We start from the raw sequence: 65,649 nt of genomic DNA on the forward strand, positions 1-65,649 counted from the left end.
GTTATTATGTGTATATTCAGGTAGCATTTAATTAATTTGCGGGAATTTGCGGGGGGGTTAAATATTTCAATAGATACAAGCAAGGTTTCTCTTCGTCGGGGTGACTAACTAAAAATTGGGCTGGATTCAAATCGCAATGTCAAGGCCTCTTTTGACTGGGTAATTCCAAATGATTTTCCGGAAAACGATTTAGAGGTGATTAAAAAAAAAAAAAAAAAAAAAATAAAAATAAAAACTAAAAAAAAAAAAAAAAAATAAAAAATAAAATAATCCGAAATTAACAAATAATATAAGCAGCAAATTCTCCAAGTTTCAATTTTCTAGCTTTAAAATTACGGTTATGGCCAAAATAAAGGCATTTCATCCCAATGTGCAGTGTTTGCTAATACCCTAGAAATACCAAAAGCGGGCGTATTTGTGCGTAAATTAAGTATAAATAAATTGAATTTAGTTTTGAATGCATTTCTTTTTCATAAAGTATAATTATACAGAAAGAAAAATAAAATATATTTTCCATAAAACAGTGCTGCATTTGGAATCGAAATTACACATTTATTTTAGAGACTTATTAATTAAAGTTATCCATACAAATTATAAATATTACTTTGCTCAATTTATAATTCAAGTATTTATGTATTTTTGCATATAAAAGTTCTTCATTTAAAACTGAATTTACACATTTTAAGAATTTTTGAACAAACTTTTCCTTACAAAATAATAAATCTAATTTTGGTCAATATTTAGTTAAAACTCTTATTGTATTTTTAGCATAAAAAAGTTCATTATTTAAAACTAAACTTACACATTTATATTTACTTATTTTTAAATCCACTTTTTTTTACAAAATAATTATTCTTATTTTATTAAATTTATAGTTAAAGCATTTATAGAAAGTTCTTCATTTAAAACTATATTTACGCATCTTTTTAAAAACTAATACTATACAATATTTCTTATTAGTGATCAATCATACTTTGTTCAATTTATGCTTTAGCACATACTAGACTGTATTTTAAAGCAAAAAATCAAACATTACTTGAAAAAATCTTTCCCGCTCTACACTTTAATGGTTTGAGTTGGGTAAAAATGCCGTCAGCAAGCATGTCAATCAATCAAATTTTCTCTTTGCTTATCTTAAAATAGACTGCAGTCGGTTCTAAATATAGAGTAGAGGGTAATTCTCATTCGTCCCGACTTCAGCATTGATTTTGGTTGGTTTTTATTTCCGCGTTACTGGCTGAGTTTTGTTTTTGTGTGTGAGATACAAACATAGTTTCATTTATCTTTGCAAAGTCCTTAGCAGCAAAAACACACACACACCGAAGCAATGTGCAACTTCAAAGCGACATTTGATTTATGGACAATGCCAATGTGCACATAAGAAGAGCAAGAGGACGGAGTTTGCTTTGCAAGCGAAGTTGTTGCGTTACGGGAGAGCAGAAGTTATGATGACTTGAGGCATGCCACACCCACACACACACACTCTTCCACACACACAAACGTATAACGTAAATTTATATTTAGAGCGCTGAATGTCTGACAGGAACTGAGGGCAAATGGCAAACGGAAAATGGCAGCCGAGTTTTCTTTTCTCCCGTAAAATGGGCCTCGTATGCTTAGGGATTTTACGAGCGACAGCAATGTACAAAAGACGAAGGGAGGGGGGAAATGTTTTCACAGGCGTCGCAAATAAACAAAAAATACATTGACCTCTTTTCTGCCCCAGACGTTGTAGCCTGAGCATATTGCAAGGCATGCAATAATTTTCACAGTGTCTGGATTGTGCACAAAGAAGAAGAGCGAACCTTTTTCCTTTGTTAGTCAAACGTGCGAAAGTAATTGCCACACCGAGCACCGAGCAGCGTGAAGAGGGCGAAGGCAAAGTTGCAAGGATCTAGGTCAAGTGTCCTGTATTTCATTCAAGTAATTACATTTCATGTTTAGCTTTGAGTTCGTCCCCAGGTTTTGGATTTCGCGCTGTCAGCTTTGTGTCGTTTAGTCATCATCGATGGATTACAGCTGCAGTTGTTGAAATGTAATTTAGTCATTCACCCAATGCAACTTTCTGCGTTGCAGCCACAGCTGAGACTCCAACTAAAACTTGCCGAGAGAGTCGAAAGCAATTTTAGAGGGAAAGTTTCATAGCCGCAAGTCTGTGGGCGAACAATGACGCGCAAAAATAACTGAAGCCATAGTTTATATATGCGTAAGGACCTCAGCTTGTTGTCCTTCAAAGGCTTTTGAAGTGAGCAGCGAACACGTCATCGTTGGGTGACCAGAATTTCAGCTTAGATATCGAGTATTGTTGTCCCAACTGTTTCGCTTGTCAGCACGCCATTATAGCGAGTATACGTGTGTGTGTGTGTGTATTCTAGTGTTTGTGTGACTATGAAAAACACGCACACTGTTTACACTGCCTGCGATAACATTTAAAACTTTTACCCCCCCTCCCAAACACACTGCAATTGATGTTTATAGCAGACATTACGTATACGCCGAGTTTAACATCAACACCAATCAACAACAAGCTCGGTTAGCAAAAATACCTCTGCCAGTTAAACCATTCGATGGACAGGGAAATGGCTGGCTGGCGAAACAGTTAAGTTGATTACGCATTTAATTTTAAGGCAACGGTAATTAATTTAAGCAAATTAAATTCACAGCAGCTAATCAAGGAGACTGCGTAAAAGACGAAGACAGAGTTGCTTGAACCTTGCGTATTTTTAGACAGCGAAAGCAACGCACAAAAAAGTGCCTGCAATTAGCATAAATTTGCGATGAATCAATGTGCAAGCTGCCCGTGAAACCAGAGCAACATGAGGCGCCACATGGCTCTCTCTCTCTCTCTCTCTCTCTCTCTCTCTCTCTGTGTGGCGGCTATTCAAAATGGTTTAGGTTTCAGTCCAATGCGTAGGCCAATCATAAACTTCAGAGGGGAGCCAGAAAAAAGCCAAAAGAGAGAACGAGAAAACTTTAATAAATCAACATAGAACCACGCAAATGCCGCAGGAATTATACGTTTATTGCCAAAGTATGAAACAAATAGCATGACAAATGACAGGGAAACATAAAGAGGCCACGAACAATTTCTAGGAAAAATGAAGCAATAAAGGATTGAGCTGCGATTGTCAGGGCAAATAATGAAATAAATCAACAAAAATATGGCACAATAATATTTAATAAATATTTCACCGAAATATATAAAACAATGTAAATGAAATCAACTGAATGTCAATGCTTCAACGGCAAAAATATAAAAAAAAATTAAATAAATATTTCAGTTCTACTTGTATTAAGAATTCACAAAAAAAAATACTTTCACGAAATAAACATATGTAAATGCTTCTAGGAAAAAAAGAACCATAAAGGATTGAGCTACAATTGTCAGGACAAACATTATATTTTTAATAAATCAGAGTGAACATAAAATATTATAATACAGTAATTAAATAAATGATATTATTAAGCCAATACTTCAACAAAAATATATACGTTGATGAATTTTAAATAAATATTTCAATGAAAAAATCCTTATAAAGAATTTATTTTATAAATTGCAATAAAAAAACTTTAACGAAAGAAGTAATTGAATAAATAAATATACCATTGAAAATATAATTGAAGTAATGAAGAAAATCAAGTCACGATATTATTTAAAAATAATTTCAATAAAATAAGTAGAACAAAACAAAAAAAAAAACCTAATAATGTTATAAAATCAATTCATTAACTAATTAAATAAATAATAAATAAAATCATTCTGGTAATTTGGTCCAAATCAAATCAGCTCGTGAATATTAATAATTTAATAATTCAATAAATTACGTAGAACATAGTAGTTATGAAATTATTTAAATGCTTTTATTAAATTTTCGAAATATTTCAATGAAATATAAATAATTGAACTACAAAATAATCAAATAAATACAACCAAAATTCAGAATTGATTAAATGAAAAATGAATTCTAGCCATTGAAACTCATGTTGTTCTTTATCCTTTCCGCTGTAGCTGCTGGGTATTTATCTGTGTGTTGTCATGATTATAAACATAATGCTGGCATTTTGACATTTATTTGGCAAACGAATTGAAAATTTAACGTTTGTCCATGCCGTGATGTCCTTGGTCAGGACAACAACAGTGGCAGGCGAGGCGCAGTTGGACTTCGAATAGGTAATTAAGGGGCACCAGGAACCGCAACTAACAACGTCAAATGCTGCGCCTCCCCCTCATGTTATGCATATTTAAATTGGTTTCATTTTATTTTTTTGTTGCTGTTTCTGTTGTTGTTGTGTTCTTTGTATTTTCGGACACAGCTGACCAAGGCTATAGCTATGGCGATGGCAATTTGGTGCAAGCCCCACGCTGTGCCAGCAACATAATGAAACCGAAATGAATATGAAAATGTAAGCGAAAGCGAAAGTAATATTCCACAAATATATTTTATATTACATAGCCGCAAATAGCGTGCAAAAATCATGGTCGCGATTAAGTGAAAATGAAGCCTGATTAATTACCATGCGATTGTGTTGCTGCGGCCTGCCAAGCTTGCCACATGCTTTGGCCCCAGATTAAGCCAAACAAAAGCCTCCAAATGTCATATTTTATGAGTGAACTCGGTTATTGTTACGAACACGCATAAAAAGAAAATACAACAAAATACACCAAAAAAATAAAAATAAGTGAAAAAAGCTTTGGACAAGTGAAGTGAGAGTCCCCAAATGAAAGTGCCATGAAATTTCATTGCAGACACTTTACAAGCGGAGAGTTCTCCGCTGACGGCCACAAAATTTAATTAGTCTTCTCTATGCTCTGAATTCCCCTCGCAACACAATTAGAGCTGGCAATTAGACTGGACAAGATAAGCGTTAAAAATGCGTAAAAGTTGAGCAGACTTTTAAATTTCATGCTTTAAGACAGCTTTAAATGAAATAAAGAATAAAAAAGAGAACAATGAATTGTAGAGATAAACAATAATCACTGAGCACTCAATTATTATTAAGTGGTCATCAACAATAAATCGAGTTTTTATTATAATAAACTCATTATTTAACACATTATAAAGTTTATAGAGCTTAAGCTGAATCAAATCATTATTTAGTTAACACAAATTTGAACAAGCCATAAAGCAATCATAAAAAAGCGAAATGCGAAAAAGCGAAAAGCACATTCAATTTATGGATAATAAATAATGCATGGCCCAGCAAAAGATGCGAATAAACACAACGAAATTCCACAATCTTTACGCTCGCTGGCCAAATATATTGGCTTAAAAGCTTAGCCCGTTCGCTCGTTCATTCCCTCATACATAGCTCAGGTCATAAAACCCTTGACAGTTACAGTCACAACAACAACAGCACGAACAACAACACCAAACGAAACTAACAACCGTAACTGTATGTCAATAAAAGTGTCAATCAAATCAATGGACAGGCAACATTCAACCATTTTTCATACACACATCTGATGTGCCTGCTGTTGCATACTTTTGTGTTTTGTGTGTGGCGAACGCCATTTTGTATCGACAACAACTGAGAAAGCTACAGTTGAGTGTGCTCGACTGTGAGATACCCGCTGGTCATTTTGAATAAAAGCGAAATACAGCGGTTAATTCTGAAAATATACCAAATAATATACCGCAAAAATATCCAAAATATACCAAAGGATATATTTGGTATATTGATAAAGTACTAGTGCTATACGCCTATAAGCGGTATTACTTTTGAAATATACCGAATTATATACCGGAGAGATACTGAAAATATACCAAAGGCTATATGTGGTATATAGATATAGTACTACACGACTATGAGATACCTGCTACCCATTTTGAATAAAAGCAAAATAACGTGGTATAATTCTTAAAATATAATCCAAAAAATATACCGACAAATACTATAAGTGTACCAAATTATATATATGGCATTTTGATAAGTACTACACGACTATGAGATAATCGCTACGCATTTTGAATAAAATTCCAACAAGTAAAATATACCACAAAAATACTGAAAATGTACCAAAGGATATAAATGGTATATTGATATAGTATTACATTTAAAATATACCCAATATTAAAAAAATTTCAAAGGATATATTTGGTATATTTGTTATGATTGTGAGATATCCGCTACGCATTTTAAATAATACCGACATAAAGTGGCTTTAAGTTTTAAATATACCAAATGATACATCTTGTATATTTCAAATAGTACTTTATTCAAAATATACAATAGAGTGCAGTATATATCGTATTGTCTCGGCGGTTGACACTGATCAAGAATATATATACTTAATGTGGTCAGCGTTGCCTACATTTCCTGGAGGCACAAAGTTATAGTACCCTTCTATCCTTTGAGTACCGAGTATATCAACAATAACAAAATGGAGGAAAACACGCATTTTTTTGGCTTGCTGAAGATGAAATGTCCTTCAAACATATGCGAGATAGCTGTATGCAAACCTTGATGGATTCAATTTCAATTCAATTTAAAAATAGCAACATATTTTCTATAAATAGTTGGAAGCAAGAGTGAAAAGATGAAAACCTTGAAAATTTGATTAGATTTCATTGTAAGGGGGAAATGTATAAAATGTATGCATAAATATATGATAAAAATCTTGCAAAATTCATTTTGCATATTTTGCATTTTAACTCTTAACTTCTGCCACTTTGATTGCCATATTCCGCAGACTCTTTCAAAGTGTATTTAACCAAGAACTACTCACTAGTTTTTTTTCTTTCTGCGTCTTTGTTTGCTGTCGAGTTAGCTAATTTTTTGTTGTGAGCAGTTTTATTCGAGTCTTCGCTGGCGATTGCGGGGTCAACGTCTCTCGGCGGCGTCATGGGGATCTTGATTTGATTTTTTTATGCTCAGTGGACAGCGCAAAGACTAAGCAAAACATTAAATGCTTGTCAGTTGAACGCAGCCAAATGGAGCCGAAAAAATTGCAACTGGCAGCTGCTGAACATTTTGTTAGCCTTTGTTGCTGTTGGTGGCAATATGCAAAGAGCCAAAATCATTTATCAAACTTTGACGTCGAAAGTAGACAAACAATAAATCTGTTGCCAGCTGAAAGTTGCCGTTTTGTTATTAATGACTCATTTAAATCAATTTTCGTCAAAGTTTAAAATTGCCATTGTCTAGCGAAAGGGGCTTAAAGTTGGCAAAGAGTCTACGGCAAAAACAGGTGTTAGCCACAGTCACAGAAATATGAATGTGAAGCGCAATTTCAATCCAAAATATGACTGTGGAAAAAAACAGAAAACAAGTGGAATATTTATTGGGGCACGTGCCTCGATTGCCAAGCGCACATAAAAATCATTCGTCTGCGACACTCACATTAAGAGGCGGCAAAGCCCAAAGGCGAAAACCCTTGTTCGTATTTCGAAATTGAATTATGCAGCAGCAGATTTTATGCAAACATGCAATAAATTTAAGAGATATGCGAACAAGCTCTAAGCCCTGATACACGACTCCAGCTGTAAGTTTGTCATTTACAGAGCACTTCCTTACAGCTGTCCCAGGCAGCAAGATGCAACTGCAACACAGAGTCTTGTTAGAAGAAGCAAACAAGCTTGCAAGGAGATCACCTTGGTAGACAGGCTTAACTGCCAGCTGTCAAGCATCTTCGGCAGTTGTTTTCTCAGCAGCTTAGCTCTCGTTGCTTGCTCTTTTTGTGCTTTTAAATATTTAATGCTTGCCACTTATTAAAGCTTTTATGGCCAACCAACTGTACGTATACGTTACGTACTGCAGCGTGCAACTTAAATTTGTATTTAAAATGTTCAAGTTGAGCAAACAGTGTCATGGCGACCCCCTTGTGCACACAATTTCAGCTCGATTAATGAGCACAACGCCTTTTTCTCGTTCCACAACAAACATCAAACAAAAGTCCAATGCTGCTTATGACTGCCATGGCGAATCGAAGATTGTTGGCCGTAAATAACCCAAAAGCTAATACACGGGCGCCAAGCGTTAATCACTCGCAAGTGCTGGAAATCAAATACAGACACCCCAACCACAAAGAAACCTTACCAACTTCAATCCCTCCTCAGCTGAGTCTCGTACTTACCCCAACTTCGGTTGCGACGTAGCCAGACACCAGCTTTAATTGCACATTAATGTTTATTGCTTAGCGGAAGTGGCGCCATTTCCCTCTATTTATCTGGCTGTCCCGCCAAATCCGCCAACTCTCTTTCTCTCTCTGTCTCTGTCCTCCAACGCTTTGCAATTCCGTTGCCCTTTCACCCAAAGTGTATTAACTATTTTAGCCAGCTCGACAGCTGCCTAGCTGAGAGTTTGTTGTGTGTAATAGCCAGTTATTTGATGGAGGGATTTGCCATAAATGAATGTCAAATTCTGTATAACGAAAGTTCACTTCATTGATTCGCCAGTCATAATATTTGGTGCCAAACAAACCCCAGTGTTTTGTGTGTAGTCAGCACAACACGCTTCTTGACAGACAGTAGACGGGTTGACAAATGATATGCTTTACGAGCCAAGCGCCAGCTGTTGCATACTTTAGTGCGCGGCAGCCGCCATTTTGCTTTCGCAAGCGGAAATGGAAACGGAAAACATGGCCAGCAATTTATTGACGCGCACTGAGGTGGCTGTGGTTATGGATAGTTGAGGGTATTCTAGACATTCAAATGTCAAAGGGGAATTTCCATCTTTAAACACATTTTCAATTTACTTAATGAAATTTTAAATAATGTGACTCAAATAAGAAAATTGAAGGCAAGCGCATTATTGATTACTTTTCAAACATGTTAAGCATAAGACATTTTCAATTTTAATAATATTTTCAATTTGTTTAATAAATTTTGAAAAAAGAAAAATATATTTTTATTATTTATTTAAGATATATTTTAAGTCAGTCAAGAAAAGAATATCAAAACATCAAATTAAAATTGTAAATGTACTTATTATAGGTCTTGTTACTTTGGATAACAATCTGGTATATTTTGTACTCTATGAATGCAGTAGTTTATCATTGTAGCCAAATGTAGCTTTTGGTATATTTTTAGTGATTTGCTGTATGTTAATTTAGTATACTTTAAAATGCTGTGGCCAAAAATCTGGTATATTTAAAATGTAGTACTATATTGATATACTAAATAAAGTATTGGGTATATGTTAGTATTTTTGGCGTATATTTTTAGTATATTTGTAGAATATTGTTTTATTGAATATGGATATGGATGCTTTCGTACTTGTTCTCATTTACATAACATATTATATGAAATTTATAAAAAAAACATTTTAAGTCTTCTTTTGCAAATATTTTAAATATAAAATTGTGAAAACTATATTCTATACACTTTCGAAAATAGATTAGTAATATAAGAAAATTATATCAAAAGATGTACTTCTCTTTTTTTAAACATATTTACATTATTGAATTTTCGTAATGTTATTTTTAAGCAATTCTTTGATTTTTTTACGTACTTAATTGCATTTACGTATTTTGATAGTTAAGCTTAACACTTCATTTATTTTTCCGCCAATTTTGAATTTATTTTCATGCACTTAAGTGTGTCACTTTTGATAACTATATTCGCATCTATTTAAACAGCTTATTGTTGTCTGCAAGTATCAGACATTGTCGATACAGATTCTATTTATAAGCCATCAAGTTGTGCCCATTTGAACAGCATCCACAACAGCTTAAGCTAATCTCTGACACGCACACTTAATCTTATTGCTTAGTTACGCTAATGATGACATTTTCCACATTCTCTCACTTTTTTGGTTTTTTTTGTTGTTGGCTTTTTCGTAAATCTTGAACATGTAAGTGTATTTAAGTTGCGGCAACCTTAACAACGTTAACATTCCCTTTCTACTTTTATATTTTCTTTTTTTTGTCAGTTGCTGCTGCTGTTGTTCTTTCATTTTTCTGGTTTGGTTTTTCTTCTTGTGCCGTTTTGTTTCATTAATTCTCTGGGTTCGCTGTGCTTGGGCTCTGTGGTTGGGTTGAGCTCTGTGGGTAGAAATTTGTATTGTATTTCCTGCTTTACTTTCGCAGTAAGCTCAAATACTTCCGCCTGTTTGCGCGCCATTCTGGGTCACAATTTATGGCGCTAGTTTGCTGCCTGTTTCCGCCGCATTTCCCATATCCCATATCCATGGCCATAGCCATGTTCTTAGTTCCATGTTCATGTCCAATGGGCTTTAAGTTTTTAAGGCATGACTGATTAATTGAAATGCGTTGTGCGACAGACAACCTTTTGACCTTTCTATTGCCAAAACTTTATCGAATGGCAGCTTAACGCTTGCTGACCTGCTGTCAACTCTCTGTTCGGTCGCTGATAACACTTTGATTTGTTTGCCCAAAACAGTTGCGCAAACGGCGCGAGATAGCAGGCTTTTCAGTTTAGACAAAACACATAAATTCCGGTCTCTGCAATGAGGTAATAAAATTCCCAGTCAACTGAATATGACGGAGCAAACAAACAACGAGGTAGGTCATCGGTTATCAGTATCCAGTTTATCAATATTATGCTGTCGCATTCGCAGGACAACACTGTGCTCGCTCGCATAATGCTGTTCAACGAGCATGTGAAGCAGCATCAGCAGTGGCAGAGCATCAATCCTTTTTCGCACTGCAATGTCAAGGATATGCCGAAGCGTAGCTTCCTCAAGGATCAATATGGCACTGCACCTCCGGGTAGTCTATCTCAGCAACGTGCGCTGCAGGCTCAGATGATTTCACTGCAGGAAATTCTACAACTCTGCCAGCTAATCAACGAGAAGTGTGAAGCAAAGGACAGCTCGGAGATTAGTCTGGAATTCGGGGAGCTCTTCGAGGTGCATCTCAATCCCTAGCCAAATCTCTTTCTTCGGTTTAACCCACTCTCTTTTGCAGCTCTACAATCACATCTCAGACAAGCTGTTGGGCACTTTGCTATGTGCGCGAAGGCACAAGTACGTTGACTTTGATGGCGAGACTTTGTTCCAGGGTCGCGACGATGCCAAGCACGTGCGCCTGCTGCGTCCCTTTGCGGAGCTGAGCGCCGAGATTGCGGACAAGATTGAGAGCCTGCGACCTGTGGAGCATCCGGAGTTGCGCGACAACAACGAAGCCACCTGAGGTCGCATCTGAAGAGAATGAGCTTCGCTGACCCATGTCATGATGTGAAATCACACTCACAGTGAAGTGGCACGTGCTCTCGCCCTCATCCTAAGCCTTTTACAGTTAATTCAATTAACAATTTCGGTTGCTTGAGGAGCGCGTGCAGCACAAGAGGCTTTCGCTTGTCGTCTTGACAGCTCTTGAGAGCCAAGAGAACAGCATCAGACACTGTCTCTCTATATGGCAGTGCAAACACCTGGCTGTCAGAGTGACAAACCGAAAAAGGATATCACATTCTGCTGGCAATATATATTCCTATGCTAATAAATAACTTTCAACCCAACATCTTGAGTCTGTGTCTAATACGTGTGGCGGAAGCAGCTGGAGTCTCAGTTTGAGCTTTAGCTTGAGCCTGAGCTGCCAACACGCCAAGACAAGCGACAGTCGACAGACGACTTCAAAGTAACACACCATGTCACACAGTTGCCAAATTACTTCTCGTATGCGTACCTCATATTTACCATACGGGCTGTAGTACTATATACATATGTATGTCGTCATCAGCTCGTAAGTCATTAGGCCTGTTGTTCATGCATTGCGCACAGTGGTCAGAATGTGTAGATGCGAAACGAGATCTTAAATGATTTGCGCTAGAATTTCAATTCAAGAGAAATAATATAGAGTCTTCTTTTTTAAGTATACGACCAATTACAAAATATATCTGCAATGGATAATCTAAAAAAAAAAAAATTTTTTTTTTCTTAGCTTAGATAGTCGAGGAGAAGAGTCCGTCCTGGGATCAAATTCTGTTTGAATCGGATGATAAATATTTCGTAAGTAGAGTGACTAACATAGAACTGAATGCGCTAATGAAATTATAAAATGGAGAAAAAATATATATAATGTAATATTTTTTTATCCTATAAGATTTTTGGTCTTACAACTAGAGGATACTTTTCCTCTCATTAATTAAAAATTGGGTCTTATATAAAATGTTCTTGAAGTCAAGGTGTGTTTTCTAGCTTTAAGATTTTTATGTTCTTTTAAACCAAAGTTCTAAGTACTAAGACCAAAATCTGGATTTTATAACTTTTTTTTAGTGTATTCATTTAATACATTGCTAGAGAGACATATTCGAAATTTGCATTTAGTAATAGTAATAGTCACGTATAGCAAACTAAAACAGACAGCTAAGTTTATTAGAAACCTACACAAATTATTAATATTAAAGGGATTACATTTAATATACTATAATTCCAAAGCTAAGCTAAGCTGTGAGGTGAGCCCAGCAATTGTTCTTACGTCATTAACAATGCAGCTACGCTCAACGCTTTCAACTCATCTAATATTCTCAACAACTCTTTTAGTAACATAATTATTTTAATTGAAAAAAAAGGTTTAAGGGTAAAGGTTAAATCTTTGTTTTCTTTCTTTTAACTTTTCTTACGCTCTTAAATTATATACCCCGTGATATATTTCCACCGAAATTCAAGTGGCACCTGTTTAGTTTAATGTTTTGAGTTGTTTGGATCCACTGTGCGCCCCGCTGCGACTGTTGGGCGTGCCTGCGCGACTAATGTACCGTTGATTTGATTTTACGACATGCTGCTCAGAATCTGGCCACCCCAAGAGTGCCTCCCCTCTACTCCCTTCCCCACCCTCTTTTAGCCATGGTAATTTTTGTGGCCCACGCGATTGCTTTCACATTTATGGAGGTAAATTTAACTCGGTACGTCGCAGACAGAAGAGGGCACAAAAAAACAGAAGACACACAGACAGACAGACAGACATTGTGTACGCCCAATTCAACATGTAGCATGCATAATTTACGTGTAATACGTACTGCGAATTTGGGTATTGTCTGCTCTTATTTTATATGTGTGTGTGCTCTTTGGCACCTACGTACGTACACAGAAAAAAAAACGTGCTAAAATCAAGAATAATATTTTAAATCAATATTATTTGTATATCAAAATTTAACCAAGAAGGTTTATTCTTAAATCATGATCGAAAACCTACAAAAACATCTAGATTGCCAATCTTGAAATTCAAGATAATAATCTTATTGCAAGAAGGGGGAAATAAAAAGATTAAATGTTGTAGATTAATTATAGATGGGATATACTTGATATAAGATTGATTCTGACTCTAATAGGAAGATGAAGCAATCACAATTGAAGATTATAATCTTGTTTATAGAATGGAAAACTCTTAAACCAAGAAGGCAAAATCTTAAATCAAAATTTTTTCAGCCAAGATTTTTCTCTCTGTGTTTGACTTTAAAATGCGAGCATCATTACAGTTGACTGACAGCAGGCAAGTCATTCGGGATGTCTATACTATATATAGGAGACGTGTTTAGATAATTGCAGGGAGTTCCTCTTCGATTTGGCAGTCACATAATTATGATGGGTATGTGGGTAGAAATTCTTATTCCTATTTCTATTGAGTATAAACATGTTTCCGTCTTGGCAGTGGAATTTTTTATGCAAATGCCAGGACACGGATCGTTGGGCTCAACTTCCGCTTAGCATTTTTCGCCAGCCAACTTCTAGGTGATGGCCAAATGCACAGTCAAGGCCCACTCGACAGTGTCTCTCTCTTTCTCCTTCTAACGTATGCTATCTCCCTCGGTTGCTATGTAGGTGCTGAAATACTGCAGACGCTGATTGCTCAGCTCGAAAATTGTTGTCGTCCGCCTTTTTGTGTGTGTGTTCTCTGATGGCTTCCATTGATCCCCTGGCGAGGCGACTAAATCACAGCTCTACTAGAACAGTTATGCTCACACACACACACAAATACACCCACAAAGGTAAACAACAATAAAAATGGAACAGCAAAAACATATGCCATTTGGTCTAGAACCTGGTTTTCTCTGTCTGTGTTTAACTTTTTGACTTGTGCTTTTTGCCATTGCACAACGTAGAGAGTTCAACGAAAAACTTTATTTATTTTTCGTGCATATTTTAGCTTATAAATTCACAAACATATGGCCCGGAACATGCATATAAATTATTGATTCCCTCCCTAGATTTAGCTATGAGTTGGGCTTATTTACTATTCACTTGTGCTTGTCGTCGACCAAAGGCCATTTATTATTTATGGGCTAAAAATGCAGTTTACCAAATACTAGACAAATTTTCGAAAGTTGTTTAGGCAATGAAAGAGATGTTGACATAAATGTTGGTAAACACTCTTAATGGGGTTAAATTGGTTACAGTCGATAATTTCTGCTTTAACTATTCAAAGTTCTTTAAAAATTTAACAATAGAAAGTAATTGAACAGTTGAATATACAAAATATTTAGTGGATATTTATGTCGCTTTGAATTTCATTGAGCAAATTTTATGAAAATGTCAAATGAATTGAAAAACTATTTTATTATATTTGTGCATAAATGCAACCATATATTTATGGTTGGGTTTTATAATAAAAAAAGAACGCAAATAACAATGTGGTAATTTCGAAAAAAGTCGTTGTCAAAGTGTTCATTCTTTGGCAACTAATTATGAAACATAATGAAAAAAAAACATATAAAATCAAATTTCAAAAGATTTAAAAAAAATGTATTTCGTTTCATTACATTAAGCTTTGTGCTTTGAATGAAATGAAAATAAAATAACTAAAATGCAGTATTGAAAAACAAAAATCAAACAAATCGAGATAGCTTTAAGAATATGCACTGTATTTGTGTAACATCATCAGCCTTATAAAAATAATATAAAATCAAATTCTATACTAGCTGTATAGAAACAAATTTTAAAAACTAATTATAGAGCATTATATAAATATGTTGAATTTGAAGCCAAAAAGCTTTCTGTAGTTATTTTTAACTAAAAGTAAGACAATGCATTCGCAATAACATCCGCTTACTTCAAAGAACTGAACCAAACTATTTTTATGCATGAAAACAAGAAACTTTAGCGCAAAGCTTGTTTATTATAATCGCCATCCATTTAGACTGTTTACTACATAGTTGAAGCTTATCAATAACGCGAGTGCAAAGAAGTTGTTTTCCTCGTTGTGTTTAACAAATTTCCCGTACATAATTCATAACAATTTCGTTCGCCTTTAATATTGGACAAGAAGCGAAATGCAACGTGGAGCGAGTAAGTCGAGTAATCATAGCCAGGGCAGTTGCCTGGCTTAAGTTGCCGTCAAAAGTGTTGGCTGATTTATGGCCAAGTCAGCCAACGAACCAACGAACCAACGAAGCACACTTTGGTGTCGCTCGTCAAAGTAAGTAAACTGAGCACACGGTGCACACAATGCGCGCTTCCGTTTCCGGCGCTGTTTTTCGAGCTGCTGTCAGAGAGAGAGAGAGAGAGCGAAAGCGAGTGCTCAGTTGTTGTTAGGTTACCGTCTCAAAGGATTTGCCAACAACAAGGTGATAAGCTGTTTTTGATTAGCTCCACAAAAGGTCGAACAATGGCTGAAACAAAGCGCAACGCATCAACCTCATAAAACACAACACAGATAAGCAAGACACAAGCCACATGAATGTGACAATGGAATGGACATTAAGTAGTTGTAGCTGGGTCAAGGCGAAGGCGAAGACGAAGGCGATGATTGTTTTTGGATATGGCTCATTAGAATTTTTAGAATTTGCACATCGAAGCAATAAACATAAAAATTATATTTGTATTTAGAGATGGTTATTTATATTTATCCATTTATCCATTTGTGCATATTTGTGTTAATGGCTAGAAATGTGGCACAACAACGCCAGCAACAACAACAACAACAACAACTACTCATACTCGTAAAAGAGCGAGCCAAAAGTTTACAGACGCCAATGCCAAATGACGTAGACTCCATTCACATCTGGCCATTATCTGCAGACATGACTCCCACGATTTATCACATAGAACGTTACTTATGAGAGATTCTGTTATTCTTTATGGTTCTCAATTGTCCCCCGACTAAAGTTGTTCTACACATGCCAAGCTCTCTTCTTCTACTTCTACTTCTTTTTATAACTAGTGCTATGAATGGTTATTTCAAATGTTCCCTAGACACACAAGTTGGCCAAGTGGAAAGGTCACCGACGACGACGACGACGACGACAGCAATGATGGAGCACTTGGCAAATCGCACAACAATCGCCCAGACAGTTCGGCCGGAACTGAAAGGATCTGTAAACTATAATTTCAACAGTTCCATCATTCTCCACTTGCTACATTATTGTTGAGTTCTGTTCAGTTTAGTTGATTTAGGTTCTTAATCTCCAAATAGTAATACAATGCAATGAAATATTACTTTCATCTCAGTTTTGCCATTGTCTTTCAAGCTCTAATAAATTGAGTTCGTTTGCGTATTTCACCTGCTGCGATTAATCAATTTTTGAATTACGTGTCAGCAACGATGTATGTGTAACTCCGACACACGTGTGCACTGAGCAAAATTAAGATACATTATTCAATAATCTGTTATAGAAATGAAGAGTTCATCAATTTGAGAAGGCGAAATAATAGATACATAAATTGAAACATCTTTTTAAGAAAGGAATTATCAAATAGTTAAATTTTAATTATTATTCATAGTTGATGTATAGAGTTTAATTATTTTACAATATCATAAAAGTATTATTATACATATTAATTAAAATCAATTTTCGACATTATTTTCATCAACATCAAGTCAAACACTTGTTATATTGTATAGTAAAATGATTCTATAAAAAGTTAAGCATCAATTACACACGTTTATATATTTCAAATAGAAATTGTGAAATTATAACATTTTAATTATTTTTGTAATCAAATTTGAGAAGCTTAGCAACGACTACATAAATTCAAAAATATTAAAAAACAAGTAAGAAAGCTGTAATATTTTTAATAAAAGCAAAATATTGCAGTAATAATTTATAATTATATAGGACTACACTCAAAATATACTATATATATACTATTACAAAATATATCATTAAAAGCAACAAAGACCCGTAGAAAGTAGTCTTTTTTCCCTATACAAAAGTAATTCATAAATAACTCATTTTTTGTCAGATGACTAACAAATTTTAAGGAATATAGTTATAATTTTCTTTATCAAAGTTCGACATTACAAGTACTATCGAAACATTATAGCTCTATCTCTTATACTTTATATATTTATAATTTTTTTGTTTCAGAAATATGTCACTGAAGTAAGTTTCAGACATTCTCTTCATAAATTGTATAAATTTCTTACATAATTTAAATTTTGGAAAATAAAATGAATTCCACATTTCTCAACGTGCATTCATATCTAAACCGATTCGAATTTCATCCATCTTGACTCTCATATTGTTATGACACTTGTCAGCCACATGCATAACTCGCATTGTCCTTAGATTGTAATTTCTGCTGCCATTGCAGCTCCTCTGGCTTGACTTGCCCTAAAAATACACGAGACTTGGCATCGCGCACATCTCTGGGCCAAAAGCACAATTGCTTTTTGTGCAGATTTTGGTAAATAGGAGGAAACAGGAAAAAATAAATGATAGCTTCAGTAATCTGTCGCGACTTGCATGCTGCAGATGCAGCAGCAGAGACGCTTTCACTCAGCCATCGCGTCGTCTGCATTTGGTTTTAAGTCAATTTTCATGTTCGCTTTACTACTTTTTGTTGGACGAGGACAAACAGCTGGCAGTTGGCAGCTGCCACAGAGAAAGAGAGAGAGAGAGAGAGTTGAGAGGGGAATGTTAGGATAGTTTAGTTTATCAGTCGTGGCACGCCGAAAGAGTCGAGCGTAAATCTCCCAGCCACTGAATGCGTATTAAGTTTTCGGTCTGCGGTCAGTTGCCAATAAATCCTCAAGCCAATGGGTGGCCTGACTCCCTGACAGAGCTGTGTAATTGTCACTCCTCGATTGGTCCTGCGATGATACCGTATTATTGATACCCCGTCGACTAAACCAACTCGAAATTCCCCTCAGCTTTCAAATTGGGCAACTTTAATGAAATTAGTCTGAAGCAATGTCAGCTGGCAATGACTTGACTATATAAAAATAGTATTTCGCATACTCGTACGCTGCGCACTTCGTCATCGTGCAACAATCCCGATATTGTTATTCCACTCGTATGTGAGATGTGCTCGTAAACCCCATCGAACAAAGAGCAGAGGCTAAGCAACAAAAAGCACTTCAAGTTTGTTGTTTCAGCTAAACATAAAACCATGCAGAGCCAAGATGCCTGACAGCTCAGCCAAAGAGGCGCCACTTGGTCCCGCACGCGTATCCAACAAATAATAAAAATATATATATTTAAAACATAACATATATAGTTCTTGCTTAGCTATTTTTCCCCCATTTTCTTGCAAGAAAATACCGCATAATGACAACAAAAATAAGTGGGAGCAATGCCAAAAGGTTCGCTCGACTAACAAATACGCTGCAAACACAATAAATATGCTCTGCCTTTCTTTTCTTCTACAGAGTATAAAATCCGAAAAATCCGCTGCTGTGACCAGCTTTTGTCGTCAGCCTGAACTTTTAATATTCACGCTTTTTCTTCTCACTTTTTTTTGCGGCATTTCTTTACTATGGCTTTTCACGCGAAGCGTGTGCGGAAAACCCAAGCGAAATCAAAAGAGAGAATGAAGTAAAAGAAAACGATGAAGGCAAGAATTAATAATCAAATGCGTCAAAAGCAGCTTCAATTGAATTTCAGCATATATACGTATATATTGGGCTTAGCTCCTGCTGACGCCAAAGGAGTTTAGGCTTTTCTCTTTTTGGCTTCGACAGCTGCTACTTGCCCCCAAAAAAGGTGGCAACATATTTGACTTTGACGCTGGCTCAACTGAATTTATTATAGCACAAAGGGGAAGAATAAAACTTAGCTGGAAAATTTCCAAGAGATATGCATGTTTTAGAAGTTCACATTTTGCATATTGACAGTTTGCAGGAAACTGACAAAAACATATCGAAAAGCCAATAAACCAATAGCAAAGTTTACTTAAAATATTTAGATGCACATATATATAGAGTTAGGATTATTTATGATGTGGAATTAAAGATAAATATAAGTTTAATAATTCTATTGAGAGTATAAAATAACTATAGTTAGAAATTGCACATTCAAACAAGTAAGAAAACCACAGTGGAGTGAGATCCATTGTGATATACTCGCTAGCCACTTTAAAGAAAAGTTACTTATCTAAAAATATACAATAGGAATGTACCAAAAAATTACAAAAATATACCAAAAACTATATTTGGTATAACGATATACTATTACCGAAAACTTTATTACGTTCAAATATAAAGTATAACATATGGCAAAGTGTCAACTTAAACGTTGCAAAAATGTAAAACAAAGTTGAACTGCGTGCAAAAATTAGAAGTTGTAGTTGTAATATATGTTATATTATAGTCCCTGAGATCTACAATAAATGTTTGTAAGGATAGACAGACATGCAGACAGTCAGAATGATCAAGAATGTATATGTTTCATAGTGTCGGAATTAAATCATTCTGTTTGTTTCATATATTTACTGGGAGCACAAAGTTTCATCCTACCTATAGAGGCAATAAAAAGTAAGCTCATCTGTTATTGACAAGAACGATAATTTATAATCTTTGGCTTTCAGTGCTCGAAAATAGAAATTAAAACAATTTCCTAGAAAAGCGTTCATAAACAAAAAGAAAGTGCCCAGAGAGCATTAAAATAATTGCCTAGTCTGACGCGCAGAGCAAAGTCAATTTCAGTTTTGCCATCAGTGTCGTTGACTTTGCATTTCCGAGCAGTGAAAATGTGCAAAGTTCTCGCAGTAAAAAGTGTGGAAATGCAAGTAAAATTCTCTCATATAGCGCACACATTTAATATTCATTTGAAACATTAAAGATGATTGCCCAGTGGGCAATTACTAGGCATATGCACATGCAACCGCAACTTGCCACTTTCACTTTGTATGTGGCTGGGCAACAATGTTGCAACAACGCTTTCAACACCGACAACACAGCGAGTGTAGTAACTGGCGCCAAATGGTTTTTATGAATGAAATGCAAACAGCTGGCCGAACAGCACAAAACGAACGAACGAACACCGCGAGCCTGGCAACATGGCGCATGCGTAATGCAATTGAACAATTCAATTGGCGGCAGCCGGGAAAAGCTGACTGAATTCGTTTGGCGGCGCAGTTGGCTGTCAGCGTTCAACGTGGTCGTGCGCAACGTGGACCTGCCTCAGGGCATCTAAACGGAGAACCGAAGTGTTGTTTTTGTGTATGACGCGGTGTGTTTAAAAATATACATAATAATATCACTTGCCAAGCCGCAAGCAAGATGGCAATATCGAGCCAATTAAAGTGAGAGAGCGAGAGCCAAGAAAAGTGTGTGCGAGAAATCGAAAGAGAGAGAAAGAGTGCGATATTTGCTTGTGTTTATCAAGACAAATGCAAAATATAGTGCATGATAATAAAATCAAAGTACTCAATTTAATTATCGAAAAGTTTGTTTACCAAAAGCAGCATAAACAGGAAAAGTGGAAAGTGGAAAGAAAGTGCAATAATACCACAATTGATAGCAAATTAAAAACAGATGGAAATTCTAAAGAGAAGCAGCACATCAATTTATAAATAAATAAAATATACGTTTATTCGTTTTGTGTTAATAACAAGAGAGTGCGAGCATAAGAAAAGAAAAGAAAAGAAAAGAAAACAACAAATTAGCTCTGTCAACGTGAAATTCGAAATTCCAAGTTAAAGAATATAAAAAATATCATACTCGTATACAAAGTGAGAAAAAAGGTGTCGCTGTTCAGTGTGCGTGTGTTTAATCGCGCCATATATGGCTGGTAATTAGCCTTAAGTGATGGCATCCCTCGGCATTGATGGTTGACATTTTTCTTGTATGAAATATGCAAATGACTCAACGCAAAGGCGCCTGGGAGTAATCACGGCAACAAATGAGCTGCAGCCCCCCATTGGAATGCATACTCGGAATACACGAAGAACGTCAGAGATTCTGAGATTCTGAGATAAGGAGACAGTTGTACACGTTGTAAATTAAATTTTCCCCCAAGGTAACTGAATAAAATCGTAATAAGCCTATTAAAAAAAACGTGGAACATGTTTATGCTATACACAAATCCAAATACCCTGTAGCCATAATTTCCAAAAATCAGATCACTTTAAAACTTCTGCAAAAGCGTATTCGAATGTCGTGTATTTTTTTTGTCTTCACAATTTATGAAGAACGACATAAAAATGTTTCTTTGAACAACACAACACAACACAGAGAAAAATGTCAAGTGACTTTTTACGATGTTGTTGAATGCCAAAATGAAAGTTCTTGAGATTATCATTGCCAATAAGCATTTGCATACGCAATGTGTTTATCCTTATGCCTTGAATTCTAAATCGAATCAAGGTACAAAGCTATAAACCATTTAAACTCAACACGCACCACAAATATAATTAAATTTCTTTGCAAAACAAGAATCTCTTTCTCTCATTCACTTTGAGTGATTTGCTTTAATTTTGTTTCGTCTTTTGTCTATTGCAAGTATGAGTAATAATAAAAAAAAGGAAATATGAAAAAACAACACGCGGCTTGTTATTTAAAATATGTAAAGGAAAGGTAAATAGCCTGAGGCGCATTCAACTGAAATCATGTAAACATTTAAGCAACTTTAATGCAGATTAGAAAATGTTCAGCTGTTATTTATTATTTATTTTTAATGCGATTTAATGTCCAGCACTTATTTTTATGATATTGCCAATTAGAAAATATAAAGTGATTTATTTGATTTCATTAAATATTGAAAAGGAATGAATTTAAAGCAAAACAATAATTTATTTGTTTTGATTAAATATTAAAAACCAATTCAGTTTAAAGCAAAACAAATTTATTATAGGCTGATAATATTTTATTTTAAGAAAACTGCAATCAAATGTGAATAAAATTTATTGGAAGATGCCACACTTAATCCTCTCTTAAGTAAATAAAACTGACATCTGATACTTTAGATTATTTAGTGCTGCAGATATTGTTTTTGTTGAAATTGACAAATGAATTTTAATACCATAAGCAAGTGCAATTCACACTCACTTATCCTGGTTTAGAAACATTGAAAATATATTTTTTGGAAGCATTTAAATTGGAATTTGAATGCAGAGCTTAGGTCGAAAGGCTGCTCTAAGCTTAAGCTTAGCAAGCGAGGCCTTGAGGCTAAGTGATGCATTGCAAATTGTGGCTTTGTGAGTGCTGCCACTTAATGTCGAGATTATTAAGTATACGCTGCATGGTACGCCGCATATCACACTGCAGCAACAGCAGCAGTCATTTACATAAAAGGCAGCCGTAGCATTTGAAAAACAACTGCGTCGTCTATAATGGGGCACACAAAACACATTACCAGACAAATACTCTCGTAGTTATGCACGACTGTCTGAATGTCTGACTGTCTATTAAGGATGGAAGGATGAGGAAAGCAGCAAGCACATGGATGGGATAATAGACGTACTCGAGCATAAATCAGCAGCTTTATGGAGAGGACATGCGTGAAGGGCACCTGCGTGCTCATTGAGCAATCAAATTGCGCGAATTTCCACAATTATCCTTTGTGATCCTTGTGCATTCCAAGCGCGCATTGCATTGCGCTCATTAAAATGGCCAAAAAAAAAAGAAAAGAAAATATGTAAATGGAAGAAGCAACTTGAGAGTGCGATGAGTTTATGGCCTATGCTGCTTGCGAATTTGTTCAACAACATTTCTTTCAAAATATTTCATGTTTCGTGTTTGCTTTGCTTTCGCTGAGCAAAAGCAAAAGCCTTGAAACTGTCAACTAAAAATAAATCGCAAGAGTTGTTTAGTCTCTCTCTCTCTCTCTGTCTTTCTGTCTTTCTCATGCTTGAGCATGTTTTCATAAGCAAAACGCTGAAATATATAATAATTATAATATCGCCGCGTTTTTCATGGCAGACGCAGATACTCAAGAATCGTACTCACACTCAGTTGAGCATATCTCATCGTATAGAATATATTTTATTTCAATTTATATGTTCTCTTGTCGCATGCTATAAATTCTATATACCCCCCAACAACAACAACAGCACATGCATCCATAAATTACTCGAGCCGACTCGACTCAACTCATCTCAGCAGCCGCCGACAACAATGCCTCCAAAATCGCTGATAACTTTGTGTCGCATATGGGGAAAAATTCACACACACAATGGGAATTAACTTAGCTGGGCACCACATCATTTACAGTCGCATAAATTAATATACTTAAGCTTTTAATTAAATAAATTTCGAAAAAATGCCTGAGAAAAGCCAAAGCAAAACACACACACAAATTGGCCCCACAAACAGAGGCGTTGTCTCTTTCATTTTAAAGGGAAAACAAATTGAAAAGTTTTGGTTCCATAAAACTTTAAGTTGCTATTAATGCAAAGCACTTCAAATCAAAGCGACTCCAACTTGAAAGAGAAAGTTTCAAATTTAATTACACACAAAATTGTAAATACTCTCGATTCTATTTACTATTGTGGACGAAAATTAATTCATTGTAATGCTCTCAAAACTTTCGTATTCAAAAATTGATGAAACAGATTAATTTCAATTTGTATTTAATTGAAAACTTGCAAATATACTTTTGTTTAACTAAATATTAAGCGTATTTCTTAAATGAGAAATACAAAATTTTAAATGACTTTCAATCAAATTTAAATTGAAAATTTAAATTTATAAAATTTCATTTCCTTGCAAATACTTTATATAAAATTTATATACTCAACTCTCTCAAACTTTCGTATTGATGAAACAGATTTATTTCAATTTGTAATTAATCAAAAACTTGCAAATATACTTTTGTTTAATTAAATATAAAGCGTATTTCTTTAATGATAAATACAAAATTTTAAATGACTCTTAATCAAACTGAAATTGAAAATTTCAATTTAATATAAAATTTCATTTCTTTGCAAACATTTTATATGAATTTTATATACTCAACCTAACAGCATTTCCGTTTGGATCGCAATGCTCAAACATTCTTTGTTTAATTAACAGCAATTAATATTATTGAATTAGCGCAGTTTGTCTGCTGCGGTGGAACGTAGTTGAAACCAAACAACTTTTATTTACTCAAATTTGTGTTTATTTATCTCGTTTTAATTTACGCGGCTTTAAACTAAAATGTGATAAATTATGCGTAGATAATGGTTTGCTGCTTTTAATGGGCGTTAGCCAACAGTTGTGTTCGCACATTTAAATATTAAGTATACGCCTAGTAGTCGATTGGAGTGAAAGGAACGCGCGACACAAAAATATACTTATATATATACGAATTTATAATATAAAAGAGCACATGCCAAATATCTCACACCCACATACCAAAGCACCAAAAAGTGAAGAAGAAACCTTGTCTAAAGGAAGGGCAGAGGGGAAGGGAAATGAAATGCAGACTGTCAGTCGCCTCGTTAGCCGGCAAAGAAGCAAAAAACTTTAGCATGTCCACACACAAAACATGCACATAGTTTGCGCAGCTGAAAATGTTATGGAAACCTTTTGCAGGACACGTTTCTTCTGCTGGAATTTCAAATGCAAATTGCTTTCAAAACAATTAAATTCAATGTCATTTCGAAAATGAAACATTAATTGCAACTATTGTTATCCAAACGACAGCATGTTGTTTACAAGACACTCATTCCCATTCTCGCATCAATTCAATACAGCGCCAGCCAATGGGGCGTATGAGTATTGAATGCATTCCCCATGAATGTCAGCGATGAGAAAATGAAATTAACACAATTCCACGAAACGAACTTTACACTTGTGTTATGCTCTTAATTATCTCCCCATTTCATTCCAATTAACTCATGCTCTAGACACTAAAGGACACTTGATACAATTCGCATTTCACAGCTGGAATTTCAATCTCGAATTGCACGCATAGTGTTAGTTGTAAATTATCGTAATTTATGCTCATTAAATGGAAACATATTTATATCTATTAGCATGCAATTAATTGCGACCGAACGCAATTGCAATTAAGCGATTATTAATTAAGTACATAGAAGAAATTCTAGTAATTTGTATTTTGCATGCAATTCGGTATTGAATTTCATGTAAAATAAACATACATACTGCTGTAAATGCATTTAACATTGAAAACTTGACATTTGATTTATTAACTTGTTTGCAGATTTACTTGTTCAACTATGAAATATAAGCTAGAAAATAAATACACATTTATGCAACGTATTTATTTATTTACTTATTATTGTTTGTCACTGTGAATTAAATATTTGTGTAGAAAGTGCAAAGCCAGAGCAACTGAAGTTTTCAGGCTACGAAATTATATTGAATAAGCAATCCCAACTAACGCTTCAACTTAACTTAATATTCAATAAAATGATATAATCAAATAAAGATTAAACCAAGAGTAGAAATTTGTATTCTGAAAATCAAAATAATTTACATTACGTTAGTCTGATTTTCTTTACTTCTGCTTGTTCGCAAGAAGATTATTGGGCAAAGTTGTTTATCAGGAAAGATACATGTCATTTTGCTTTGACTATTTGTTCAGGACTATGTATGGTAATTTTACATAATTGGTTATACACGGTGATAAACATATGAGTGCATTGATATTTTTAACATAAATAAATACAAATTATTCTCTCAAATTACAGCATATTTATAAATCATATGCATTAATAACTGCAGCTTAAACAAAAATTGAGATTTGAATATATTAAGAGAATGAAAAATTCAATTTTCATTCCTTCATTCAGAGGTACAATCTAAGAGTGATCTATAGAAATTTAATTAGAACTAAATTTCTTTTCATTCCTTTAAAGCCAACAATCATCCCCAACTAAATTGTCATTTTTGTTATCGGAAAATCAAACAAAAAACAGTTATTTTTTGTAGTTTCTGCATATATGCAAAAAATAAATTAAAAGTGTTGCTCTACAAATTACAATATATTCATATTTAAAATGTAGTTTTAACTCCAAATTTGTTAGGACAACTATGAAAATTTAGTTAAAAATTAAATATAAATTGAATTGAAATATTTATTTACCAAGCGAAACATGCCCAACGGAATTGAAAAGTATTTTTTGTATAAAATCAAACAAAAACAGCTTGCAAAGCCAAGGGAATAAAATACACACGTTCTAATCTGTGTTTTTTTTTAGTTGATGCATATTAACATGCCAGAAGCAATGTAGCCAACTAGTTGTAACAAAAACGAAAAATTCAAAGCACTTTTTGTGTGACATGGCAAGTTGTGTGTGTGGTAAATGGAAAAACTGTCGCCATAATGTGAGAGCAACAAAAATGTTGAGAAACTGTAAATGAAAACAATAAAAAGTTGGCAGTCCAAAAGGGTTTTGGTCACGGTTGGCAATGGCAATGCGAATAGCAAACGAATTGGTTTTGACCAAACACCAGCTCATGGGTCGACGACGTCAGAAGCATAAAAATCATGAAAGGCCAGAGGCACGTGCGTGGAGTGGAGTGGACAGTAAGTGGTAAAAAGGGTCTAGAGTATTAAAACTAATTGACGTTATAATTGCTGCGACCCCAAAATCGTCAACACAAGGAGCAGCAGAAGCAGAAGAAGAAGAAGAAGAGTGGTCAATGGCCACACACACACACACACAGAGACAGCTGAACAATTCTAGCATCTAATTGCCATAATCGTCTTAACAAGGCGACATAGAAGCGACACAGATGCGACTCCCCAGCTTCTGCTTTGACAGTAGTTAAACGCTCAGTGACACCTGCTGACCACATGGCGGATACGCAACAAATCGTTTGCCATTTACCAAGCCACGCGACAACAGTTACAACAATTTAGTTGCAGTTGTGGTTACGGTTATGGTTTAGTGCAAAATACTGTTTTTGTGTTTTAAGGCGATTCACTGCACTTGCTGCGATAACAAATGTTGCATGCAAAAAACACGCATACGTCATGTTGGACACGGCAATGAGTCACAGCTCGTTTGAAACCGCAAAACCACACAGACACACTCACAACAACAACCGCAATGGCAACAAGAGCATTTTATTTTATTTTAGCGACCACAAATCATGCCAAAACTCAGTGAGAATGAGACAGAGCCAAGAGAGAGAGAGAGAGAGAGGAAGAATGAACGTTGGCAGCTGTTCTATTGATTTGATTATACGATATGCGTGCGGTTGTATTTCTTTTTATTATAATGCGCTCGTTCGTGTTTTGAGGCTGATTTATCCGAAGCCCTAATTTTTGTGGGCTTTGGAATTAATCAACCGACATATGTGTGATTGTGTGTGTTTTGTGGGAGTGTGTTTGTCTGCCCCGAATTGGGGGCACTTTAATTTGATTGCTATTTGAAAAGGTGGCACAACACAAGGTAACTTGACTATCAATGCCGTGTCACTTAAGTGGCGCTCGTAATAACTTCTACAGCTAGTTAATTGATTAAGTGTCTAAATAACAATGGGTTTGTTTACAAAGAAATGAAAATAAGCGTGGTGAGAGGTCTAAGAATTTCCCCACTTATAAGCTCGTTTAATATAAAAGCCATTAAGAAGTAGTTCAAGTAATATTTTGCTTATTTATGTTCACTCAATATTTAGTTAAATATACTGCATGTTCATTATGAAAGTCAAAATTTCAAGATTTAAAATTTCTCAACTTGAAAAGACAATTTTTATAACGATTAACTCACTTTTAGTTTATTCAAAAGAATTCAACGCATTATTTTATTTCATTTAAAAGCTTGAGCATTGTTACTCTTTCTGTTAACTCAATGAATATATTTACTTAACAATCAGAACTGGCAGAAAAAGGATTTATTGAAAGTGTCAAGAGAGAACCTTTTTTCTACAGTTTATTTACTTTGCCTTTCTCAAGTTTAGCATCACATTGTGTTTAAATTTCATGCCAAATATTTCCATTTCTTATTAGCAAAAAAGTGATAAAATAAACTAAGTGAATATCTAATGTAATGAAAGTCCAAAAACTGTAAAAGAGCTGTAAAGTAAACTAACTGTGAAAAGGAGGAAAAATACTTAATTAATAATAACTATAATACGAATCTTTAATCTGAATAAGAGTTATCTACTTAATAGCGTAAACAATTTGAGTCTGTAAACTAAGTGTAAGGAATAGATTTTACTTCAATATTAAGTTTCTACAAATATGTGAAAAGACAGAAGGCTATTATAACATTGTACCTCCAGGAAATGTATGTAATAGGTATAAGGAATCATTTAGGAAGCCATAAAGTATATACATATATTCTTAATCAGCGTCAACTGAGACGATGTCCGTCTGTCCGTCTGTCTGTCCGTCCGTCTGTATGAACACTTTTATCTTAAAAAGTATAAGAGATAGTTGTCCGACATCACTTGTTATGTTTGTACACAGATAAAGTTTGCTTCAAATTTTGGCCACGCCCCCGCATATCGATAAAATCGAATAAAAGGCAAAAGCAATTGTCGCGATTATTGGTACTTACAATAATAATTACAGTCTTTATGATTCCTAAAAATGTGATTGCGATTAGATAAAAATTGTCAAAGTTATTTCGGAAATAATTTTGTATGGAAATAAGCGCCTACACACTAGGGGTCTTAGTTGCGTCAGCTGACAATCTGGTATATTTGACACTCTATGGTATATTTAAAATGTAGAACTATATCAATATGCGTAAAAAAGTTTTTAGTGTTTTTTAAGGTATATTAATTTGGTATATTCTTAAATTAATGCAGCACCATTTTGTTTTGTTTACCAAAATTGGTAGCGAGTATCGCAGAGTCGAGCACGCTTGACTAACTTCTTACTTCCATGTTATTTTTTAAAGTCAAACTTTCTTTATTTCACGCTACAATTAACTTACTTTGTGTTAATTTAAAAGTATTCAACGTACCGCATTATTTATTTTTAAAGGAATAAATACAAATTCCATACATTCATATAAATTAACACTGCACGTGGCAACAAAACCACAGTTGTTGATTAATTACTCAAGCTCTTCGAACGAGCCCTGCAATTATTGCTCAACATTGAAAGTTGAAAAATTGAATTATAAGTATGTGTTAAATTTTGCTGTGTTACGTGTCGCATTTTAGTGGGGAGCAAAATAACTAATAGTCGACTGGTTGCTAAAAACCTTCGACACGCTTAGTTTCTGCTTCAATTGCTGCAACAAATAAGCAACTTTGCGGCCAAAAACTTTTTATGTTCTATACGAATTGAGCGCTAAGTTGGTCAGCAGACCCCAACAAAACAACAACAACAATGGCAACGTCGTGTAACTAAAGACCTTCCATTTTTCATTTCCTCTTTTGCAGCTTAAAGTGTCAGCAAAAGCAACAACAACAACAACAACTACAACAATAGAGGCAACACTATTAAGTGAGTGCCAGAAGGAAGGAAGGAAAAACGGGCTGGCAAAAAGCGTTTAGCAAAAAGTCAAAGTCACTGCGCCCACAGGACGAAGGATACATCCACGAACGTGGCACAGGTGTGACCCCCAACAAGAGCAAGAGCAACTATAACGACACAATTTATGTTACTACAACTCGCAGTTGTGGCAAACTAAATGCTTAAATGCTGCACAGTCCAGAGCACTCACAGGCCAGCTAGTCGTAGAGTTTCCAATGCAGGCAGCTGATGGACCCGGCATTATGCCACCGCCAGCATCCGCCGAATACGATGCGGCGCCGATCAATACCGATCAGTTTCTGGCCAGCGTCACGGGTCAGAGTCAGGAGGAGGAGCAGGCGATGCGCTACGAATTGGCCGACACCACGGGCAGCACACTTATGCCGCTGCTCTACGATGCCGGGCAGCAACTGCTGCTGTTCAACTACACGACGACACACAACAGCAACTATGAGAATATGCACAACACTTACAGCAACGTGAATGGCAGCCATGCGGATCTGTTTCCCATGTACGACGAGATGGCCGAACCGAATTGGACGCGAACCTGCGAGGAAGAGTACAATCCCGATCAAGAAGAAACTCGCATTGAGTTCTGGGTATGCGGAGTTATACTCAACATTGTTTGCGTGCTTGGACTGCTGGGCAATGTGATATCAATGATTATTCTGTCGCGTCCTCAAATGCGCAGCAGCATCAATTATTTGCTCACGGGCTTAGCGCGCTGTGACACGATGCTGATCATCAGCTCGATGCTGCTCTTTGGCATACCTTCGATATATCCCTATACAGGGTATCTCTTTGGCTACTACAACTACGTGTATCCGTTCATCTCCCCTGCCATGTTTCCCATCGGCATGATTGCGCAGACTGCGAGCATTTACATGACATTCACCGTGACACTCGAACGCTATGTGGCTGTGTGTCATCCGCTTCGGGCACGTGCTCTGTGCACTTATGGACGTGCCAAGATCTATTTTATTGTGTGCGTCTGCTTTGCGTTGGCGTACAACATGCCGCGCTTCTGGGAAGTGCTCACCGTTACGTATACGCCACCGAACACGACGCAAGTGCTGCACTGTGTGCGTCCGTCGCCGCTGCGTCGCAATCCCGCCTACATCAACATCTACATCCATTGGTGCTATCTGATCGTCAACTATATCATCCCGTTCCTTACGCTGGCAATCTTAAATTGCTTGATCTATCGACAGGTGAAGCATGCGAATCGCGAGCGTCAGCGTTTGTCACGATCGGAGAAGCGAGAGATCGGCTTGGCCACAATGCTGTTGTGTGTCGTGGTTGTGTTCTTCATGCTGAACTTTATGCCGCTGGTGTTGAACATCTCGGAGGCATTCTACGACATGATCGATCCGCGTTTGACGAAACTCTCGAATCTGCTGATCACGATCAACAGCAGCGTCAACTTCTTGATCTACATCATCTTCGGAGAAAAGTTCAAGCGCATTTTTTTACTCATTTTTTTCAAGCGACGCCTGAGTCGTGACCAACCGGATCTTATACACTACGAGAGCTCCATATCGAACAACGGCGATGGCACGATCAACCATCGATCGTCCGGCCGCTTCTCACGTCACGGCACCCAACGCAGCACCACAACCACCTACCTGGTGACCACGGGGGGCGGCGGTGGCGGTCTCGGCGGGGCGAACAACAGCTCGATGAACAGTGTCCGACTCACTCAGGTGTCCGGGTCGCCAGGTCTGGTGAAAATCAAACGGAATCGCGCTCCCTCGCCGGGTCCCGTTGTCTACTATCCGGGACCACGTGAACTTCAGCGTTCCGTCTCCACCACGAATTCGACAACCAACAATAATACGGCGCTCGGCTTGGATTGGACTGTGGATGGCAAGAAGTTGGGCCATGTGTCGTCTGGGTTCTAAACTCTAGTCATGTCTATATATACATATATATAATCTGTAAATACGGAAAATACTATATACAAACAACAAAAATATGTTATAAACTTACTTAAATTACAATATACTATATGATTAACTGAGCGCGCCAAGCGTCGCGTTACTTTGTGATAAGCGTTAAGTGTTACTATCTCTCTTCTCTCTCTCTTCCTCTAACTTTCTATCACAAAAAAAGTACAGCAAACTCTTGATAACACACTCAATCGATTATCAAAATTTCAATCAATTGTTTTCGCTATTTTATCATCCAGCTAGCAGTTTTCTAAATGAAAGACTGACTTCCATAAGTCCAGGTTGAGCAGTTAGCTTTAGTCGATTTGCTAGACTGATACATATGTAAATACATATATATGGAAACTAGAGCTAGAGAAAGTCACTCTCAACTTTTACTTTTAAGTGTGCAAGATTTAACAAGTACGTCCTAGATATATGTGATAAAAATAACATCATAGAAACACAAAGGAAACTCTTCGGTCAACATTACAGATTGTGTTTAATTAATTGCCAATTTGTCTAACAAATTCCTTTCAAAAACTTTCTAGTCGTGTGTTTGACAAGACTTTGCTGTACTTTTTTTTTTGATTGCAAAACAAAAATAACACAAAACCCTTTTTGATTATTTGCGAGCTTCTTCTGTCTGTTACTCAATCAATTGAATTTGTTACAATTTTGCACTAAATTAAGCTGTAAAACTTTTTCGTACGCCATAGATAATAGCAAAGCAAAATACAAAATACAAAATACATATAAAAAAAAAGGGGCAAGTCCGGAATGCGGCTGACCCAGCAATGTTTCGAGGCGAAAAACTTTTATTTATTAGCGTCAAGTTTTCGCTTTTAATTAAATATACTTTCTGCACTGCATTTTTCAACCAAAACTTGATAAATGATTTTCGTTTCTTTTCATCTTCTGTTCATCATCCGACCTTTCTTTCTTTGCCGATTGGCTGACCTTAAATTAGAGAGAAAAAAGTTTTATATTCTTTTTTTTTGTTATCGATAGCAGTTCATATTTTTTGTCGATTGGACTTTGGATGCGACGCTGCAAATATGTCAAGTTGTCAGGAAAAAGTTGAAAAGTTAAACCCAAAGTTCACTTAACAAAAGAAGGACCATAAATTCGATTAAATGGCTCGTTTTGCCCCCAAAGAACTCAACTCATCAACACAAGTAGCTCAATTTAACATGTTTACACACACACACACATACGCTTTTCTATGGTAAAAGACATTTTCAGGTGTTCAGAAATTGAATTTATTTAAACTTTACCTCCCAACAACAACGTTGCTACTCTATAAAACGAAACTAATTTGTAAATAACTAATATACAATATATATTGATAATTACATTAGCTAATGCAAAGCATAAATGGCATAAAAAAACACACACAAAAATAATAAAATTCGAAATACATTTAAATTAGCTTTAGTTTAGTTTTAATCGAAAACACTCAAGTTAAATATATTTGCTCGAGAGATTCAATAAAAACATACATTTAAAAATTGCGCAATTGAAACCGAAAACTGCATTTAATTCATGGCGATAAATTATTCACATTTGAATAGCTCTCTCGAGACAGGTCGTTATAGTTAAAGTTTACTGTGGCAGACAGATTGAAAATGGTAACGAGCACATTCTAATGGCCACTTACAATTCAATTTACAAGCGCAGTACCCACAATGGGCGTGGCCAGCAAAATAACTGCTCAACTGGGTCCAAGCTCAGCACCTGATGTTGACGATGACGAAGAAGCCAAGCAAAGCTGGACGTCAGGCGCTTAGAGAAGCTTTACGCATTTGCCTATGCTAAGCACGTGGTAAGAGCTCGGAGTTTATGTCACCAACAAAGGCATTTTAATAATAATCATAAGACCAACAGTAGAGTCTAAAAGTTATGCACTGAACGACTGCCAAACACCCTGCGAAAATTGTAAGTAATGTGGAAATTTCTTGAGCATAATCCAAGCACATCCTTTGGTCACGCTTTAAGCGCTCTCAATTGAATTACGCGAGTGACACGTGAGCTGAGGGCGAAAACGAAAACGAGAGATCCAAATAGATGCACAACTAATTAAAATTGCAAAATTTATGCATACAAAGTGAGACGGGGGATAAAATTAGGGGAAGCGCCAAGCAATCTGGCACGTTTATGCGACGCTCCCAAAAGTATGCTATGAAAATTTGCTACAGCGACAAAATGTCTGACGTTGTGTGTTGTGTGTGTTTGCTATTGTTGTAACTTTATTATGCTCGCCGCATTCGAGTGTCGCTTGGCTTTGTGATAAAGACTATAAATCAGTTTGGATAATGTCAACAGTGGGAGCTGCTCTGCTGCACAGCATCCACTTCAACCCTCAGTAGAGTTATTTTGTTGCCGCTCTCGCATTTTTTATGTTTTTAGTGTTGATGACTTTCTGTTTGTCGTCGAGTCTAAACAGTTTGATGTGTTTTTAATGCCACAGGGATTATCGGTCGCCAGCACCGACAAAAGATGATGATGAGTTTATGGTTTTCTCTCGTATTGTGTTGGCCGCTGTTTTTGACAAATGATACATAAAGTTCGGCTTTGTTTTATGCTCCTCTCCCTCTCCCTCTATGAGAGACAAAAGTGTTGACCCTACCAGCCTGTTTGTTAATTAATTAGCGTGCCTTTGTCAGTAACAAGCATATCGAAGCTGTATAACTTCACATTTAATTAATCTCTGGCCACGTGATGTTGAAGTTCAACACGAATTCAACACACCAAAAACTTCCTCTTCAAGGCATTTTTTGCGTAAACTACTTAAACAATGCCCCAGCCCAAGATGCCATACACTCAACTTCCGCTTTATAAAGTACAAATTCCCCAGGCTCCACTTTACGCCCCAAAAGTGAAAAGGAGTCGCCTCGAGTATGACGTCGTCATTGCTTCCCATTTGCTATCTGCCTATCAACATCTTAACCATCCCACGGCAATATAGTTAAGTATAAGTACTGCCGACTGGCAGTCACAGTTTCTACTCATATAATTAGCGTTGAACGGTCACAATTACAGCGGCAGGCCTCCTTCTCCACGCCTACTACGCATTTAAACGTAGTGTCGCCTTAGTATGAGTATTTGTCTTTGTTTGACGTTCTGCCTATAGACGGAATACAAACAATGCCGGGCAAACAATGACACAATATCTAGAGCAAACCTCGTGGCGCGTGTATGCCTAAAAAAAAAACAACAAGAAACAATCTACACAAAAAACAGAACACACAATCGGATATCAAATAAATGGCAAATGTAAATTTTTCGCAACGAAATTGCGTTACTCTAACAAATCAATCGTAAACAAATTGTATGTGAAACTCGTATGAATTTTTTCTACATTTTACAACTGCCACGTGCCACACGGAAGTATCTGATTGTGTGGGACTTTTATCCTACGCCTATGCTGCTGCTTATCTATGTAAATTCAACTCTTTATACAAAATTTAACATGTTTGCGGTGCGTATTAAAAGGTCAATTGACGCCTTAAGCCAAATGTGCGCTTAAAAGTATGCTACAGATTTTTATCCCACATACATTATGCAAAGCTTTGCTACCTTTTTCTATGGAAATGTGTTTAGCTGATACACGTTACTTTAATCGCAATCTATAAAAAGAATATAAACAACTTAAATATCCGCTGCATAGAGTATAAAACAGTTTACTTTCACTTTCTTTTAAATTTGTATACCATCATAAATTTCCTGTTTACCTATTGAGCAAGCTAAACATGTTCTACATTAAGTAAGATGCAGACATGTGGGCGACTGTTTTGATCATTTTATAACTTATTCAAACTTTATTTAATAACTTTATAATAACATTGAAGATGTTTCAATATCAGAGAATCTGTCACTTAGAAAGCGAATGAATGAGTATTTTTTTCTTTTGACTTAAACAAGAGAAATGACATTGCAAAAAAAAACATTTTCTATTCTTCTCGACTTATATGTTCGAAAAGTGTTAACTGAACATATAAAAAACTGTCCTTAATCAAGCTTTCTTATTCGTGTTTATCATATATAATAAATGAACTAAAATTTGTAGCTCTCTCATTTTCAACTTTTTCTTTTCTTACCGAATCCATTTCAAATTCATCTTGTCTTCATAAATTAGCCACAAAAAGCACAACGCGAATTTGAAGAGCTCTAAGCAGCTCTTGTCTGTTCATTTTTGGAATTTGCACAGCAGGATTTTCTTGGTATATGCATTGTGCAAGCCGCTAATCCATGCACTCGAAAAGCCCAAAATAACTACGACAAAAGCAAAGCTTTTGCAAAGTGCACAAATGTGCGGCTTGCTAAGAAGCGTGCTACAACGAAATCTCCCAAATGATTCCACACTCAACGCACTCAAGGCTCAACACATGCACATAAGGCACAACAATAGCGCTAAGCGCATATGGGGAAAATGCGCGGCGTTGAAAAGTATGCTACACATTTTTTCCGGCCATACTTTTAATGCCGCTCGCAGCTGTCGTCAACTGTTAGCCACTGGTCACCATTTTATTTTATTTTTCTGCTGTATTTCAGTCGTCGTCGTCTGTTGCTGGCAGGCACAGCAGTTGCCACTCGGCACTCGGTTCAACCTTAAGTGCATGGGTGTAACGACAAAAAAAAAGAGGAAATGAAAGAGACAGAGTACAGAAGGCAAACCACATGGCGACATGGCAACGATGACAATGTGCCGAGTTACATATATGGCGACTGCACTTGTGCACAACTTTTGACAAGGATGCCACAAGCACTTCAGACGACAGCCAAAAGTGGCGGCAGCAAACAACAAGCAAAAACTGGGAATGTGATTGTGTATTATTGATAAAATTCTGTATTGATTTTACGCAATGCTAATTTAGAAACTGTATGCGGCAATAACAATTGGAAAAGCGGTTTGATCGGCTTAAACAAATTCCTGTAGTTGAACCAACGCTGGCAAGTAAGTGTCCGGCACCATGGCCATGCCTTGTTGCGTGCCACTGCAACGTGCCGCCTCCACATCCTTGACAGTGCTGACACCCGTGCCCACAAACAAGGACTGAAATCCGCTGTTATGGGCAAATAATATGTCCGTCTTTAGACTGTGAAAAAAGAGCATTAATAGATATACACACAAGTATGAAAATTACAGTGGAGTGTGGTCGACTGTTAAATACATATATACGAAATTAAAATATCGAAAAAATACTAAAATATACCAAAGTCAAATGTGCTCGACGGTGAGATATATACTAAATGAATATATCGAGAAAAAAAAAACTGAAATGTACCGAAGGCGAGTTTGCTCGACTGTGAGATATATACCGAATGATTATACCAAAAATACTAAAAACTCGGATGTACTCGAATGTAAAAATGTACCAAATTAGTATACCAAAAAATACGAAAATATACTGAATAATATTTTTGGTATATAAAGATAACAAAACATTGTGGTATTATTCTTAAAACATACCAAATTAACATACCGTTAAATACTAACATATACCGCAAACTATATTTGGTAGATCGATATAACAAAACATTGTGGTGTTATTCTTAAAATATATCAAAGTAATATACCAAAAAAAAAAGATTCTAAAATGTACCGAAGATATTTGGTATACCGATTTAACAAAACATTGCTGCATTAATATACCAAAACTGGAATATACCAAATATACTAAAAACTCGAATACACTCGAATGTAAATATACTATATACCCAATTAATATACCATAAATACTACAATATACTGAATAATATATTGGGTATATAAGTATAACAAAACATTGTGGTATTATTCTTGAAACATAGCAAATTAATATACCGTTAAATACTAACATATACCGCAAACTATATTTGGTCGATCGATATAACAAAACATTGTGGTATTATTCTTAAAATATTATATATACCAAAAAAAATTCTAAAATATACCGAAGACTATATTTGGTATATCGATTTAACAAAACATCGCTGTAGTATTTTTAAAATAAACCAAATGAATATATCTTACCATTGCAGATTATCAACGAAAAGCAACTAAAATTTGAAAATGATATCTTAAATAACTTAATCAATTTTTATCCCATTTATAAGTCATAAGTACTGTAGTCATCATTGTGTACGAGAGTATACCAAAAACTATAGCTTCAAAGTTGATTTCGATTTAGATTTTTTTTTTGATATGACAAACATTTGTTGTAGAAAGACAATTATAGCTCTATTGCTTACAGTCTCTGAAAACCAGTGTATCATGCGGACAGACGACCAGACAGGCAGACAGAAACTGATCAATGATATACGCATATACTTTATGGGGAAGGAGATGAGTAATACAACCCTTCATTTACCTTACGGATTGCTAGTATAATTATGAGCTCAACTGACACTTACGTATCGCCAATCATAAGCGTTGTTTCTGGATTAATGTGACCACAATTGCGCAGCTCATTCACCATCATCGGATTCGGTTTTCCTAGTATGAGAGGTTTGCGTCCACTTATCGTTTTAATTGCTGCAATCATGGCGCCAGCACCAACCAGCACCCGATTGTTGCCAATGGGATAGGCACCATCCAAACAGGTGCCCAAAAAGAGCACTCGATTGTTGAGCAAATAGGCGCAGGCTCGCATTATGGTCTGCACATTGAAGGTGTCATCCTTGGCTACAATAACTGCTCCCACTTCCGGATCCAGTTTCATTTCCTTGGCAAACTGCAGCATACTCTTGTCACTCTGTTCATTTTGAACCGCAAATGAGCAAATATCGAATTTGGATAGTTCATGATTAATTCCCGGCTCGCCGATTATATACACCTTTTTTGAAAACTTTTTGCTGCCCAAATAGTGAGCTATAGCCATGGCTGATGTCAACATATGATTGTCATCTAGCTCTATACCAAAACTTCTGGCTTTCTTTATCAGCGCCGAACTCTCAACGCCCGAATTGTTGGTCACAACAAACATGCGTCGTCCGCTGGCTTTCAGTAGATTAAAAGTCTCGGGCGCTCCTTCAATGGCCTTATTAAAGTGCCACAGCACGCCATCAGCATCGCAGATGATGGTCTCGAATGTGCTCAGCCATTGACGAACCCGTTGCTTTGGCAACTTGCTCAGATTTGTGAAACTCTGCTTGAACATTGCTTTGTATCAAATTTGGTTTCTATGTATATTTAATTCTATAAAATCAACTCATTTGACAACATTGTTGTCGCCTACATACATTTTGTCAAAGTATTTTTGCAGTATATTTATAGTATTTATTTAGTATATTTATTACGTCGATTAAAAATACTCATCATCGTTTAATTCCAACTTAAAATTGATCTACGATTTTATATTCCTATCAGGCTTTTCTTCTTTAATAAGATTTTCTGATATCTATTAACGGCTTGAAAAGTTATGCATTCAACTTTTTATACTCGCTGCCCATAAGGTAGAAGGGTATTATAACTTAACGCCTGCAGCAAATGTATACGACAGGCAGAAGAAGACATGTCCGACCTCATAAGGCATATATATTCTTGATCAGTGTCAACAGCCGAGACGATCTAGCCACGTCAGTCTGTCTGTCTGTTTATATGAACATATAGCGGGTATCTCACAGTCGATCACACTCGACTATAGGTCTCTTACTTGTTCATCATTGATTTAAAACTGTTCAAATTCCAAACCAATCAATTTAAAGAACATATTGAGCTATTGCTCAAATTTATATGCTTTGAGAAGGTGAAAGTACTCGTAAGCAAAGCTGAACTTCAATATTAAGTGCTCAGAACTTTTGCGATGATTTCTTCTATGAAGATTTGTCATTTTAAGACATTTGAGGACCGGATTTTGAAATATTATATTTAACATTTTTATTCGTCTTGTTCACGACTACAATGCGATTTTTCGCCTACGTTTGTCAGTATAAATAGTAATAGTAATAATACTTTTATAAACTTAATGTACTTCTATTCATTATTTTTTAATGACAAAGACTTTTACATTCATCAACACTAACTCCATCAAATCTAATTTCGTAAATGCAGCAAACACATGCGTCTAACCATTTCTAGATGGCAAAAACTTCAGTAAGTCCGAAAGCTTGGGCACAAATAAATCTGGAATCTGCTGATATTGCATTGGTTTACTGGATTTCTGAGCAGCAGCCACATCTTGTAAATTATTGACGCCAGTGCCAACGAGAAGAGTTTGAAAGCCGCAATTGTAGCCAAAGTGAATGTCGGTGTACATGCTAAAAAAAGAATTAAAGTAAAGTCAAAATAAATAATAGAAAATATGTCTACTTACGTATCGCCCACCATCAGAGTGCGCTCTGGGTTAATGATGCCCTCGCGTATGAGATGCGAACAAATGAATGTGTTCGGCTTGCCACAAGTGAAGGGAACGCGCTTTGAGGCAGCTTGAATTGCGGAAACCATGACGCCAGCTCCTGGAGTCATACGACCTGGTGAAGCAGGAAAAGCACGATCACGATTTGTGGCCAGAAAGAGAATTCGACGATCCTTTAAATAGCAACAAGCCTCGCACATTTTCAACATATTCAATTGACTATCAATGCCAACAGCTACAGCACCAACGTTATCATCCAGTTGCATCTGCTGCACATGATCTTGCAAAGAGCTGCCTAGCATCTGCTCCTTTTTAATAGGCAGCGACTCAATGCCCACAGCCTTTAGTTCATCGGCAATCCCTTGTTCGCCCACAATGAAAACCTTTCGCTTGAACTTCCGCTCCTGCAGATAGCGAGCCAAAGCCATCGACGAAGATAAAATCTCATTTGCACCGATAAGAAATCCCATTTTTTGCGCTTTGTTGCACAGTCCATTGGCAGACATGGCAGAATGATTAGTGCAGATGAATACTTGTTTGCCCATTGCACGCAGCGCATTAAATGTCTCCGGTGTTCCTTCGATTACATCCTCGCGATGCCAGAGCACGCCATCAGCATCGAAGACAATCGTATCGATGCACTTCAGCCATTGCTGTATGCTGAACTTGTTCAAGGCGAGCAATTGACACACTCCCTTCTTCACTAGTATGTTTGTCATAGCCGCACACATCTATTTTGAATTGTTATTTATAGAGAATATACATTGTGTTATTGAATGTTGTGTATACCCTAAGTCCAGCTCAGCTTCCCTCAAAGCGTCAATTCGACAATAATTCAAGTATTCACAAGCTTAATATTAAATAAAGCAAACTTCAGCTGTAGCAAATGATTGACAAGCGACAAAAAGAGTCTTTGATGACGTACACTCGCAAGTAAAAATAATTATTACTTGCCACATAAAAGTATGCAATGATTTTTCACTAAGGAATTTTGTGACAGGACCAACAAAAACTTTGTGTAAAATTCGTTGCATACTTTTAGGAGGCGCGCTTTATTGCGTGCAGCTAGACTGCCTTTGTAACTGTCAAATAATAAATAAAATTGCAGACCTTTCGCTAATCATTAATTAAGTTCATTAGGCAATTTCTCCGCAGCACATCAACTCAAACCAAAAATTCACCACATTGTACACAGCAAAGCTCAAGAAGAAGTGTTAAAGTCATTTGAAAGTTAGTCGTCGCCGTGACGTTGACATTGGTTTCCCAGGAGCCTGTGAAACGGCAAGGACATCGTTGGCGCATTTAAATCACTGAACTTTGCACATTTGTTATTTGGACATTGCAGGCCAGAGACCGACTGACTGAAAAGCAGGGCCAACTTGCGGTCCATCCTCCCCTTTGGCTGGCTGACTGGCTGAACATCGAAGCGCAACTTTTAATTGAGCGCAATGAAATAGGCAACTTGAAAGACGAATCTTGAATGCGCACTCTCTGCGCTCCTCTCTCTCTCTCCCTCTCTCTAGCGTGTCCTGTGCAAATCGCCAAAGTGCCAAAGCGCCAAAGGCTGTCAGCATCAGCGTCAGGCGAGGCGACACCCGTGGCGCCAATTAAAATGGCATTTGACTTTGTTGTTGTTGCTGCCAACAATAACAACAACAACAGGAACAGAAACAAGGCCAGCAAAGAACATTAATGTTCGCGACAGATACTTAAGCATGTCTAAAATCCGACATTTGTCCGGCCGCACCTTGGCATAAATTCATTAAAACGTGTTTGCCCAACGGCTATTTCACTTCGGCTTCAGCTTCGAGCGAGGGAATGCGCATAAATCTGCCGCAATTTAGCGGATTTCTTTTTGACCGTGTCAAAGAGCCCACAGCAAACTGCCCGAAAGCAATTCCGTCGCAAAACTCTCTGCATACCGTTCGCAAATGCCATTTGCCGCAAATTGGCGCAACACTTTTCAACGCTCACTTAAAGCGAAAATTGAGACGCAAAAATGTTGAAATTTACACAAATTTAATTTCGATTAAAGCAACTTAAATTTTGAATTAAATTTTTAATAATTGAACAAATTTATTTACGCATTTTATTTACTTGTTTTCAATACCTCCGAAAATCAATATCATTTAAATATATTTCTTCAGTCGAAGCGTGAAAATACCTACAAGCAATTACAAAGTTTTCGGCACAAAAACATTTCCAAATTCATTTTGTTTGAAAGTGAAATTTCTTTAATTTTCCACTAGCGTGACTTTTTCAAACTGCATTCTTGTTGCAGAAAAAAAGCAAAATCATTTAAGGAAAAAATGTAACAAATTTAATTATTAAAAGAAAAACTTTTCTTGCAGCCTATTGATGCGGCTTTTGCGCGTGTTTGTCAATATTGCTGTTGTTGTTTAATGCTTTTGTTGGGAACAGACGAAGCGTAGTTTGTCAATAGAATAGGCCTTGGGAAGCCTTGGGAAGAGAAACCAGACGAGGCAAAAACCGAAACTTTTTTATTAAGTTTACAAGACGAAGTTAATTTCTTTGGCGCGTGTGGCAATGCTCAGCGAGCCTAATTAATACCTTGGAGCAAACTCGTGGAACAAGTTGCAAAATTTTACTTGATTTATATGCTAATTACTGGATTGCAACACAACTTAGCTCAGCTAAGCTAAGCTCAATGCAACGCAGGCCAATTACAATCGCTGTCAATTACAAGTTAAAATTAAAGTTTCACCACCTAAACGATTTCTGTTAGCTCAACTCGTGGCCATTATCTGGCGACAGCAGGCATTGGCAACAAACTTTAAATTTATCCAATGACTAGGCATAAATCAAGCACAGATACCATCATCAGCTGTCTCTGCCTACTCGACCAGAGCTTCAGTTATTTGAGGCCTGAAGGCTCAAGTCCGAGATTGCCTTTGCCTTTGCCCAGTTCGTCATCTTGTTAGCTCTGGTCTATTGCGTAATTCAAGTGAATGGATATCGAGTGAAAACAATCTCTCAGAGTGTTTGCCGCTTTGACTGATGGCTGCCTGATGTGGCATGGCTGCAAAATTGCAATTTTATTGCAAATCCTTGCAGGAATTGAAATGTTTTTACCAACAGAAAAGTATTCAAGAAACTTAGACCAAAATTCTCTTCCACTTGTTGCACCAAGTTCTCTCTTTATGTAAATTCCAACAGCAACTACAGCACCTGCATAGTTGAGTCAACTAAATCGCAATCAGTGCGCTTCGCAAGAGGTAAATGCAAAATAGAAGCATTTTCCATGTTGTCGTCGCATTCCAAACTCCTACACTGCGTATACGCAATGTCAATACTGCTGACATTTAACATTTGCTCTTGTGTAAGGGAATTAGTCTCAGATGTGAGCACATTTACAACAAATTATGGCACATTAACAGCTCGCAATTTGTGTCGAAATTTGACCACATTAATTTAACTGCTTCATGGAATTATGCACACGACATGCCAAGGACCAAATGTCCTACTTAGCATGTAGAAAGTTGTGTAAGAATAGGAATATGAATTGGGTAACTAAAATAGCTGTAGCTCGTTTTTCACATGCACTTCCTGGAATTTTTTATATGACGAATATTCATTTTATGCACTTTATGCGTCAGCGAACGCTCAATCGATATCTGATTGCCAGCATATTTGATGGATTGCATATTAAAATGTTATAATCGAATGTTGCACCTGCCGCAGAACGAATATTAGATGCGCTAACTCATCTTATTCCATTCTTTAAATATTATTTTCAAATAAATTTAAAGTATGTTTGACACATTGTAGAAGTTTAAGATATGGAAAATATAGCTAAGTATGATAAAATTAAATTTTATTTTTTCACTTGAATACTAAAAATAAAGACAAAATAGAAATTTATAATTAAAATATAATTTTTATTTGAATAATGTATCATTAAAGAATACTAAATTGTCTTTTGCCATTTGAAATAAAATTTAAATTAAAAATTAAAATACAATTTGTATTTCAATAATTTAGAAGCACATAAAATAACATTTTCTTTTGCCCTCAAATACAACTACAAATAAAATTGAAATTTAGAATTAAAATATAATTTTTATTTTTATAATTTATGATTGAATAAAATAACATTTTCTTTTACTACTTAAACTTTACAACAAGAACAAAATTTAAGTTTAGAATTTAAATATAATTTTTATTTGAATAATTTATCATTAAAGAATATTAAATTTTCTTTTGCCACTTGAAATAAAGTTGAAATTCAGAATTAAAATATAATTTGTACTTCAATAATTTATAATCACATAAAATAACATTTTCTAGAAATAAAATTTATGTTTGGAATTAAAATATAATTTTAATTTCAAAAATTTATCATTAATTTTAATCTACATATTATTTGAAATATTTACATAACTTAATAAGTAAAGAGTATACAAAACTGTAATAAAATTCGTTAGAATTCAGCTGAATAGAGGTCTTAAAGTATTTGCTACACAAAAGAAAGCACTTAGAGTCCAAATTGGTTTTTGCAACAAATATAACATTTTTTCAGCTTGCTTCTGAGAATTTTATTGATACAGCAAATGCAAATGCAAATTCGCATCGCTGAGTATAAATTTCAGTTGAAGTTAAAGTTTACGCTTGTTTATATTAAATATTTAACAAACTCAAGCAGCGTGCAATTAAAATTAACCACAACATGCAACGTCAATCAATGTAATTTATAACGCAGCCAAAACAAACTTTAAGCCGTAATTTCCGCTTTTGTGAAATGAGTGCAACCGCTTTGGCCTATCCGTCCGTCCCCCCGACTGACTCCGGGAATGGAAACATATCAGTATTCCGTTTTTGTGCCCTCTCAACCTCTGTTTGTTTTTCTGCTTCTGCTGTTGTTGGCATTGCCATTTGCATTCGTGTCCGCCGGCAAAGTGAGCGCACAAACTGCCGTTTCGTTCGTATCATAAATCATTTTAGCCACACAGAAGATTGGCGAACAGACTGTGATTTAAAGGCTCGCCAAATGGCCAAGTTGCACTATTTTTGTTTTTTTTTTGTTTTTTTGTCGTTCAATGTTATCGAGCAGCAAAATGCGTTAAATGCTTGTAGTCTTAGACGTCATGCTAGTCGAGTATCTATCTGTAATCAGCCCACATGGCGTATGCGTATTATTTTTGCTTTGACCCAGTTTAGCTAACAAGAGGCAGCGCAACATTAATGGGAATTAAATTAATAGCAAATTGTGCTCCTGTTGCGAATTGTGTTTGCCTTTGCCTACTTTCACTTTTACTTTCACTGGCGAGAAGCCAAAAACGCACATCCGCCATCGCTAACACCAAAAACACCGCCACCGCATCCGCAGCCACATCCGCCATCGTCTTCGTGTGCCGACCAATCATCGTTAATCAATTAACTTTGGCGCTTTCAATATGATTGCTCGCCAAGTTTTTTTTCTAACTTAAGTTCTGCCTTGTTTTCTCCGCCTTGTCTTGGGGCAATTTAATTAATGATCAAGTGTCAACAAAAAGCGGAAGTAATCTCATATATTATATATGAATTTGATATTTGTGTATTGAATTTCATTTTGGCCAAATCGTAATTGGCAACACGTGGACAACTTTTCGCTAACGCTTTCGCCTAGGCAACCCTCAAACTATGTCTTGAAGATAATCGTTATAATATTGTTTACAGTTTGTTTTCCTTCTATTCAACTACGTCAGAATGGAATTGAGAACCCCACACACAACAGGTAACAGAGACTATCAAAGCAATGCCTTGGGGTAGCCATCAATGCGGTAAAGTTGCATGCAACAAAGAGCGCACTTGTTACGCTCTCTATTTCTTGCCCTCGGGCGTTGCAATCTTTTGAGACCAGAAAGTTATGCACAGATTGGCAGCTGCGCTAATCCAGGATGACCAACTGTTCATGTGGTAACAGAATTCTGCTTTTATGCTCGCTCTTTGTGCTTTTTCAACTTCGTTGCTTGGCCACTTCAAACTTGTGCAAACACAAAGTTTTGAGCACTTTTCTTTTAGAGTGACCTCTCATTCGTTAACTTCGCGCAACTTCCGAGTGTGATCATAATAAAAACTTTTAACAAGTTATTATGTAAATGTAAATAATAATTTTCATACTTTAGTATATTTTGTCAACAAATAAACAGCTCTCCCTCTCTCTCTCTCTCTCTCTCTCTCTCTCTCTCTCTCTAGGGTGACCATCACTTGATAAATAATTCAAGTCAATAAAGAATATTTTAAATTTCATACTATAGTAAACTTTTCAGCTCATGAACAGCTTGCCAACTCTAGGATGACCATCACCTCAAAATCAATTTTATTTATAGGGTGACCTTCACTGCTCTTAGACAGCTTTTACACAATTAAGAGTAAGTTATCAAGTAGTCTCCATTTTAATTCGTTAGCATTACTAAAGATGACCATATTTTTCGGTAAAAATGGAAATAAATGATTAGGGTGACCATGACATATCTATTTCTTCTATAATTTTGGTGTTGAAAATAATCATTCTATAGTTCATTCGTCTAATCCATTAAATATACACTAACAATAATTATAGTGACCGTATTGTATGTTTGAGCCAAATCTATTCACTGTTCATGGTGACCATCCCTTCTAACTTACGCTTCTTATGGTTTATTAACAGTATTCTACTCATATGCTTTTACTATTACTATTATCATATGCTTTTACTCTAATTCTCCAATAATTAGAGTGACCTTAGCTTACATTGAAAACTATACACAATATGTTCAGGGTGACCATCCCTTCTTACTTACGCTTCTTATCGTTAATTAACAGTAGTAGTACTCATAAGCTTTTACTACTAGGAAGCAATCAATTCTCCAATAATTAGAGTGAGAGTGTCTTATCTTGAAAGCTATTCACAGTATGTGTATGAGTGACCATCGCTTCTTACATACGCTTCTTATGGTTTATTAACAGTATTCTACTCATATGCTTTTACTATTACTATTATCATATGCTTTTACTCTAATTCTCCAATAATTAGAGTGACCTTAGCTTACATTGAAAACTATACACAATATGTTCAGGGTGACCATCCCTTCTTACTTACGCTTCTTATCGTTAATTAACAGTAGTAGTACTCATAAGCTTTTACTACTAGGAAGCAATCAATCCTCCAATAATTAGAGTGACCATATATTATCTTGAAAGCTATTCACAGTATGTGACCATCGCATCTTACATACGCTTCTTATTGTTAATTAACAGTATTCTACTCACATGCTTTAAATATTAAGAAGCAATCCATTCCCATCTAATAAAAGTGACTATAAAAGTGACTTTTGCCTTTAAACCAAAGATATTCACAGTTCACAGTGACCATCCTTTCTTAGTTACGCTTCTTATGGTTTATTAACAGTATTATACTCATATGCTTTTACTATTAAGAAGCAATCATTTCTCCAATGATTAGAGTGACCATATTCTATATTGAAAACTATTCAACTTAAGGTTCAGTGTGACCATCTATTTTTACTTATTCTTCTTATAATTAATTTAAAGTATTCTAGTAAGAGCGACCATATTTTCTTTTCTTACCAAAGCCATTCTCAGTTCACCTCTTAACATTTTCATGAATAAAATTGTTTAAGAATGTACAACTTCATTTATCATGTGACCATTGCATTCAAATCGCAGTGCAGTGATGTACAAGTTAAGCCTTGCTCTTTACGTGCTGTATATAACTAATCTCGAAGGGCTAATGCCATCTGATGCCTTACTTAGAACAAGTCACAAGGCAAGTAGGCGATGTGCCTCACTTCCTTTACAACGCCCTCGCAACACAAACCTATTTTCCATTTTGTGCGTGGGTGCAGCTACCCAGCCACTGTATTAATGGCGTCTTGATGGCACTACGAACGGCAGCGGTTGCGTCAGTGACTAAACCAGGACAATTTATGTGCCGAGTGCATTTAACTTGCAATTAAAAAATAGGGAAAAACCCCCCTTTAAATGCTGATTTATGCATGTGTATGCAACTGAATCTCGCAAGCAATATAGTCGCCACAGTCCAAAGGGCTGTTTAATGTCGCACATATATTTTACGAGTCAGTCTCTTGTTTATTTACTCGCATGTCTGAATGACCTATAAATACCATAAGTACTTTGTATGCGCATACTTAATGTCAATGCAACAAAAAAGTTGATTCCATCACCACTTGAACTTTAATTCATAGATATGAGCAACTTTATAATGCATGCATAAAATGTATTGCAGTAGCAAGTTGACAGCACTTGGGTGACAAGTTGGTAGCCCATTGGCCACATTAAAGCGAAGCTAAACTTTGCTTTTATCATCAGAATAGCAGTGTCGTGCTCCAGTTAACAACTACAAAAATACTGTGCAACATCATGTGGCCAGGCAGAATTTGTAATGCACTCGCCACTTAATTGTGCCATAAATTAGGAGCACTTTATTTGGACAACGAGTTGGCCTCACAAACTGGGCACAGTAGCAAACCAAATATTGCCATGCCGTCCCCTTCCAAACACAAACCTTAGGCAGCTCATAAGCCAAGTTAGTAAATAGGCTGTCAGGCTGTAGATTGCCTTAACAGCATCTCAATTGTAGTAAATTCCTCGAATCCATTTGACGTGCAACACAAAATGAAGCAAATCGAATGTCAATTTCCATGAAACTTCATTATACAAGTTGTGACCAGAATTTCCCGGAAATCAATTCCAATTGATTGTACAGAATGTTTACAAAAAACAATAGGGAACTGCAAAAAAATTTATAAATAGTCATCTGATTGATTAAATTTCATGAATATACAGTAAATAAGTCATGGTAGTTGCGTGTATTTCAATTTCCAATTTTTTGTAGGTTTGTGCAACAGAAGTTTAATTACAAATATCGTTTTACAGAAAAACAGTAATTGAATCAGGGATTAAAATACAAATATACCAAAAAAAAAACTGATGCAACAAATGAGTTGATTTATTTTTTGGTATTATTGTATAATGTATTTCGTATATGTATAAGTTGTTTATTTAGTTTTTGCAATATTTGTATTTTAATCTCTGATTTAATTGATTGCAACTAAAAATATAGTTGTTTATTTATATTATCAATAACAAAAATACTAAATATACCAAAAAATACTGCGTATGTAAATGATTTGGTATATTTGTATAATATATATGGTATTTTTATATAAATAAGTTTTTAATATATATTTATTTTAATCTCATATTCATTTGATTAACAACTACAATTACAATTATTCTATAATCAACTACAATTACAGGGTATTTCAGAGATGCTTCTTTCTTATAATTCACACATTCTTCGTGGAACTAATTGTTGAATACTTAATTGAAAAATTGTATTTGTTTTAGCTGGAAGCAAATGGAGAAAAATACGAACAGAGGGAGAGCCAAAGTTATGCCAACAATTGATGGAGCAGGACGCCACGTGTTCCATCTACCCTCAAGTAATTAAGAAAGTTTTGCATATAACTGAAAGAATAGAAAAGAAAACTGGATCAACTCTAAATGTTGTGGCCAACTACGTACTTATTACTTCCCGGAGACTTTTAGCTGACTAAATTAAGCTATACATAGCTTTGTCTTGGCTGGCAAATTAATTAACGTGTTGCTGCAAAACTTGGCCAAGTTGCAGTTAAGTTAAGTTAGCTTCGCCTGCTTCAGATTATCGATAAGAGAAGTGCTTGCTAACTTGGTTAGAGAATCAGAAACAGAAAGTCAACAGCTTAACAAGTGATTACATTTTTCTTTTAAATGTCGTCAGCTTGCAACTTGTTCGCAGCAGGCAGACAGTCAACAATAAAAATTTGCATATTCTGAATGTGTGTGTGCTGCAAGCGAGTCCTGCATCAGCTGGTGTTCATTTAATCAGACGCACAGCACACATGCAGAGACAGGGACAGAGAGAGAGACAGAGAGAGAGACAGACTGACATATAGCCACCCACAGGTAGACAGTGACAAACTACACGATGTTGGAAATTAAAAAAAAATACCGAAACTGCCAGAGACACAGGCCCAAGACACAAAAGCCAAAAGCAAAACAAAAAAAAAACACAACACAACATTGGCATTGAACATTGAACTAATGAAAGCTGCAGGCGCTGAAATGCTCTTCTCTTGTATCCTTAGCCTCCTGCTGATGTGTGTCATGCCAAAGGGTTATTCAAACAAACAAACTTACACACACCCAACACACACACACTCTGGCATGAGTTGGAAAAGCGACAATTTACGATGGCTGCTGGATATTGACTGTCTGACTGAGTCTCGTCCTCGTCCTCGTCCCTGACATCTCACGCAGCTCAGAACTTGGTGGCATTTCATTCTCGCCAACCAGAATATTGCCCATTGAACTTAAATTCTGGATGCGCTCATTCCGCGACCATAAACGTCACATCAGGGACGTACTTGACATCCAAAGGTGCTGGAGAAAAAACGCAGCTCTATTGATTTCCTTGGGGATGCTTAACCCATTCAGCTGCTCAATTCAATTGATTAATCAATAAATGTCAAAAACAATTTTACAAACAAGCTCTCAATTTATCTTGTAAAATAATAAATTATAGAAATCTATATATCACTGTATTTATATTCAATTCAAAACATATTTGACCAAAATAAAATATTGAAATTTAGGAAGTTATTGAAAGTTGACATAATTTTCTGTAAGATATGACATTTTATACATTTTATAAAGACTTGTTGAATAATTTAAAGAGTTAAAGATGCAATAAAAGTAAATTTATTAAAATGTATGTATATACAACTTTTGTTGAAAGGTTCAAGTTCTTAATGAGACCAATTAGTTTATTTTGTTATGTTTTTTGCATAAGAATTTGTTAATAAATATTCAAAGAATGAACACAACAGTTTTGGGTTCATTTACTTACAATACTTTTATTCGGGCCCAAAGTCAATAGTTTTAAATATGTACTCAGACTTTCATGTCATTCTATATAAAACCAAAATATTATATATTTGGTCATAAATAAATAGTCATAAGTTGCAAATAAAAATATATTTAATTTTATTTTTAAATAAAAATATATTACATATATGTATATTAAATTTGGAATTTGTAAAATGAATAACAAAACTTAAAAAAGAAAAATTTAATATAATTTGCATACATTTAATTGTTATTATTTTCTTTATTCTTTCTTTATTATTTAATGTGTTAATTGAAGTAAACATGAGCATATAAATTTTCATGCAATCAATAAATACTCTGTAGATATTTCTATCAGCAACCAAACTTTTTGGCGCCCCTTGCTCTCTCTGAACCGCTCCTGTCGCTGGCTCTGTTCGGTTGCCCGCAGCGTTCACTTCGCTAGCTTTTAGTCTGTATTTACAGTTTATGACAGTTTGAAGCAGCTTCTATCGCAAGTTGAGTTTCGCCAAAACCGCGCTTTTTATGCCGCTTATCGACTTTCGAGGTCTTTTAATCCTGCACTCTAATTGATCACATATATTTAATTTCCAACAGCAGCTTAAGTCATTAAAAACAACAGAAAAAAAAACTCAAACAAAGCAGCTTAAAATTGCTCAAAAAAGTCATTGAACTACAGTCGAAATGTTATTTCCAGTCACGTAAAATTTCAAGCTGTCTGCTTATATATAAAATTATTATAATAATTCTAAGCGTGAATAATAACAACAACGGTTTTTTGTTAACATTGACAAAAGAGAATTTGATGGGGAAAAAAACTCCACGCTTTTCACTTTTGATATTGTTGTGTTTGTATGGACGTTGTGTGATGTGGAATCAACTTGACCGTTATCATCAGCCCACTAAAAAAGGGTACTGCGAAATGTCAATAATAATTATAAATATACGCAAAAGTCCAAGTCGGATACCCATATCAAAACTCGTGGGCAGTTAAGCCTGTGGGAGCTGGACAGCAAAAAAAAAATAAAAATAATAAGAAGAAAATTTATAAACATTGATTGTAAACGTTAATGTTTCTGGGAAACGCTGAAAGTCCACATTCCAATTTATGAATTAAAAATATGACGAGTAGGAAGAGCTAAATTTAGAAGGAGGAAAACGTAAAAAAATGTTTGCATTTTAATTGATAAAATATTTGTAAACAAACAATTTGAAAAGAATTTAATAACGCTTGCAAACAAATCCAAAATGAATGTTTACAAACGATTTAAAATAAATTTAAAACTCTGCTCTCAATAAATTGTTGTGCTAACCAGAAGCTGAAGCCATTTCCGACGAGTTTGCAAAACCAACTCGGCGTATGCTTAGTACCTAAGCTTTAAGAAATATCAGAGAGATGGCAAAGACAATTTCTGCATAACATTCGCACTCTTCCAATTTATAAATTAAGTTCTAAATTAAAATTCTTAAAAATATGTTTGTTTTATTTTATAAGCCAACAATTTATTAAAGAATTTAAAATTTTTATACTACTCCAATTTATGTGTTTAACCATATTTTTAAATAAATTTTAAGCTTTGCATCTCACAAATTGTTATGCTAACCAGAAGCTAAAGCCATTTCCGGCATGAGAGAAGTTGAATAACCAACTCGACGTATACTTGATATTTTCGCTTTAAGAATTTAAAAGAGATGGTACAACAACATCTCACTCATGCAATTTATGAATTAAAAATAAAACTAGTAGGAAAGGCTAAATTTAGATTCAGAAAATGAGAAAAAATATGTGGATTTTAATTTATGAAGCAAATATTTAGTAAAATTTAATAACGTTTCCAAACTAATCCAAATTATGTGATTAATCGATTTATTAAACAAAATTAAATATCAACATTTCTTATTTAATTATGCTAACCAGAAACTGAAGCCATTTCCGCCAAGTAAGAAATTCTACCGTCAACCCTACGTATACTTAATACTTTTAGTTTAACAATAATAAAAGTGATGCTAAAGCAACGTTCTTTACATTTTTCTGGCTCTTTCATTTTTTATACCCGCTACCCATAGGGTAGAAGGGTATTATAACTTTGTGCTGGCAGGAAATGTATGTAACAGGTAGGAGGAGGCATCTCCGACCCTATAAAGTATATATATTCTTGATCAGCGTCAACAGCCGAGACGATATAGCCATGTCCGTCTGTCCGTCTGTCCTCCCGTCCGTCTGTCCGTATGAACACCTAGATCTCAGAGACTATAAGAGATAGAGCTATAGTTTTTTCGACAGCATTTGTTATGTTTGCACGCAGATCAAGTTTGTTTCAAATTTTTGCCATGCCCACTTCCGCCCCCGCAAATCAAAAAAATCGAATAACAAGTGTAACAAGTGTTGCGATCAGATAAAAGTTGTGGAAGTTATTAAAGAAATACTTTTGTATGGGCAAAAACGCCTTCTTACTAGGAGTCTGAGTTGCTTTGGTCGACAATCTGGCACATTGTGCCGTTTATGGTATATTTTGAATGGTGTTCTATATCGATATACAAAACATACCATTTGGTATATTTTTAGTATTTTTAGTATTTTCGGTATATTTTGGAAATGATACCGCAATATTTTGCCTTTATTAAAAATGGGTAGCGGGTATCTCACAGTCGAGCACACTCGACTGTAACTTTCTTACTTGTTTAATTAAAAGTCCGAACAGTTGCACTATGGTCCAGCCGACCACTTTTCTTGATGGAAAACCAATTTTTGAAAGTTAACAGAAAACCGCGATTTTGGCGTCGTTGGATCAAAAGAAGAATTGACTTTAATGTTGCGTACCAAAAATTTCAATAGAGGGCGCCACTTTCGAAAAATCTGTGGCAACTCTGTCATCCACCTATTGCCCATATGCTGGCAACACCAAACGATCAGCTGCCAACACAAAAGGATTAGTTGGGCAACCCATAAATCTATCGCAGCTAACTTCATGGCGAAGCCACTTAATGTTGTACTTTCAATTTCATCAGACATATACGTTTAGAATAATCAATAAAGTTAAGTTAAAATACAACGGCGTTTTCATTAAATCACCGCACCAATGAAGACGCCAAAAATCAGCTTTTAAACACAGCTGATGTGATGCAATAGCACGTGTTGTGGAAAAGTGCAGAATTTAGTGCAATTTAAAATTGAGTATAAAACTAAATAAAACGATAATTTGTTTTAATTTTTGCGATGAATTATAAAGAGTGTGGTTTGTTCTACGTGTTTTGTTATGTGTGGCGCATTAAACAGATGTAATGTCTTCGTAATTTTATGTCAAAGTGTGTCGTGCCACATGGGCCAATTTGAAAATAAATCTCATTTTCAAATGGACTTATGAAGTTGTGTTCAAAACAAAAAAAAACAAGTGAGATACCCGCTACACATTTTGAATAAAAGCAAAATATATATTATATATCATTAAAAATAAAAAAAGTTTGTAACCCGGGCGGGCTCGAACCCGAGTACCCGATTAATCGATTAATATGTATCATATGGTTAATCGAGCCATCACTATTCTCGAGCCATCACTATTCCGTCTGTCAAATATTTCTGACAATTGTATTCATTCATTCATTTTTGCTGCTCTGATAAAAGTTTTGTGAAAAATGTTTCCATTCCAAGAACAAAAAAATCGACCAGCACTAATTGAAGCGGCTGCTGCGGGTCACTATGAAATTGTCAACTTGCTCCTCAGGAACAACTTCAATATAAATGAAAGATGTGAAAATGGGGAAACGGCGCTCATGGTTGCCAGCGCGGGCGGTTATGTTGATGTGGTGAATGCATTGCTAAGCCAGGGCGCAAACTTTAATGAGCGCAATATGATTGGACATACACCGCTGATGAAGGCCGCATGTGGCGGCCATGTGGAAGTAGCCAAGGTTAGTATCGAGTCATAGGCAGTAAATTGACCATTGAAAAGTGATTAGAATCCGAGATTTGATTGCAACTGTCTTCAGTGACGAGAATGGAATTAATGATTTCGTTATTAGATATCTTATCTGATGTATAGAGAATGTATTAACTACTCTCACCCTTTAATCTGTTGATTAATCTAATGTTTAATGTCTCTCTCATAGGTACTTCTCGAGCGTGGAGCCAATGTCAACACCCGCTCCAATGAGAACAACGAGAGTGCATTGTCAGTGGCTAGCTACAAGGGTCATATTGATTTGGTGCGTTTCCTACTGCAAGCTGGCGCCGATCACTTGAACTTTGCTCTTTCGGCGGCTTCAACAGGTGGCCAAGTGGAAGTAGCGCAATTATTACTAGACTCCGGAGCGCAAGTCAATAGTTCCACTTATCCGCTGCCGTCGCCGCTGGAGTGTTCAGTTAACAATAGTAACGTTGAGGTTACCACTTTGCTCATCCAGGCCGGCGGCAACATTAATGGGGCCATTACAAATGGCAACACGTATCTCATGATGGCAGCTGGCAAGGGGGACGTGAGAATGGTGAACTTGTTATTGGAGAGCGGTGCGGTTGTGGATGCAACGATGGAAAATGGAGACACGGCGCTGATGATTGCCTGTAAGAAAGGACATACCGTTGCGGCTAGTGTGCTCCTCTCATATGGCGCTAATCTGGAGCACACGACGGAGGACAACCGTACGCCACTTATGGAGGCTTATCGTGCCGACCACTTCACGACCGTGAACTTTCTCATCGAGAAGGGCGCACGAGTTACCGTCTCTACGTGAAGAGGCACGATCCGACTGGACACAATCGGAACGACCGTTATACATTATGTATAAAAAAAAGAAGACAGAATTGCGAAGTGACGTTTGGTTCGACTCTGCAGTCGAGTGTTAACACTGCAACTTAGCAGACGTCGAAATAAAAAAAAGAAAGAGTAAAAAAAACAACTGTGCGTTTTAATTTATATTAACAAAAAAGACATCTATACCAATAGTGTTACTAACTTATTGGTAACTCACGCAAATAGACGACCAGCTCCTTGGTAAAATTGGCTTCGCTTGCTGTCCATTTATTATTTTATTTTTACTTATATACTTCAGTTTCACTTGTGATCTCGAGGTGTACAGTCGACTTACATCGCTTAACTAAGTAAACCGCCGCTCTTCCATCACTCGAAAGTTCTGTTATCTGCACTCTCGCGCAATACAAACCAATAATCAAAACAAACCAAACAAGAGTCGAAAATATTGGTATAATCGGACAATAAATTGCAACAAAAGTGCGATATTTTAAGTCCGCTTTAATATGCAATATATGGCTACTGATATTACAGATCTTAAGTGAGAACACTATATACTAAAACAAATGTTATTACATATGACAAGTAAAGTTTAAAAGTTAATAAGAAGATTTTAGACGATTTAAGGCGACCGCCGAGAACATGTTTAGTTTAATGAAGCATGATGATGCAGAAAACTATAATATTTTTTGTTTTAAAGATATGTATAGTCTTAAAATTGATGAATATGCTTTAATTATACGTAAACGTATAGCAAACAATTATTTTCCATTGAGCCTTAATCCCTTAATATTATGAAGCCGACTTGAGGAAACAATTTCGTTCAGCTAGCAAAAAACTCGATTTCTTATGATCAAAAGTGAAATTAATCAAAAATTTAATGATATAATACTCCAAATTTAGGTCAAAATTTATAAAATTGTTAATTTTTAAAATCATCCACATATAAAAAAAAAATTTTATTAAAAAAACATATATCTAGTAGGAGTAGACACACCCACTTTTCACAAATTATTCTAGGGACCTTTTTTCGTTCAACTAAAAAAAAACCGCATCAAAAAATCTCCTGTAGCTTAGGAGTTATTAATTTCCATCAAGAAAAGTGGTCTCCTGGACCATAGTGAGTTGGAGCCAAGTTTAGGCTGAGAATCTTACAAAGAAATGTATATACTTAATTTTATAAGCCAAAAATTTGCATTCAATAAAAATTGTAAATGAATCTAAATTATGTGCTCCAATATATTTATAGAAATTTAAATATCAACACCATATAAATTATTATTCTAATCACAAGTAGAATCCATTTCCGGACTGAAAGAAATTGATTTTCCAACCCGACGTATACTTGATACTGTTATAAAACAAAATAAATTATTTTAATTCATAAAAAAAAAACAATATTCAACACCATTTTTCCACTAATTCTAATTTTATATTGAGCCATATTTATATGTTAACCGAAAACCTAGCAAGAAATTGTATGGCCAACTCGACGTATACTTGATACTTTTAGTTGAACAATAATAAAAGTGAGGGAAGAGCAACTTTTTGAACATTTTTCTCGCTCTTGAGCTGTTATTGTTTATGAAAGTCTTTGTTAAGCTGAAGCATGCTTCAATTTACAATAAGTTAGTTGCTTTTATCTTCGAGCATAAAGCTTCTTTAAAATTGTCTTATTGATTTTTATGGCAGTTTGTGTCACATTTCCTTTTCCACCACACACAATTTCAATTACGATTGTTTTTTTCTTTTATTATTTCAATTCTTGTTCAATTTCTCAGTTATTTTATAGCAATTGTCTGAGTTCTCTGCGTCTCTCTTCTCTCTTTCCCCTTCGCTCGGATAGCGGGTTTATCTTTTGTGCAGCGCTGTGGAAAATGTTCATGTGATTGCATTGTTTGTCTTAGATTCAATTTAAGAGATTCTATTTGCTTGACTCGCTCGACACACGGCTGAGCAATGATTGTGCTGACATTTCACTTGAGTTTTGAACTAAATGCAACTGTCCACTTATCAAATTGTCATCGTCATTAAATGGCAATTAGTCTTTCGTCTCTCCCTCTCTCTCCTTCGGTTTTCTGCAAAGTCAACAAACAAGCTGCTTGCTGGATTTTTGGTTCTTTGTCAATTTGGTGGAGAGCAAAGTTTTAAGCGGAAACACGCGACTGACTTTTACTTTGGCTTAGCTGACAGTTGGCATCCTTCCGCCTCCCTTTTGCATGTCGTGGGCTTTCTCAGGAAATGAGCAAAAATGAAATTGACTTAAGCGCAGCTTTTCGTCGAACCTTCCACCATCCATCCATTAGCCATGTCCAAGTTCAAGTCCAGCACTTTGCGGCCAAGTCATTGACACTCTCCTTAGTTGTTGTTGTTGTTGTTGCTGTTTTTGCGACTTTATCAACTCTCATTGAGTGGAAAGCTGCGCTGCTCTGCGTTGAAGACAATCAGCTTAGTTGCTTCAACTCCCTCGCAATCTGCGCTCGCTGTCAAAACTTGTTAGACCAAAGACTAACCAGATGAAGCCATGTTTTTTATGACCAAATTGCCACAGGCAGCATCTGCCTTCTTTTCTCTCTTTTGCTTTACTCGTATTTAACAGACCAACATTTCTGTATATATATGATAGTCAAATTTGCATATACTCTTGGCCCAAGTCATATCACAGATCTATTGAGCAGAGCTATTTTTAGTTTTGCTCACAAAATGCCAGCAGAGGAGTGCAACTTAAAGCCAACCCACTTAAGCAACACCGCAAAAGGGCGCACAGCAACCACAAAAAAATAAAAGAAGCGTAGTTGTTGAGTGTCATCGACAGGTAACTACCCTGTAAGTATTAAAATTAAAAAAAAGTTATTTCAAGTTTAAAATTTCAAATTTTGTGCATACAATAATAACTATTTATTTATCTAGTTATGTTTCCTGAAATTTAGTTGTGTGTAGATGAAAATTGAAGAAGTTATTTAAAAACACTTTTGTTTGGAAAAAACGTCTACTTATTGCTGGTCATCGTAGCATTGGCTGACAATCTAGTATATCTTCCACAATATCAATATACCAATATACCAATATTTGGTATATTTTAAATGTAGTACTTTATCAATATACCAAGTATAGCCTTTGGTATATTTTGAATGTAGTACCATATTAATATACCAGATGTAGACTTTGGTATATTGTGAATGGAGTTCTATACCAATATACCAAATATAACCTTTGGTATATTTTGAATGTAGTACTATACTAAAATACCAAGTATAGCCTTTGGTATATTTTTAATGTAGTACTTCATCAATATACCAAGTATAGCCTTTGGAATATATTGAATGTGGTACCATATAAATGTAGCAGATGTAGATTTTGGTATATTTTGAATTAAGTTATATACCAATATACCAAATATAGCCTTAGGTATATTTTGAAGGAAGTTCTATACCAATATATCAAAAATAACCTTAAGCATATTTTGAATGTAGTACTATATCAAAATACATATTAGAGCCTTTGATATATTTTAGTATTTTTGTGATATATTAATTTGGTATATTTTAAAAATAATACCGCATTCATTTCATTAAAAATGTATAGCAGGTATCTCACAGTTCAGCACACTCGACTGAAACTTTCTCACATGTTTTATTATCACATTACAGTGTAATTTTTAGATTATTTGCACTTAGTATTTCATCTACAAAAATGTTATACAATGTCTGTAATATAAATCACCTTCACTTGTGGTGCATACATAAATAACTATTTATTTATGTTATCTAGTTATGATTCCTAAAAATTTAGTTGTGTATAGATGAAAATTTTAAAAGTTATTTAAGAAACACTTTTGTTTGGAAAAAAAACGCCTACTTATTGCTGGTCTTCGAAGCTTTGGCTGGCAATCTAGTATATTTTCCCCTATATCAATATACCAAATATAGAGTTTGGTATAAATGTAGCCTTTGCTACATTTACATACATTAGTACTATACTTCATTACCAAGTATAGTCCTTGGTATATTTTGAATGTAGTACTTTATCAATATACCAAATGTAGCCTTTGATATATTTTGAATGTAGTACTATATCAATATACCAATTAAAGTCTTTGATATATTTTAGTAATTTTGTAATATACTCGTATTAAGTTGGTATATTTTAAGAATAATACCGCATTCATTTCATTAAAAATGTATAGCAGGTATCTCACAGTTCAGCACACTCGACTGAAACTTTCTCACATGTTTTATTATCACATTACAGTGTAATTTTTAGATTATTTGCACTTAGTATTTCATCTACAAAAATGTTATACAATGTCTGTAATATAAATCACCTTCACTTGTGGTGCATACATAAATAACTATTTATTTATGTTATCTAGTTATGATTCCTAAAAATTTAGTTGTGTATAGATGAAAATTTTAAAAGTTATTTAAGAAACACTTTTGTTTGGAAAAAAAACGCCTACTTATTGCTGGTCTTCGAAGCTTTGGCTGGCAATCTAGTATATTTTCCCCTATATCAATATACCAAATATAGAGTTTGGTATAAATGTAGCCTTTGCTATATTTTAATTGTATCAATATACCAAGTATAGCCTTTGGTATATTTTGAACGTAGTACCATATTAATATACCAGATGTATACTTTAGTATATATACCATGTAGTATATATTTTGATATAATATATTTTGAATGTAGTACTATACTTCATTACCAAGTATAGTCCTTGGTATATTTTGAATGTAGTACTTTATCAATATACCAAATGTAGCCTTTGATATATTTTGAATGTAGTACTATATCAATATACCAATTAAAGTCTTTGATATATTTTAGTAATTTTGTAATATACTCGTATTAAGTTGGTATATTTTAAGAATAATACCGCATTCATTTCATTAAAAATGTATAGCAGGTATCTCACAGTTCAGCACACTCGACTGAAACTTTCTCACATGTTTTATTATCACATTACAGTGTAATTTTTAGATTATTTGCACTTAGTATTTCATCTACAAAAATGTTATACAATGTTGTCTGAAATATAAATCACCTTCACTTGTAAATTTGCTATTATCCGTGTTCGTATTCGTAAAATTCAGAATTTGGTTGCATTTTTGTTTATGTTTAAATTTTAAAACAATAAGGCATCAGAATAAATATTTATATAATACAGCTCTATTAAATATGCTTCCTTATATGAAGTTTGACATTCGTATCTCTAATAATCTTAGAGAATATCAAATTTGTTTATGCGGACAGACGGACAGACGGATAGAAAGCACCAACAGCTTCTCATCCTTTTCAAAGGGTATTCAAAGTAGAGCCAATGAAGCAACTACACAGTTACGTAAACCAAAGAAATCCCAGCACATACAAGCAAAAGCTATTAGGTGTGAGCAAGAGAGGAAGAGCAAAAAAAAAGTATGAGTATGTCGAAGTGCGGTTGAAAGCGAGTGAGTGTGAGTGTGAGTGTGGGTGTGAGTGTTTGTGCATTGCTGAGTATTTCACTTGAATTATGAACACTTTTCCTGTGGCGCGCCACAAAAGTTGAGCAACAAATTCATTTAGCTTTATGAACGTGAGACAACTTTAACTTGTATCATTCGAAATGTTGGCAAATGAGTCAATTTCATTCAAACGGCTTGCAAAGTGACTAATTCAATTGTTGTTCGTAGACAATCAGATAGTCGACAAAGCTTCAAAGTACCCTGTAAAAACCACAGTTGAAATTCTTGGAACTGTGAATGCATCGCTTAGAGCAGATTAAATGCCGAGAGGGAATCCATTGAAAAGAAAAGAAAAAAATAACTGAGCATTTCAATTGCAAAGGAAAAACGAGGAATTTCCATAGAATTTGGCAGGGCAATAAAAACGGGCGCTGAATGAAAGCAAGGTGAAAAAGGAATTCCTAGTAAATAAGTAAAGAGCAGTTCATTTATTTAGTAAGAAATGAATTATATAAATGGAGAAGGGTTGACCAAGTGCTTACATAATCAATATGTGATAACGGTTTGTATAAAATTAAAAAATATTTAAGTTCAAACTATATCTTTATATATTTTTTGCATTCTATTATATATTTATTTGCCTTTTTATTAAACTCTCTTTTTTTAATATTTGAACTATTTTATCTATATAGAGAAGTGGTTAACCAAGTCCTAACTTATGTGGTAATAAGTTGCGTAAGATTTAAGTATATTTTTCTTGGAAACACTATCCAGTTTTTTAGATTCAATTAAATATTTCATTTATTTATTTTATTAAGCTTCCATTTATATATTTTTTATAATTATTTAACCTAAATATAGAGGTGTTAGGCAAGTTTTTAACTAAAATTTATGTGGTAATAAGTTGAATATGCTTAAAATATGTTTAATATCAAACCTCTATTCTTATTTGTTATATTCCATTATATATTTATCTTCTTATTATATTTGTTATATTTTTAATATTTCATCTAAATAGAAAAGTCCTAACTTTACGTATATGTGGAAATATGCTTTAAAGATATTTAATTTCGATGCTCTATACATATTATTTTGTACATTCAATTACAAACATATCCTTGCCTATTTTATTAAATTCCCCTTTTTAAATGTTTTTTCATTATTTAATCTAAATAGAAAGCGATTAATCGAGTCTTACCTAACATATATTTATATGTTAAATATGCTTTAAATTTGCTTACATCAAATTATGTTTTCAATTTATGTGCTTATTTTATTAGACCCGCTTTTAATAAATTTTGTAGTTACAGGGTATTAAATCCCCGTTTTCACTTTGCTTTATTTTTTGTTTGCAAATACGCACTTAAACCGCTTGGGAATTAAAAGCACATTTGGAATGGCTTCTAATTTAGTTCTTAACTATGTTTATGGCTAATACTTAATTATAATGCTCGCAGTTGTTTTCTCATTATGCAGCACGAAGTTTAAAGGATTAGAAAACTTCTTCCATTGCTTGCCAAAGGAGAAAACTTCACACCACTAAGAAAACAACATTGTCTTACTCTATACGTGACCATTTACTTGGTTGCCACAATTCGTATTATTGTTATTGTGTGCTAAGGGGAATTTCGCCAGCACAAAAAGGAAACCCAAAGTACTGCTTACATTATTGGCAAGCGCACAAAACTTGGCCAGGTTTGCATGGAAATTGCAGCGACTGCAGCTGCGCTTTGTTCAAATGTCAGAAGTGCGTGGGCCGAAATAAAGGGACAACGTGGCGGCTACTCAATGCCAAGGCCACTAAAGGTTATGGGGCCAAAAGATACGATGCTTTGACATTTTTGTTGCTCTTCTCCCTTTTGTAACATAGTTTTCTTCTCTTTTTTTCTGGGCAATTTGGTGCAGACGGCGCAGACATCCGGACGTCGCTGAAAATGAACCGCACACAAATCGCTTTTTGGTTTTCTGTTTAAGAAAAAAATGCTCAAGAAAAAGCAGAGAAAACATATTCGTGTCGTTGTTATGTGGATGTGAGAGCTGAGTTGATGACATGGCCAACAAATCGTAAATTCGATAAAGGAAATTAGAAGGGAAAGGCATTCAAATTGAACGTTGCAAAAACACAAACCATGCACAGTGGTAATGGAAACTCAAATTGGCATTAATGTGTATTATTGCTAAAGGAAGTTGAAATTATCAATAACAAAAAATAATATTTGAAAAAAAAATCAATTAAAAAAAATGTTGAAATTAAAAATTAATTCTTAATGATCTACTCTCTACTAGAAACATTAATTTATTATGCTGCTAATCTTGAATATGAAATTTTAAATTTAAAATGGCAAGCAATAATTAGGAAAATTATCAAATTCCAAATAAATGATAAAAAGCTAAGTTTTCAAATTAAGTTGGCAACAAGAATAAAAGCGCAGAGATTTCCAAATTATATTTTGAGAACGCAAAGATTAACACATTGCTCGCCTCTTGAATAGGACACCTTGTAAAGTCTCTTTAAAAGCTGCTCATAACTCGACAACGAAATCGTCTTTATTCATATTATCTTTGTTCATGAATTCTTTGCATTTTCTAATATATTCCAAGTTTTAGAATTTAGTCCTTATAAATAAAGTTGCTTGCAATAATGTTAAAAATCTGATTCTTTATGTACTCAAACTTAAAATTTAAAATGTTTTTATACAAAAATTTTGCAATGCCTAATAAAGATTCCATTACTTCAGGAACTCAACGTTCAATTTAAATTTCAAAAATTTTGAAAAAAAATATTAAATTATAATCTAAAATGTACGAAGTTATACAATTCACTATTTAAAAGAAAAAACTGATAAAAAATATCAAATATCATTGTAATTGCAAAGTTTAACTCATAGTTTGAACACTTTTATAAAAATAAATAAAAATTAATGGAACTTTAACAGCATTTAAAAACTTTGGGGAACAATTAAATTAAAGTTAAATACGTTTTTAAAAATCAATAAAAATGGTAATAATTTATATTGTCATTTATTTTGAAATAATAGTAATTTAACAGATTTTAAAAACTTTTGAGAAAAATAATATTAAAGTAAAGTTTCACGTTGAAAAAAACTTCATTCTAATGTGATGTTAAGAAAATTTTAGAATGCAATAACGTTTATAATAAAATTCTCTTACTTTCGAGAGCTTTAAGTTTATTTAATATTTGTAAAATGTATTAAAAATATTCGAGAACATTCTAAAATATAATTAACACTTTAAAGAAAACCCTAAACAAATGTGAAGATTGTAACTAGAATTTGGAATTGTATTTAAAAAATATTCCAACACAATGGAGCTAGAAAAAAAATGATATTTGTTTGAGCAATTAAAGATTAATAACAATAATAAATAATATATTAATATAGTTAAAGGCTTCAAATTATTGATAATTTGTACTGAAATTTGTCTAGAAATAATGTTATTTCTACAGTATTTTAAATAATATTTAAGACACAGATACAAAGAATATTTCAATTGTGAATTTCAAACATGTTCTCATGTGAAAATCCCAAGCAAGGATAATCGAAAAATGTAATGTTCTGGCATTTGGCATTTCTAATTGATTTCGAATCGATTTAAAGGACAAACCGAATGCAGAATTTAAAAATCCAATTAAAAGTGTGGAAATAAGAACAAAGGCTTTTGTGTCACGCTGATCGCCCACTGTGCGAACCATGGAAGAGGTTTAGAGACTCGAACTCACGCTCGATATATATCTACATACGAGTACAGATAAATGGGCTTATATATCTACTGTATATGTGTGTGTGTGTGTACGATGTATGTGGTGTGTGTTGTGCGTGCGCATTGGAATTTAATTCAGCTATGAAAAGGGAACATTTCACACATTCGATTGAGTATAACGGCCATGTGGGGAGTTTTGTCCATGATTTGAATGGGGAGCTTAGGCCTCTGCCTAAATCGGGCACAGCTCTTTATCGAAATTGAAATGAAAAACATACACAGCATTTGACGTCGTCTACTCGCAATTTGTTGTTTTACTGCTGCTTCAACTTCTGTTCTTCGGTTCTTCCTCGTTTTGCGACAAGGGAATCTGCAATTTGTGGCGTGCTAAGCCATAAATTGATTAGCTCTCAATTTATAGGTTTCGATTAAGAAGGTACGAAGATAACACAACACAAGTCACGTAGCTGCTGAGCCCATCCATTGACTTAATAACTCGATTTTCGTTGAAATATTAATCATACGCACCGTGTGACTTGGTCATGACACCCACTTTGCAGCTTTAAATCAATATCACAATTTACGAAATGTCAAAACTTTTGTGTTGAAATCATAATCCTCGTGTATCTATAATTAAAATCTATGTTGACCAGACGTTGTTCTTACCCTAAAATCAGCAGCCATGACAATTAAAACTTTATTTATGACAAGCGAGAAAGAGAGAGATAGAGAGAGAGAGACAGAGAGAGAAATGCAGCAAACGTTTTGCACTTCAATGCATAATTGCCCAGCGACAGCCTTGAGAAAGACTTTTCATGCAATGCAGACAGCAGTGAGGACAACTTGTTGGCAGGCAAAATATGCCCAGAGGAGTGTTCCAACAAACACTTTCGACTTTAACAGATTTGCAATGTTATAATAATTAATAAAGTCAATTTATTTTCAATTTATTTTACCCTAGGAAATTGTCAATTATTAATTAGGTTTAAGTAAACAGTAGAAATAAAATATTAATATGAAAAGGAATGTTTCAACAAACACTTTCGACTTTAAGACCCTTGTAATATTATATTAAAAAAATAAAATAAATTAAATTTAAATTTTGTTGAATTATTTTT

At 35.1% G+C, this 65,649-nt stretch overlaps 5 protein-coding genes and 1 long non-coding RNA gene across 6 annotated transcripts; 4 read left to right on the forward strand and 2 right to left on the reverse strand.

Moving 5' to 3' along the window:
- Nucleotides 1-4,018: 4,018 nt before the first annotated feature.
- Nucleotides 4,019-4,497, forward strand: LOC133844178 (uncharacterized). The gene is made up of 2 exons (XR_009894571.1): nt 4,019-4,171; nt 4,315-4,497. It is a non-coding gene; the product is annotated as an uncharacterized LOC133844178 (long non-coding RNA).
- A 5,819-nt stretch (nt 4,498-10,316) lies between these two features.
- Nucleotides 10,317-11,417, forward strand: LOC133844292 (actin-binding Rho-activating protein). Its single transcript, XM_062278211.1, has 3 exons — nt 10,317-10,462; nt 10,519-10,809; nt 10,868-11,417. The coding sequence occupies exons 1-3, from the start codon at nt 10,439-10,441 to the stop codon at nt 11,090-11,092; spliced, it is 540 nt and encodes a 179-aa protein (XP_062134195.1). The 5' UTR covers nt 10,317-10,438; the 3' UTR covers nt 11,093-11,417.
- Nucleotides 11,418-20,056: 8,639 nt separating this feature from the next.
- LOC133843472 (FMRFamide receptor) lies at nt 20,057-32,689 on the forward strand. Its single transcript, XM_062277044.1, has 2 exons — nt 20,057-21,077; nt 29,351-32,689. Exon 2 carries the CDS (start codon nt 29,660-29,662, stop codon nt 31,343-31,345), a length of 1,686 nt encoding a protein of 561 aa, XP_062133028.1. The 5' UTR covers nt 20,057-21,077; nt 29,351-29,659; the 3' UTR covers nt 31,346-32,689.
- Nucleotides 32,690-36,193: 3,504 nt separating this feature from the next.
- On the reverse strand, nt 36,194-38,585 carry LOC133844263 (glycerol-3-phosphate phosphatase). Its single transcript, XM_062278179.1, has 2 exons — nt 37,769-38,585; nt 36,194-36,471 (listed from the first exon to the last, which is right to left on the reverse strand). Exons 1-2 carry the CDS (start codon nt 38,512-38,514, stop codon nt 36,294-36,296), a joined length of 924 nt encoding a protein of 307 aa, XP_062134163.1. The 5' UTR covers nt 38,515-38,585; the 3' UTR covers nt 36,194-36,293.
- A 744-nt stretch (nt 38,586-39,329) lies between these two features.
- On the reverse strand, nt 39,330-40,627 carry LOC133844302 (glycerol-3-phosphate phosphatase). The gene is made up of 3 exons (XM_062278219.1): nt 40,501-40,627; nt 39,670-40,442; nt 39,330-39,613 (listed from the first exon to the last, which is right to left on the reverse strand). The coding sequence occupies exons 2-3, from the start codon at nt 40,440-40,442 to the stop codon at nt 39,421-39,423; spliced, it is 966 nt and encodes a 321-aa protein (XP_062134203.1). The 5' UTR covers nt 40,501-40,627; the 3' UTR covers nt 39,330-39,420.
- Nucleotides 40,628-54,180: 13,553 nt separating this feature from the next.
- On the forward strand, nt 54,181-55,392 carry LOC133845351 (ankyrin repeat and KH domain-containing protein mask-like). The gene is made up of 2 exons (XM_062279799.1): nt 54,181-54,531; nt 54,730-55,392. The coding sequence occupies exons 1-2, from the start codon at nt 54,256-54,258 to the stop codon at nt 55,348-55,350; spliced, it is 897 nt and encodes a 298-aa protein (XP_062135783.1). The 5' UTR covers nt 54,181-54,255; the 3' UTR covers nt 55,351-55,392.
- Nucleotides 55,393-65,649: the final 10,257 nt, after the last annotated feature.

The sequence above is a fragment of the Drosophila sulfurigaster genome, chromosome 3 (assembly GCF_023558435.1).
Source record: "Drosophila sulfurigaster albostrigata strain 15112-1811.04 chromosome 3, ASM2355843v2, whole genome shotgun sequence".
NCBI lineage: Eukaryota > Metazoa > Arthropoda > Insecta > Diptera > Drosophilidae > Drosophila > Drosophila sulfurigaster.

Excerpts from the sequence above, each read along its gene's own strand:
- LOC133845351 (XM_062279799.1), top strand. The coding sequence starts at position 54,256 with ATGTTTCCATTCCAAGAACAAAAAAATCGACCAGCACTAATTGAAGCG. Across the intron at positions 54,532-54,729 it reads GCCATGTGGAAGTAGCCAAG|GTACTTCTCGAGCGTGGAGC; the intron begins GTTAGTATCGAG and ends TCTCTCTCATAG.
- LOC133844302 (XM_062278219.1), bottom strand. The coding sequence starts at position 40,442 with ATGTGTGCGGCTATGACAAACATACTAGTGAAGAAGGGAGTGTGTCAA. Across the intron at positions 39,614-39,669 it reads ACTCTGATGGTGGGCGATAC|CATGTACACCGACATTCACT; the intron begins GTAAGTAGACAT and ends TTCTTTTTTTAG.
- LOC133844263 (XM_062278179.1), bottom strand. The coding sequence starts at position 38,514 with ATGTTCAAGCAGAGTTTCACAAATCTGAGCAAGTTGCCAAAGCAACGG. Across the intron at positions 36,472-37,768 it reads ACGCTTATGATTGGCGATAC|TCTAAAGACGGACATATTAT; the intron begins GTAAGTGTCAGT and ends CTTTTTTCACAG.
- LOC133843472 (XM_062277044.1), top strand. The coding sequence starts at position 29,660 with ATGCAGGCAGCTGATGGACCCGGCATTATGCCACCGCCAGCATCCGCC.
- LOC133844292 (XM_062278211.1), top strand. The coding sequence starts at position 10,439 with ATGACGGAGCAAACAAACAACGAG. Across the intron at positions 10,463-10,518 it reads CGGAGCAAACAAACAACGAG|GACAACACTGTGCTCGCTCG; the intron begins GTAGGTCATCGG and ends TCGCATTCGCAG. Across the intron at positions 10,810-10,867 it reads AATTCGGGGAGCTCTTCGAG|CTCTACAATCACATCTCAGA; the intron begins GTGCATCTCAAT and ends TCTCTTTTGCAG.